Source organism: Bombina bombina, chromosome 4, assembly GCF_027579735.1.
Source record: "Bombina bombina isolate aBomBom1 chromosome 4, aBomBom1.pri, whole genome shotgun sequence".
Lineage (NCBI taxonomy): Eukaryota > Metazoa > Chordata > Amphibia > Anura > Bombinatoridae > Bombina > Bombina bombina.
Window position 1 is genome coordinate 460305712 of NC_069502.1, and position 72089 is coordinate 460377800.

A 72089-nucleotide genomic window follows, 5' to 3' on the forward strand; every position below is an offset into this window, starting at 1 on the left:
AATCTATATACTCTTTAAAAAATGCAAATTGGTAATTGTGTATACAATACAAATAAAACAATAAAACAAAATAAAAGAAGAATGAAATAAAATCCTCTCAAATGAGGGAAGTCCATATATAATTACAAAATCAAGGCAAAAATAAGTCCTTTTCAAAACCAAGTGGAAAAGCCCTGTGGTGGCTGCCTCCTCCTCGCCGACTGGTCCGGGTATAACTATGAGGAATAGAAGAAAATAGAGGGGCGCCTCATGTGTAGGATCAACAGATATAAAAATCAGTAATAACAGTAGTAGAGCCAAATGGGTACTCACACACTTCACAAGCACACCAATGTGCTGGTAGTAGCAGGCTGCAGATTCAAATAGGTGTGGCAGCTCACCTCTCAGGTAGTACTGTGATGCTGGAGATGGAAAAGGAGACACAGAAAAAAAGCACTACATGTGCAGACTGTTAAAAATATAACAAACGATATTTTCAGTGGTACAGATGGTTACTCACATACTCCATGAGCACACTTATGTGCTGGTAGAAACAAGCTGCAAATTTTAGGCAGGTGTAGCAGCTCACCCCAGATCAGATTTCTTAATGCTGTAATCAAATGGCTCCAATAGGTAACACAAAGTCCCAAAAAGGTAGAGAGACTCTTATGTATCAGCAGGGCAGTAGGTAGGTAAAGACATCCACTCAAAGGCGTATTTCCAGTAAAATACAAATATTTATTAAAAACAAAAGTTAAAAAACACAACAGAACAATTGCTGTGTTAGTGGATAAAAAAGGGGTTAACAGTAACCCCAATAATACAACGCGTTTCTCGGTTTTGCACCGTTTCATCAGGCATAAAATTGTTCTTATTCCTACCTCTCCTGCCTCTGCTTTATATAGCCAGCTAACAAACATTATCCTCCTTTCAGAGGGGTGTGTTTAACAATTAATCACTGACACCTGTCTAAGGTGGCTAGTCTCCTAATTACAAAATGTTAAGGAAATCCAATGTACTTATATATGCAAGAAAACTGTCTATTTGTTGTTTATAATATATGTGTATATGTACAAAAGACTAGCTTTCTATCTGATATACGTATGTGTATAAGTGTAAGGGGGATTTTCTTTCTATTCCATCTATTCTATAGATCTCCCAACAATGATAATCTATTCCTATGCTATATATGTTATATGGCTCATCCATCAGTAATATTTCCCTATATTAATTCCCTATATTAATTGGCCAGGGTGCATATGAATTTTAACCTCTGTGGGGGTTTTTTCCCTATATCTAGAAATATTCATAGCCGTAAACTTTTTACAAAATAATCTGTCCTCTTAATAATATGTCCTAACGTTGTACTTTATAGGTATTAATGGGGGTTTCTATACTACGGTAATTTTACCAATGCTGCACTCCACAAGCAGCATATATGAAATTTACAGCGAAACATTAACCCAATATTGACTTGGCTCAACTAAATGGTATGCACTGTATTATAAATAGTGCCCTAGTGTTCCGATTTCTTTAGATAAATTTGTAATTTTTATAATTACATAGTATATTCGATCCCAAAATGTGATAAAAATCACACATAATAAATATCAAAATAAACCACGATTGTGGAGCAAAACACAGTCTAAAATCTAGTATATAAATACGAAAAAATCTAATTTATGTTGATAAATCTTGGAGTAATGCATAAAGTAGCATATGGTGAATATTAATATGGTGTATAATATAACATAATATGTCTCAAAATGTGATGTTGCAACTAAATATGACAGTAATATAAAAGTGATTAGACCATCTAATGTGATAAAAATGTTTCAAGATAATCTATTTATAAATTCAAAGAAAATAATTATTCACTAAAGATTAAAACTGTAACTAAAAAATACTAATTCTCTCTCTCTCTCTCTCTCTCTCTCTCTCTCTCTCTCTCTCTCTCTCGTCCTCGCGCTGCTTTGTTTCACCTCTGCGCGTGCGATCAGCTGTGCGAGTTTGTCTGAACTGCGCATGACGGCTTCAGACAAACTCTTGTCTTTTATAATATAGGATATGTCTCAAAATGTGATGTTGCAACTAAATGTGACAGTAATATAAAGGTGATTAGACCATCTAATGTGATAAAAATGTGTCAAGATAATCTATTTATAAATTCAAAGAAAATACTTATTCACTAAAGATTAAAACTGTAACTAAAAAATACTAATACTAAAGTGATTCCTAACTCTAAGTGTCCTCTATATGTGAAAAAAATTAAAATATATATATAAAAAAATAAATAATAAAAATAAAACTGAGTGTTGTGTAAATATATATTATTAATATATACACCTGCCTAAAATTTGCAGCTTGTTTCTACCAGCACATAAGTGTGCTCATGGAGTATGTGAGTAACCATCTGTACCACTGAAAATATCGTTTGTTATATTTTTAACAGTCTGCACATGTAGTGCTCTTTTTCTGTCTCCTTTTCCATCTGCAGCATCACAGTACTACCTGAGAGGTGAGCTGCCACACCTATCTAAATCCAAAATCTAGCCTGTTAGGGAGGCCTGAGGACAGGTTTGAAAACCAGTATTCTAAACAGATGATACACACTAAAACAGCTTCATGCCTTTAAGACGTTCCATGCTGCCCTAACAGCGCTGGGCTTTAATCCTATTAAGACATGTTATATGGCATCCTGCAGCCTCCTCCTTTTAGGGAATAGAAAATCGGACTGGGGGTGTGCCTAGCATCGTAAGCAGTCCCCCATGAAACGATCCTGGCCCTGAAATCACATGATCCAGCAAGTGTTTACATCGGAAGTAAGGCCGATGTTAAACACTTGCTACCGGTATAAAGCGGTTAAAATGAGATGTGCTCAGTATGCAAATACAGATGTCATCTAGTGCTCAAACGTGTATAACCAGGGCCGCCTCAAGATATTTTTTTTTTAGCAGGGTCCGAGAATGAAACCTACTAGCCTGGCCGCTGAGCTTACTAAGCCTGCCTACCTGTATGCAACCAATGCTTATGCATAATTGTGCAATAAGTGGGAAGATAGGGTTGAGAAACACTTAGGGTTGCCACCTCGGCCATGTTTTCCTGGACACTTATGAGTTACACATGCTTCAGGGTATGCAGGGAGAAACATGAATAGTCTTGTCCTGGGTCACTATTCATGTGTTGTTAAGATGTGCAATGTATGTTGCCCTCTGCACACCCTGCAGCATGTGTAACTCATGAGTGTCCAGGAAAACATGGCCGAGATGGCAACCCTAGATGCACTTGTCCCACTCTGTCACCCCCGACTAGCTCTGTTTCTTTTTGCATGATGAGGTTATGCTGCGGGGAGCATGCGACATCCCCGATAAAGACAGAGGACAGGAGTGGTCTAATTATTGTAAAGTGCTGCCTGGGTCCATTGGACCCACTTGATCACATGGTTGATCCTGTGTTTTGATGGATTCTGCATCTTGTAAGAATTTGCAACCATGCCATCTTTGCATGCGCACAGATTGCGTAATTGCAATCCGACAGAATACCACCCATTAGATTTTGCAACAGTGAAGTGTGCATATGTGTGTCAGCGCTTCTGAATTATTTTTTTCCAACCAGTTATACTATTGCTGTGTTGTTGCGGGAAGGACACACTATGGGCACTAGACTTTTACACTATTTATGCACGTGCCTGACGTAGAAAAGCAATACAGGTTGTTTTAAATTAACTATGAGTTTTGTATTACGTTTATGAATAACAAAAATAGGGACAGTGTTTTAAATGAAATATTTTTATTGATAGATTCTTGCACCATTACAGTGTTTACATTGTTAGATATAACCTAGGTTACAATATTATTTAATTATACCTCAGTAGTAACCTCAAAACGTATTATATATTTACGTAACTATTTTTTTATTAAAAATTAAATTTTATTCCTTAGTTCTGATCAGTTAAGCTTTATATACACATTGAATATATTTATGTAGAAAATAGATTATAAATCACTTATACATGTCTATGCTGTTACAATTTTCTATACAAAGCAAACCATAAAATATATTTCTATAAGTTAATCTTAGCTCCAAATAAACTAAACATCAGATATTACCATAAATTTATGACAATTTATAATTAGCCAGCAACACTTGCTCCAATACCACAATATGGACTACTAACTTGACAATGCTTAGTAACAATATAACCAAATCCTAATAAATCTATGGAATTTCCAGGGAAATATAATTAAGTTATTTTCAACCCAATATAATCGTATATACTTCACTTAAACCCAGAGATTGTTACACAATACTACCAATTCAACATATGCCAATTAATCTAGCATGAAACACTTCTTATTTAGCCACAATAAAACAAATTCTAAAATATATCACAATAACTGCAATTAACTTATGACATAAAAATATATAAATCCTTTCTTAATAATAATATTTAAAACCAGTACACTTACTACTCTAGTCTAATCAATATTAAATATAAGAATAAGGGGGCGGAGCCTGACTGAGCATGGAGTTGGACTTGTAGGTGAGGAGCTCCGTGTAAGCAGCAAAGTTCAGAAGAACATGAGGGGTTAATCACACCTGAATCTCCCCACGGACAGCTCCTAACAAGTGGCCACGGATCCATCTATCCCCTGCTGGGCACAAAACAAGGCTCTAAGTGGCCCCGGCACTAGACACGGCACTATACGCCAGGAGGAGGTACGGGCCAACACCATCTTATTGAAACATGAGGCGGGAGCGGCCTTGATACTATGAGTCGGCAGTGAGGGGAAGTCCACAAGGGATCATCCGGAGCAGGACAACACTCTGTTAGACGGCCGGTGAGCCGCAAGCACATAACCCTGGAGGCAGAGAGGTGGGGCTTTGGGGAATGACACCCGCAATAAACGGTCAGTCTGAAATGGGATAGAACGGACATGATCCGGTTAAGGGGTGGCTAAACAGCGGTCTGAGGGGAGACTGAAGGCTTGGTGATATCCAGGCAGAATATGTGTGGAGGTGGTTTAGGCAATTGTTGTGCTGAGCTTAGCTGTCGGCAACTATGCTTTGCACATTGAATTAAGGTGAGATTGAGGGGCTGTTATCACCTACACCCATATGCACAGGCACATTGCTCCCTGTAAATAGGGGAAAGAAGCTACATTTATAAATAAAAAGAGACAACCTACTCCAATTTTGCCTCTCCCTCAGAATAAAGGAAGCATATGGCCAAGCTTACCCACAGGCTGCCAACACATAACACCCCACTCCCCAGAACAATCTTCAAGGGGAAAGGAATGGATTTTTAAGCAGAGACATAACAGGTGGCCTCTATAAACAGCCAATAAAGGGCCAGGGGTCTGAGTCCCATAACTGTAAAAATGGTGGCGAGGAAACCACCCAAACAGTCGCAGGGAGGGGGGAAGCACCCACTGCTAATATCTTTTTTAAATCCTCTAAGGGAGAAAAACAACAAGACTCCCACCATGCCTTGCAAGATGATGAGGTTGACTCTGACACAAATCCCACTCCAGCACAAGAACAATACACCCCAGTCACGAACACAGATCTTAAGATGCTGGTCTCGAAGCAAGATATCTCCATGAATTTTGATAAACTCTGGGAGAAAATGGACGCAATGCAACAAATGGTAACTAGCAGCTTCACAGACATCAAACAAGACATCCAAGAACTGGGCACCCGTGTATCCTCCTTGGAGGACAATAAAGACCTGCTGAGGGAAGAGGTCAACTCAGTTTCTCAACAGGCTGCCTCTCACCAACTGGAGTTGGAGTCTATACAGGACACATAAGAGGATCTTGAAATCCGGGGGCGCCGGTGCAATATTAGGCTGAAGGGAATTCCTGAAGAGGTCACGGCAACTAATTTGGACAACTTTCAATTACAACTTTTCCAAGCTATCACAGGAGTAGCGGAGGTGAACATGGTCCAGATGGAGAGAGCTCTACGAGCTAAACCCAAAGGTGATGCCCCCTCCAGAGACGTCATTGTTCAGATTCCAGGAAAAATAAGCAATCTTAGCGGCTGCCAGACAAAATCCGACCTTTAAATTCCAGGGGTCAGTGATTCAATTCTATCAGGATCTCTGCTCCTGACAGAGCTGGACAAAGGTCCCCAAGAAGAAGCAGAAGAGCTGAGAGAAATCCCTTATACTGTCAATGGAGTGCGGTTCCTCCTCACTGCTACACTAACCTGGATGGACGCTACCCAGATAAGTATGCATTCACTGTGTTAGGCCACCACATGACACAAAGCTAGACTTAATTCACTAAAATAGGACTCTTTAAGGTCTGAGAAGAGAGCCTAGTAGAGGCAAAGATTTCCATATGATGGACGTGATAGTTGAAGAGTCTAGTTTATTGATGTGAACTCTATGTAAGGACAAAATGAGTTGCCTCACCCAGTAATAGATGGGGTCATACCCCACAAATTCATTATATTACTAGGTTAAGAGTTGAGATATTGAGACTGATCACTACAATCTTTCTCAAAACTTCCATGGGACATTACTAAAATCTCATGAACTGTACTTGAAATGTTAGCATGTAATAATTCATAGCACAGAAGATTTTCTACCTGTTTTGTAATTATTCAGACATTTTCTCTATTTTGCGTGTTGTATTATGCAGGTTAAAAGTATTGCCATTTGCCTTATTTTTTTACTGTTTAATTTGTTTTTTCTCTGTAACGGTTGGTTATATGATGTTTTCAATGTTTTACATGCATGGTTAGCTTTTCAGCGGTGGTCTGTGGTTCTACTTCAAAAGGGTGGGGGGTATGGCCATAGAGGGCGCCCTTAAGATTCACTCACTATGACACAACCTATTAGAATTATCTCACATAATGTGAGAGGGCTCAATACGATTTTAAAAGGACGGCACTGACTCAGTACATTAGGGCACAAGCAGACATTATTATGCTACAGGAGACCCAGTTCACTAAAGAAATATTGCCTAAATATTGAGCTAAAAATTTTAATCTGGCCTACCACTCAACCAGTGTTCCCTCTAAGGCCAGTTTTGTGAGCAGTCCTGCAGTGAAACAGTTAATAAGGAAACCACACCTTGCAGTCTGCATTGAGTAGTGTTTACTAATTGCTCTAATTAACTGTTTCATTGCTGGGCTGCTCACAAAGCTAGCCTTAGAGGGAACACTGCACTCAACCACTGATTAGAAAAAAAGGGGGGTGTCTATCCTTATTAGCCAATCCCTTCAATTTAGCACGGACGAAGTAGTCTCGGACTCACTGGGAAGGTACCTTATAGTAAATGGCCGTATCCAGGACACTCCGGTCACTATCTGCAATGTATATGCCCCTAATGAGAAGCAGGAGAGTTTTTTTCACATCATATTCCAATTGCTGACTCAGTGGTCCCAAACCCGAATCATATTGGCGGGAGACTTTAACATTTCCCTCGCCCCCTATACTACTAAATCAGCCAAAAATCTAACTAGCAAGCAACATAGGCACAATGGTCAAATAAAGACAATTAAAGACTACCTAGCTATGCATAATATACTGGACTCCTGGGAAGCTCTATATGGGGTGACTTCAGATTATACTTACTACTCAAATGCCCATAAAACATATTCCAGACTGGACTATATCTTTGTTAGTCAGATGTTGATCCCAAATATCACGTCGTCTTCGATTCAGCCCTGTGTTTGGTCAAACCATTCCTTGGTTCAGTTGGATTTGATGGGTATTTTTAACATCCATAGACAACGTTCATTGACTTTTGACCCATCCATACTTAAACACCAGCCGACACATCTCAAAATATCACAGGCACTAAAAGAATATTGGCAACTGAATAAAGGAACTACAGGGGCAATTAATGCATGGGCAGCACACAATCCTTTCCTTAGGGGATTACTAATCAAAAAAAAGTCGATAGCCAATAAAAAATGTAGAGCCACGATAGATAAGCTACATATTGAAAAAGCTGAGCTGGAGAGGCAACACCAGCGCTCTCTTTCTAGTAAAATATTCCAGCTTCTCCAAACCAAAAAGAATGCTCTTGCTAAAATCCTAGAGGATTCCTCAATAAGGGCAGTCCATATGCAGAAGGCACATTATTACCTATATTCAAATAAACCAGACAAATACCTTGCACACAAGCTTAGAGAACAAATAAAAAAAAAATTCTATCCCGGTCATTCAGAAATCAGACAGTGTGAGTGCCTCGCACCCACAAGAAATTGCAGACACTTTTGCAGACTACTATGCTTCCCTATATGATGGTCGGAAGGTGCAGTGGTCCCCACACACGAGGGAACGACTTAAGTCTTTCCTACAGAAAGCTACTTTGAATAAATTAGACCCCCAGGAGATTGAGGGACTCAACGTGGAAATTACAGAACAGGAAATAATATTAGCAATAAAAGAGCTGAAGCCAGGTAAAGTGGCGGGACCGGATAGGTATTCGGGGGAGTATTCTAAATTATTCAAGACAGAATTGGTCCCTAATTTACAAGAGTTTTGTAATAATATAATGAAAGGAGGGGATATACCCATAGATTTGTTAAGAGCTAGGATAGTGGTCATCCCTAAAGCTGGTAAGAACTTGGAAAGTTACAGACCAATTTCATTGATCAACCAGGACCTTCAAATTTTAACTAAGATTCTAGCCAATCGTATGAAGATTATTGTCCCGAGGTTGATCATTCCAGACCAGGTAGGTTTTGTAAGAGAGAGGGAGGCCCCGGATAATGTCAGAAGAACTGTAACAGTGGTAGATTACTTGGGGGGTACTAAAACGCCTTCTCTGATCCTTTCTTTGGACGCAGAGAAGGCGTTTGAGAGGATAGATTGGAGATACATGGAATCTGTCATGCTTGAGATGGGGTTTGAGGGGAATATTATATTATGAAGGCAATGAGATGCATTTACTCCACCCCAACACCTGTTGTGAGGGCCGCTGGTTTCCAATCCAGAAGCATTGAAATCCTGAAGGTACGCGTCAGGGCTGCCCCCTGTCCCTGGTGCTGTTCGCGCTTTGCATTGAACTGCTTGCAGCCTGCATCAGGAATTCCCCTGAGATTTCAGGGGTTAAACTGAAAAACATAGAACACAAGCTATCGCTATTCGCGGACGATGTTCTTTTGACGTTGACAAGGCCCATGGAGTCCCTTCCGAATCTTTTTCGGATTTTGGATGACTTCTCCCTGATTTCCGGGTATAAAATCAACATAGACAAATGTGAGGCTCTCCCTCTGGCCTTAGCACAGCACACCAAGAAATAATTCATCCAAATCAATTTTGATCTGACATGGGCTAAAAAAGTCATTACCTACCTGGGAGTTAGAATAGCCGACAATAGGGATCTGAAAAAATGGAGATCGTATCGTTTCTCTTGGTACGGCAGGTTATTGGCTGTTAAAATGAATATCCTCCCCAGGTTGCTATACCTATTCCGAGCACTCCCGATAATAGTCCCCAAATCATAATTGCATAAGATGCAATCAAGTATCAACACTTTCTTGAGGGGGGATAGGCAGGTCCGCATAGCATCATACACTTTAACACTACATAGACAGTTGGGAGGTGTGGGTTACCCGAATCTGACTGACTATTACCAGGCTGCCAGATTATCCCAGGCATCCTTACTAGGTAAGAACAATAGAGACATCCTCTGACTGGTATAGAGGCAGACATGGGAGGATTTAAGAGTCCGGCAGATATTTTATGGGACAGCACACAAACACACTGCAGACAATATTATAGATCCAGAGTGACTGCCGAGACGGCTAAACTAGGGAGGTCCCTAATGGGAACATTGGCATTGATTCATCAGAAATCACGAGCAGTCCCATTAAAGCTTTTATTACACAGAGACATACACCAACAAATTGGGAAGTGGGTTAACAAAGGACTAAATACGGTTGCAGACTTTCTAGAAGGGGGAAAGATACAAACGTACACTCAGTTGCAAGAGAGAATCCATCCAGGGAAGCTACAATGGTTCTTATACCTTCAAATTGCCTCGGCCTTAAATGCATACTGCTCCCCGTGGCCTGCACAAACGTACACCACACTTGAGCGTCTTTGTTCTACACAATTTAGACAAAAGAAGATGATCTCCACTATATACATGGCCCTACAGGAGGCAAAAAGTAGAGACTCCTCCCCACTGGTAGATAACTGGATAGCAGACAAAGGCTTAATTTTACCCAGAGAGGAGTGGTCTCAAATTTTTGAGGATTCAGGGAGAGGGTTGATAAGTGCTCCTCTAAAGGAGAACTGTATAAAAACAGTCTTCAGATGGTACCTTACTCCAGTAAGAGCTTCCAACTTCTCCAGCGGGTGCACGAAGCTCTGCTACAGAGGTTGTGGTCAGGAGGGAGGTTATATTCACATGTGGTGGGACTGCCGAAGGGTTAGGGTTATTTGGGATAAACTATGAGGACTGTTTAGTAAGATTTTATAAGAGCCTATCTCCCTTAATGCGGCCCAAGCTCTCCTCAATCAGAGGATGGACTCATTCAATGGAGCAATTAATATGTTTATCAAAACGTTAAGCACAGCTACTAGAATATGTATTGCTAGATGTTGGAAGGTAGGGGTCCCAGAGTGGCAAGAAGTTTTAAATAAAATTAAACATATATACCGCATGTCAGAGCTTGTAGCCACAATCACAGGAAGCAGAGAGCAGTTTACCAAGGTCTGGTACTTCTGGATTATGCAAAATGGAGAGGGCAACACCAGTGTGATTTGAGGAGTCTCTGGTCTGCTTTCTGGTTATATCCTGTCAATTCAAATGTCTGTCCTAGAGATCAGGAGGGGGTTGTGGTAGGGGCTTTTCCACCCACACCTTGAGGAGGAGTTTATTACCTTTCAGTCGCTTAGGGAGTAGACAACCACACAACCAGACCACAACCAGAAGTTTTAAATAGTTTTTTAAAAAGTTTTATTTGTTAAACATGTTTGGTTCCCTGCTTACTGTGTAAAATTTTCAATATCTAAACACATGGAAAATTTAGGAGGTATGAGATATCTATAGGACAAAGATAGAGACGGGGCTCTTAGGGATAGGTCTCCTGAGGGAGGGTCTCCAAGAAGGGGTTGGAATCTTCTCATCGGGGGTAGGAGGAGAGAAATAGGTTAATAACCACTAATAGAACAGCATTCTGTTTAGCTACTCATACATGGAGTGGGGGGGTTTATCTGATTGGACAGGGGGTCATCTCTGGTCTCCTTCCCTTGGCGGCTTGGGGTATTATCCCTCCCCTCCTTCATTGGTTAGGATGGGACAATTGCTGATCATATGGTGATGTAGAAATATATGTATGTTATGATCTAATGCTTATTCTGCCTCGTGTTTATATACTTATCTTGCTTTGTGTTTTTTTCTTCAGATGATGTGAATCAATAAAGAAATATTTTACCTAAATATAAGAATAAGATACCTTTTAACTGCAGCTATACTATGCTATAAATAATTTATTTGCTAAAATCTATTAAAAATATAAAATAACTATTAATACATTACCACACAACTAATATTTGAGAGTTTCAGCTTTTCCAGATAAATTCTTTTCCCCGTCATATAAGAGAGGATGCACAATTCTGGACGTAAATGTTAGGCCCAATTTTGTCTTACAAAACTCTGTGCATTTCCAAGGCAGCAGTTTAAGTCAGTAAGCCAAGTTAAAGGGCCATAATACCCAAATGTTTAAACACTTGAAAGTGATGCAGCATAGCTGTAAAAAGCTGATTAGAAAATATCACCTGAACATCTCTATGTAAAAAAGAAAGATATTTTACCTCAAAACTTCCTCAGTAGCCACCTCCCACTGTAAAGGATTTCTAAGCAGCATATTAGTATGTCTGTCCCGGGACAACTGAAAGGATGAGCTTCGTGCACTCTCATATTATTTCACCAATCAGGTAAAGGAAGCTTACTATGAAATCTCATGAGAGTTAAGTCAAATCTCATGAGATCACAGTAAGAGTTCATGACCTTAGCACTGCTGATGCTGATTGGCTGCTGTTCATTTCTTCATTTTTTATTTTTTTTTACCTGCAGCTGGGAGCAGCTGAGTATAACTTTTTACACAGAACTTACTCTGGTGAGCTGAGGAAATTGTGAGGTAAAATATCTTCCTTTTTTACATAGAGATGCTCAGGTGATATTTTCCTGTCAGCTTTTTTTTTTTTTTTTTTTTTTTTTTTTTTTTTTTTTTTTTTATAACAAGATTTATTAAAGAAAAAGAAAAAGATACAGAGCATAGGTGTAAGCACACATTGCCACAATCCTTGCAAGTTCAAATACAGAAGCATAATGTCGCTTTACATTGAAAATATAGTTATTCAAGAATAAGAGATATATGCCTCCTTAGGCTGAGGGCCCTTTCCAAGGTCCTTTTTGTATTTGTAGTCAAAGAAAGTGTCGATCACTAGATCTGTAATTTTGTCAGTTCTTCGTATTCAAATAAACAAAGTGTAATGTCCTTCTTTGCAGGATAAAGTGCAATAACCAAATAAATACGAAGGTGAACAGTAAATGAGAATATCTTGATGATGATAACAATAATAAAAAAAAAAAGAAAATAATAACAGTGACATTCGTAATAGTAACCATGCTATCTCTAACAATATTATTAATAACGTTGTACCAATATCAGTGATATTGATATTAATATTGCACCAGGATACCAGCCGTCATATAGAAGTAGTTGCTTTAAAGTCTCAAGATCAAGCATTCCTGTCGAGTCTCAAAAATCCATATAACTACTAAGTAGGAAAATCAAGTGGGCCCTGTGACCTGAGCTACAGTCAGAGTTGGCTACCACCCTTCCCCCCAGTCATGTCTGGATTCTACATCGTTTGGGAGTCAGTCAATCCAGCGTTTAAGTATTCCTCCCATATAAAACCAATAGAGGAGTAGTCATCTAATCGGTTTGTTTGTCCATAGTGGTATCTCTCTAGGTGTAGGTTATGTGTTACTGTATCTTTCCACATTTTGATTGTTGGGAGCTCCTTTTTTTTCCAATTTAGGGGTATTAGCTTTTTAGCTGAGTTTATCATTAATGTTAATAACGCGAGTCTAAGTTTGCACTTGATTTTGGGGAAATGGTTAAAAAGGAAGATCCAAATATTATGAGCCAGGGGGATTTTTAACACTTTTTCAATTTCTTTCCTTATGGATTCCCAATAATCCCTCGCTATTGAGCAGTGCCACCATATATGGAATGGTGTCCCTATGTCTTGGCAGCCTCTCCAACATAGTGCTGGGGTGGTAGGGAAGAGTTGGTGCAAACGCACTGGAGTATAATACCACCTACACATTAATTTCAAGTTCATTTCCAGTGTGGATATAGATGAGGAGGATTTACTCATGTGGGAGAATATAGATAACCATGTTTGTGTAGGTAATGTTTCTCTTGTCTCTTTTTCCCATTTAGCCACATAAGTGGGCATGGAATTAGAGTAAGATGTTACTATTTGTTTATGTGCGAGAGAAAGGATACCCCTGCTAGGGAGCGGTACCGTACATAAGTTTTCAAAAGGGGATAAAGCACGTGTCAGTTGTGTTTTGAAAGGGTGTGTAGATAGAAAATGATGGATCTGGGAATGCGTTAGCCAGTTTTGGAAAATATCTCCACAATCAGAGATAATCTCGGTCTGTGTTTTAACTTTCTCACCTTGAAAAAATTTATATGCTGGTAATGCGTCGCTAATCCCTACAGTATCTTGGCCATAAGTCTTAAGTTGTATTGGACATGCGGGGTTCCCTAACATCGGGGTTAAGGGTGAGTGTATTGTAGAAATATGTTTGTGTTTCTTTATGGTTGTATCCCAAACTTTGTAGGTTTCTCTTGTGATTGTTGGGGTCGTACTTAATATTATTCTATGGTTGGAAGGAAGCCAGCATTGGCCACTTAAGGTGGTAGTGGTAGTTAAATAATGTTCCAGCTGGACCCATTCTTTACTGGCTGCATGTTTGCACCAGTCCACTATTCTAGCTAGGAAAGTCGCAAACCTATAGTGTAATATGTTTGGGGCTCCCAATCCTCCTAACTCTTTGGGGCGGTATATAGTGGCTGTAGCGATGCGTGGTCGTTGATGCGACCATATGAAGGAATTTAACATCTTCTGAAGACGATATATCATACGGTCTGGGAGGGGTATCGGCAGGGTCTGTAGAAGGTACAATATTTTGGGTAAAATTATCATTTTAATTGCATTGAGTCTACCGAGCCAAGACAAAAATTTATCACTCCATGTTCTAAACATGGAGGTAATGTGTATTGTAAGGGCTTCATAATTCAATGTTAACGTTTCCTGCAGGGCTGGGGACAGGTAGACGCCGAGATATTTTATTGCTTTCTCTTGAATTCTAAAGTGGAACTGTTTTTGAATATTTTGTATTGTCGCAGGTTCTAAATGAACACTCAGCAATTCCGATTTTGCGACATTAATTCGCAGGTTAGAATAATGACCGTATGTCCTTAATAGTTGCATGAGAGCAGGGATAGATGAGTTAGGGTTCGTGAGAGTGACGAATACGTCATCCGCATATAATGTTATTTTATATTCGGTGTTTCCTATAGTGTGTCCTGTAATGTCTGCATTGTTTCTCACATAAGAAGCTAGTATCTCCATTGAAAGTACAAAAAGTAGCGGTGAAAGTGGGCAACCCTGCCTGGTTCCGTTTGAAATCTGTAATGTATCAGAGGTAGTGTCGTTCAACTTAATTCTAGCTTGTGGTTTATTATAAAGGGCAAAAATCTTTCCTACCATTTCTTGATCAAATCCAAACCCAAATAGGGTTTGTTTTAGAAAAAGCCAATCCAGCCTATCAAAGGCCTTCTCCGCATCCATAGATATGAACGCGGAGGGGGCCTGTTGTTTGTATGCATATTCCATTAAAGTCAGAATTTTGGAAGTGTTGTCTCTAGTTTCGCGTGTTGGTATGAAACCAGCTTGGTTTATATGGATTATGGAAGGTAGAAGGGTGTTTATTCGGGTCGCAATAATTTTAGCATACAATTTGATGTCTACGTTCAGTAGAGAAATCGGCCTGAAGTTTGCCGGTATGGTCGGGGGTTTACCCGGCTTGGGGAGTATAGAGATTTGGGCTTCCAACATTGAGGGAGGAAAAGGATTGTTCTCAGAGACTTCATTAAAGAGGGAAGTGAGAACTGGGACTAGGATTGGAGAGAAGGTTTTATAATATTTAGAAGAGAAACCATCAGGGCCCGGGCTCTTCCCTTTGGGTAGTGAGGTAATCGCGCTTTTTAACTCTTGTAATGAAATTGGTAGATTTAAATCTTTTAATTGGTCTTGAGTGATTTTAGGGATCTGGCTGTGCGCAATATAGGAAGTAAGGTTTGATAAGTGTTCCTCAGAAGGATATGTGTCAGTTATGTTGTAAAGATTGGCATAATACCCCTGAAAGGTCTGTAGAATGTCTTTAGTGGTAACTACTGTAGTTTTATGTTGGGGGTCCTGGATTTCATAAATAAATGACTTAAATCGTTTTTTTTTTAATGCGCGAGCTAAAAGTTTACCTGTTCTGTTGCTCTCGTAATGGAATAGGCTATTTGTTTTCCTACGGAGTGTTTGATGCTCTATATCTAAAAATGTATCTAGAGCTAATCGCGCCGAGTTATATTCTTGTGTTATTATGGGGTCAGTTGGATTTAATTTGAATGAATGATCAAGTCTTAAAAAGGTCTCAGATAATTCCTTATACAATAAACGAGCTTTTTGCCTTGCCTGTGCTTTCAATTTTATTAATTCTCCACGAACAACACATTTATGTGCCTCCCAAATTTTAAAGTTGTCTGCTATAGAGTTAGTATTGAATTTAAAATATTCCGATATGAGTGTGGTAAGGATATCTACATGTTTCGGGTCGTGTAAAAGGGTTTCATCTAATTTCCACATGTATGGTTCAGATGGTGTCTCAGGCCATGAGAATTGTAATTTAACTGCTGAGTGGTCAGACCATGAGGTAGGGGAAAGCTCACACTTGTGAACATAGGGGAGACCTTTTTGGTTAGTGAATATATAATCTAGCCTACTATGCGTTTTGTTTGGATGGGAAAAAAAAGTGTAGTCTCTTTTGTCGTTATGGATTAGGCGCCAGACATCGTACAGATTAAGTTCTCTTAAATTTTTCCACAAGTATGTGGAAGTCTTTTTGGACACTGTTATGTTGGGGTTAGAGCTGTCTTTTGTAGGTTGTAAAGGGAAGTTGAAATCTCCTGCCAAATATATTGGACCAACTGCTAAATCAAGTATTCTCCTGAACGCACTACGGAAAAAAGGGGTCTGATTGTTATTTGGGGCATATACGTTCACTAAGGTTATAGGACGGCCATATAGTAGCCCTGTAATGCCTAGGAATCTACCTTCTCTATCTCTTTCCGTCTGAGTCAATGAGAAAGGAAGGTCCTTTCTAATTAGTATGCTAACTCCTGCTTTTTTACTAGGACCAGAGCTATGAAAATGTGTAGTATATAATTTCCCATAGAATTTGGGTTCCCTTTTATGTCTAAAATGTGTCTCCTGCAGAAACACAATATCTGCATGTCGTTTTGCAAGATCCAGCATTGCTTTAGAGCGTTTGGCTGGTGAATTTAAGCCCTTGGCATTTTGTGTCACTAGGGTCAAATGATGTGTGTAACTACGTTTGGACTGTGTCATTTTACCTACTTGAGTACCAGTTGGTTGAGGAATGCGGTCTGGTTCCTGGTGCAAGATCCTGAGTTGGTCATGTTGCAAGTTTCATGTCCTGTAAAACTGAATTTTAACATTACAAACAGTGCGAACAAAAACAGATTATAACTAAAAAAATAAGATAGAATAACTATTGTTAAACAAACATAAACATAAACATAAGAGCCTCTCGTCCTAATGTAGGGCATATCGAGAGTAGACTAATGGGGATGTTAGTTACTAGCCCGAAAAATTTTCTTTTAGAAAGTTATCGACTTCGGTAAATAGAATTAATAAAAAAAAAAAAAAAAAAAAAAAATAGCTTACTGGTATCAACCGTACTATAAGGGATTAATATAAAGACGGTAATGAAAGGTGCTAATCAAAAATCGTGAAAATCCCAGGTTGACAGGGTGGCTTACAGTTTGACTGAGGATTCTATGTCAGCGGAATCACCCTTCAAAAAGTAAGGGCTTCAGTGGGCCAAATTTGCTGCTGATGCATAAAATAAATCTTAAACCACATGTATTACAGATATAAATGAGCAAGAGGAAAGAAAAAAAAAAAAAACTGGTATTAAACTTGCATTAAAACTTGTATTAAAGCTTCAAATCTCAAACCTAAATTGGAGTCCTACAACTCAGGTAACACTGGTAGAACTAAGCTGATCAGCAACCTTCAGGCCTGTTGGTGAGACATTAGCTTTCCCTTTTTTGGAGGAAACTGTGTGCCAGGCCGATGTCTGTCTGTTTGGTCTCTTTGTGGGAGGCTGCTTGGTGATGGTTGCCTCTTCTGGTTCTATAGGATCGAGTCCTAGTGTTGAGCAGAAGTCAGGGATGTCCTCTGGAGTTCTGCAGATCAGTCTAGAATTATTTCTTAGGACCCAAATTTGCGCTGGGAAGCCCCATCTGTAGGGGATCTTTTTGTTCCTGAGTGTAGTGGTCAGCGGTGAAAATTCCTTTCGCCTTTGGAGAGTTTCATATGATAGATCCTGGTAAAATTGAAGAACCGTCCCTCTGAATCTGATCGGTTGATTCTTACGAGATTGATTCAGAATCATTTCCTTCTCTAGAAAGTTCTTGAATCTAATGATGATATCCCTAGGTGGGGCATTATCCGGGGGCCTTGGGCGAAGAGCTCTGTGCGCCCTTACCCACTGTATATCTGTTGTATGTGACGTTTCTTTCACATGCTGGAACAGAGCAGGTAGGTAGACTGGGAAATCACGTGGCAGGACATCCTCAGGGACTCCTCTGATTCTCAGGTTCTTCCGCCTACTGCGGTTCTCCAAGTCCTCAAGTTTCTCTTGGAGGCCATTAATGACCTCTTGTTGTGATGTTACTTGCTCTGTCAGAGTAGAAACCTCTTCTTTAAGTTGTTCGTGGTTATTCTCTAGCGATTCTACCTGGAATCCCAGTGCGTGAATGTCTTGTGACATTGCTGCCAGTTCTTCTCTTATACAGGTGCGGACTATGTCTGCAATATCCTGTTTTGAGGGTAGATTACTGAGTAAGGAAGCAGGGAGTTGTGATTCTGGGGTTTGGGGCGTCTTGCTAAGTTGTGTAACTTGATTTGGAGATTGTTCCCCCTGATTGATATCTGTGTGAGAGATCTCCCTTGAGTCAGCATTTTGCAGGAAAGAAGTCATAGGCAGTGTTTTAATGGGTGCTAGTTTAGTTGACTTCTCAGCTCTAATCACACGTCTAGCAGCCATATTGAGCGCCAGCGGATGTCAGCAATTTGGACAGTAGTTAAGGGGATTAACCCTGCTTGTGCTGTATGTTTCTTTTGGTATAAGAAGGGTTAAACAGTTCTTACGTTGCTACCAGCGGCTTGTTTTCCTCCTCCTTTGACATGCAATTGTATAAGTTATGCTGTCTGTCAGTAGATGGCAGCAAAAAAAAAGTCAATGATAAAGCGATATCCCCATATAGTGAACAAGCTAGCTGTTATCCCAGTTTGGCTATTCCGGTGTCAATTCAATGCTAACTGTGTGTTGTGCAGCCATACCAGACCGCTAGACAGATAAATCAGTGTCCCATAGTTAACGGGGAGAATATCGCCCCATAGCGCGACCTCACCCCCTTCTATTGAGGTCTTGTATCCAGCAGCCCGGTATCTGCACAGGATCGGTAGGGCTAATACAGTGCGCAGCTGATGCTATATGGAGCTGGGTTACCTGGTATCCTCCGGTAAACACCGTCACCGTCCTTGCTTAGATAGTGGGAACAGCCCTTTAGCCTTACTTCCGGTGGCAGCAATGGCGTAGTTTTGTGAGTTGCGAAGCGCCAAAGTCTGTAAATGCAGTTCTGCTATCTCTTCTGCATCGCAAATAACTTCTGCCGCATCAGTGAGAATTCAGATATCCATATCTGCCCTTTTTTGTGTGTTTTGATCAGTGATCACCAAATTTTATCGGTTAGTCCGGGCATAGTGCACGGAGCTCCGGATTTACACTGCACTCATGGCAGCTTCCGGCTCCGCCCCCCTTCCTGTCAGCTTTTTACAGTTATACTGCATCAGTTTCAAGTGATTTAGCATATGAGTATTATGTCCCTTTAAGCAGCAAAAAGCCCCTTTTACTTCCTGTGGCAGAGTTTTTATCTCTGTGATAAAACCCACCTCTTTTCTAATCAATGGTGAAATTTGGGTACACCCTTATTTGGAGCTTGTCTCTCATTGGTTATTGGGTAGGGTGACCCTATTGCCGCTTTAAAAAGGGACACATATGAAAAATACATATGTCAGGGTTCTTTTACAAAACGTTTATTTAAACAGCCCTGAAAACAACCCTGACATATGTATTTTTCATATGAGTCCCTTTTTAAAGCGGCAATATTGTCACCCTATTATTGGGAAAAGTTATTCAATTTCCTTAAAGGGAAAGTCTACACCAGATTTTTTATTGTTTAAAAAGATAGATAATCCCTTTATTACTCATTCCCCAGTTTTGCATAACCAACACAGTTATATTAATATATTTTTTACCTTTGTGATTACCTTGTATCTAAGCCTCTGCAGACTGCCCCCTTATCTCAGTGCTTTTGAAAGACATGCAGTTTAGTCAATCAGTGCAGACTCCTAAATAACTCCACGGGAGTGAGCACAATGTTACCTATATGACACACATGAACTAGTACTGTCTAACTGTGAAAAACTTTCAAAATGCTCTGAGCTAAGAGGCGGTTTTCAACAGTTTAGAAATCAGTTTGAGCCTACCTAGGTTTAGCTTTTCAAAAATACCACCAAGGGAACAAAGCAAATGTAATGATAAAAGTCAATTGGAAAGTTGTTTAAAATTTCATGCCCTATCTCAATTATGAAAGTTTAATTTTGATTAGACTGTCCCTTTAAATTGAATTTCTCTGGCTGTAATTCCCATATCAAACACCGGAGGGCAACAGACAATGAAATGTAGCTTTGTTGGCAAAATTTTAACTGCTTAAAGATATCTATATTTTTATAGAAATGTACATTTAATTTCTCTATAATTTCCTATCTTTAATAAACTATTTGTTCAGTATATATGTCCTATATGATATAATTTAGCATGTATCTATTGATACTAAACATGGGTATATTTCTAGTATTATATTAGTAAGTAATTACAGTATACTGTTAATTATGTGATCTTCATAGAATCATAGCACTTAATATCCTGGTATTACTTTGCATTTTCCTAGTCACCTTTTCCAGTTATCATCTTAATATCACATACATACCTTGTGAGTAGCAGTCTGATGTAATTAATCGTAGTACAGCTATATTTACATTTGATTATTATTCCATTTTAATATAAATACAGTTATATATTCACTTCACATCATATTTAGTATATTATATGCATTCAATTATAACTATGTAGTAATTAAATATACAGATATATTTATTTGATTCATATTTCCTTTTCATCGCTTTACGTCTTAATAATGTTTAAAAATATGGACTCAAATCTATGTTAAATACTGGATGGGTTATCCTAGTAATATAATTTCAAAACCTTACTTTCATACCAGATTCTGAAAAACAAAAAAACAGATGTTGTTATTTTGAGAATTTGCAAAACATTTTAAATTCACTAATATAGCTAACCACTCAATTCAGCAGATACTCATCTAATATGTTGCTGTTAGGCATTTCTCTCAGATCCATAAATATACATTTATACAATACTGAGGTACACCATAACTGAAAATTTTACTATATGACTTAAACACAAGTAATTAAGCTTGTAAAGTCTTATGCTTTCAAAATACACAGGTCTTAAAAGTTTTTCTTTGTTATTCAATAGCGACGTAACGTCTGGATATCTCTGTATTTAATTTGCTCAGAGAGGTTCAGTGATTAATCATTTGTTTATCAACATGCCTGTGTTAATTACCACATCCTCGAGATTCTGCTAGCTTATCTGAACTAAAGTGAAGAATTGTGTCTCTCTCACCCCAGGGGCATCCTGAACTAGGTAAGTATCAGGGCAATTATTTGAATTGAGTTATTTAGAAATACATCAAAGCAGCAATCTGTGTATTGAATGTATAGAGGTCTGGGCTGAAAAGTTTGATTTTAGAATTGAATGCAACTTTAGCCAGAGTTTCATATACATATTATTTTATCTTATCATATATAGGTATATATATATATATATATATATATATATATATATATATATATATATATATATATATATATATATATATATATATATAATCTCTAATGTCACTCAGCCATACCCTGACAACATTCAAACTTAAACACCGACAAATGATGTGAAACTATACATATACATCACAGAGCATCCTCAATAAGCAGGAAGAGACAACATATACATAATAAAAGAAAAGGTTCTTCCTAACTTCAGAAAAAAAAGAAAAGGGGAGTGTTGAGGTGTATGCTATCTAGTACTTATGAAAGCTTTTGGTAAGTATATTCTTGTCTGTCTTTTTATTCTCTGTTGCAGTCACATCACAACTGATTTTAAGATAGTACTGATTTTAAGATAGTACACTGATAATGAAGGGAAAGAAATATAGTTTGAAAATAAAAAGGTAGAGAGAGGGTGCAGATGAAGAGAAAGGGGGAGGGAAATAGGGTCAGTTGGTCACCCATGGACATCCTGAAAGAAAATATAATGTGTTTACTCTATTGTAGGTCTCTGCAGACTGGGTCTATTTTGTAATCTTTCTGTGTCTTCCCAAATAATCCAATCTTCCCAAATGTTTGCATATTATGGCCTATTATCAAGGATGTCAGCCATTTGGTAATAAAATGTTATTTTATTTAATACTATTTGGAAGTGGGGGATCGAGGATTTCTAGTGTTTTGCAATAAGGGTCTTTACAGCTGTACAGATTAGCCATGTTAGCTTCAGTGAATATTTTGCTAGACCATCAATTGGAAAATGTAACAGTGCTTGTTCCTTAGTAAGCTCGATTCTGGTATCAAAGACTTTACTCAGTAAGTTGTTTATGGATTCCCACACCCAGCTTATTTTAGGGCAAGTCCACCACATATGTGTATACGTTCCTTCTACAGGGCATCCTCTATAACAATTATGTGACTGTGAAGTCTCAGTATTATTGGTTGCGTGTCTGAATCTGCTTGGGTGTAGGTACCACCTGTATTCCACTTTGATATAATTATCCTTTAGATTAGCACTATAAGAACATGCTAGGCCTCTACTTAGGATTTCTTTGTTGTCTTTTGAAAATAACCCATCTTCTTCTTCCTACTTTTAAATGCATTTTAGTTTGTTGGTAGGGGACTCAGTATTTAACACATAATATAGGCCTAATATTGCTCCTTTTAATCTTCTGGGAGAGATACACAAAGTCTCAAAAAAGTTGTCAGCTGAACATATTTGGGGATTACAAATTTCATGTTTCCATGAGGTGAGTTGGAGGTAATGAAACCATGAGTTTGGAAGTATTGGTGGTAGATCTCTGTATTGTTCGTAGGTTAGAAGTTTGTTTCCCCTTAATGCGTCTGTTATGTGGTAAAGGCCTTTGTTAGCCCATATTTCTGACTGAGATTAAAATGTTGATAAGGGGGGTAGCCCTTGATTTTTTTGTGATTAGGTTAAATTTATTATTTAGTGTGTCCCATAGTATGATAGAGTAAGTTATTGAGACGTATTGTAGCCATGATTGTTTCCTGTCTTTTGTGGGGATCCATAACAGTTGGTAGATAGGGTTTAGATCTATCATTTCGCCCTCTAATTGCACCCAGGCTATCTGATTGTCGGCCTGATTCCATAAGGCTGTTGGGCAATATCTTGCCGCTTGGAAGTATGCTAGAAATAGTTGAGTTTGTATAGTTTGTCAATGTGTTTAGGGATAAATACTCCCAGGTATTTTATTGCTTCTTTTGCCCATTTGAAGTCAAAATTAATCTCCAATAATTTTTTTGTGTGTTGGGGGATGTGAATTTCAAGCGCCTTACATTTGTCATTATTTATTTTTTAGCCTGGCAGTATACCAAACTTTGATAGCAATTCATATAAAGGGGGAAGAGATAACAATGGTTTTGTTATGGTTAGTATGACATTGTCAGCGAACAAAGATAGCTTATGTACCGTACTGCCCACTTGGATACCTGAGATATCCCTATTTTTCCTAATGCTTGTCCCTAGTGGTTCTATGCATAGTGCAAACAAGAGTGGTGAGAGTGGGAAGCCTTGTCTAGTACCGTTATGTATTTTAATTTTTTGTGATTGATACCCTGCTATCTTCAGGAATGCTGTTGGGCGAGTATAAATAGTTTGTATAGCTTTTAAAAAATTACCCTCTATCCCAAAGTGGCTCAGAGTTGAAAGTATGTAATCCCATTGTACCCAGAAAGAGGAACAGAGAAGGCATTTTGTTGCTTGTGACAAAGTCAACCAAATCTATAACTTTTCATACATTGTCAGGGGCTTCTCGATCTTTAATGAATCCTACTTGGTCGCTAGAGATAAATTTTGTCATAAATGGGTTCAGTCTGACTGTTAGTATCTTTGTGAATAGTTTCAGGTCCTGATTAATCATGGAGATTGGCCTATAGTTTTTATAGTGAATTTTATTTTTCCCTGATTTAGGGACAACACAAATTCTGACTTCTAATAGTTTGGGAGGGATTTTTCCACCGTGTAATAACTAATTAAACGATGATGTTAGTCGAGGGATTAATTCTGTAAGAAACTTTTTATAGAAACAGCCTGAAAAGCCATCTGGACCTGGGGCTTTGGAGCTTTTAATATGTTTAATAGCAAGGGGAATTTCTTGAGCAATTATGGGGGAATTAAGAGCCTCTATGTCATCTGAGTTAAGTTTAGGAAGGTCACAATGTTCTAGAAGAGTTAATTTGTGAAGCCCGGTTTTTTTGTCTGATCCGTTTTTAAATGGTATAGGTTTTGAAAGAAATCTGCAAAAATATTTGCAATATTTAGGGAATTATTAGTTACTTTACCTCTTCCTAGGGAGCATACGATCAGGTTTATTGGCATAAGTAAAGTAATGTGCATCCAACACTCGGATGAATGACATAGCTTCTTCTTCTAGTAGTTTGTCAATTTCTTCTTTTTTGAGTTTGTGAGATTAGTGGACCTTGTCTGGATGTGTTTTATATGTAGTTCTTCTAGCTCTTTTTTTTTTTTTTTTTTTGCCTAATTAAGGTAGATCTGGTATAGATGCTAGGGTGCCAGGTTTGATGCCATATTATATGATCAATAACATTTGGCTCAGGCTAGATTGATTTGTTTTATATAGAGGGATGCCCAATTAGCACAAACAAGTCAAATGTGAGTGAGCCAGGATGGTTTTAATAGAGTAAAAGCTTGGTTACTTATTCAGAATCCCCCATTGAACTGCATGGAAATTATGGTACCAGGTTTGGTGGCATATTATCTGATCAATATAATTTAGCTCAGGCTAGATTGTTTTTTTTATATAGAGGGATGCCCAATTAGTATAAAACAAGCCAAATGTGAGTGAGTCAAGATGGTTTTAATAGAGTAAATGCTTGGTTACTTATTCAGAATCTCCCATTGAAATGCATGGGAATTAGGGTACCAGGTTTGGTGCCATATTATTTGATCAATATCATTTGGCTCAGGCTAGATTTAATTTTTTTATATAGAGGGATGCCCAATTAGTATAAAACAAGCCAAATGTGAGTGAGGAAAAATGGTTTTAATAGAATAAAAGCTTGGTTACTTATTCAGAATTTCCCATTGATATGCATGGATGCTAGGGTGCCAGGTTTGATGCCATATTATATGATCAATATCATTTGGCTCAGGCTAGTTTGAATTTTTTTATATAGAGGGATGCCCAATTAGCATAAAACAAGCCAAATGTTAGTGAGCCAAGATGGATTTCATAGAGTAAAAGCTTGGTTACTTATTCAGAATCTCCCATTGAAATGCATGGATGCTAGAGTGCCAGGTTTCATGCCATATTATATGATCAATATCATTTTGCTCAGGCTAGATTTAATTTTTTATATAGAGGGATGCCCAATTAGAATAAAACAATCCAAATGTGAGTGAGCCAAGATGGTTGTAATAGAGTAAAAGCTTGGTTACTTATTCAGAATTTTCCATTGAAATGCATGGATGCTAGGGTGCCAAGTTTGATGCCATATTATATATGATCAATATCATTTGGCTCAGGCTAGATTTACATTTTTTTTTATATAAAGGGATGCCCAATTAGCATAAAACAAACCAAATGTGAGTGTGCCAAGATGGTTTTAATAGAGTAAAAGATTGGTTACTTATTCAGAATTCCCCATTGAAATGCATGGATGCTAGGGTGCCAAGTTTGATGCCATATTATATGATCAATATCATTTGGCTCAACCTAATTTTAACTTTTTTATATAGAGGAATGCCCAATTAGCATAAAACAAGCCAAATGTGAGTGAGCCAAGATGGTTTTAATAGAGTAAATGCTTGGTTACTTATTTAGAATCTCCCATTGCAATGCATGGAAATCAGGGTACCAGGTTTGGTGCCATATTATATAATCAATATCATTTGGCTCAGGCTAGATTGAATTTTTTTTATATAGAGGGATGCCCAATTAGTATAAAAAAAGCCAAATGTGAGTGAGCCAACAGTAAAAGATTAGTACCTTATTCAGAATTTCCCATTGAAATAAATGGAAATGATGGTGCCACGTTTGGTGCAAAATTTCATGATTAATATCATATTAACTTTGGTAATTGTTGTTTAATAAATAATTACTTTCATGAACAATGCTGGTGAATAAGCTAACTTCAATCTTCGAATAAGAAGCTGGCCGAATAAGGAGCTATCTTCAGCATCATCAGAAACATATACATTGCTTACTGCAGGAGAGGATGCTAATGATCCGTGCCACAAACACAGGCTAGTGGCCTGGAAACATGTGAGTAGCAGCTAAACGCAAAGGATGTCTTTACACTCCAGTATTTTTACCCTCAGTGCAATTTGTCAGTGTAATCTTAGTTGCAAAGGCATCATTCTGTGTTTTAACATAAGGTGACGTGGGGTGTTAAAAAATATCGTCAACGATGCATTTTGCTAACACTCGTCACCACATAAGACGTATTTACAAATGAAACCTATTTCGCAATCCTGATTCCTGCGTTCCTTATACAAAATTTGACAAGACTGACTCGTATATAACAGCCAACCTCCCTTTTGCGATAAAAAAAAAAGACAGCCCAGAACTACAGCTCCCGAGATGCTGTGATGCAAATGTCGGCGACAAGGTAAGCTGAGAACTACGCTTCCCAATATCCTTAGTTTTTCCGGTACGTGTCTCCCTTTGCGCATGCGCGTTGCCGGTGTGGCCAACATGGCGACCTTCGTGGACATCCTTAGGAACGAGTTTCCGCAGCTGGATTCCGAGCTCTTGCAATACGTGACGGGTAAAAATCGGACGCAGTTATTGGGCTCCTGGTTGTGTAGATATAAACATCTACAACACTGATTACAAGCAGGGTTTGGAAAGATCCATCCCATGGTTTAACCCCTTAGCTACCAAAAAGCTGTAATGCATTTTGTAACAGCCCTCATACAGCCAATAGGTTAATCAATTGAGGATCGACAAACCTTTTAAGGGTCTCCCCCCCCCCCCACTATATGTTATATGTGTTCGTGGATCGCAAAAGCTAATTTAAATGGATGCAAACTACTACTTTAGCTTCTAGTAGCTTGTATAGAAATTGTGTAATCTTGTGCATGTTACCTTTCTCAATGTGTTTTCCTAACCACGATGCTATGATTTGCTCTGTAAGGCTAAAACTTCAGTTAGACTGAAAATAAAGTATCTGCAATGTCAGCGTTTCTGGTTTTTAAGCAGTACATCGTTTTATAAGTTCGTTTTACAAATGTCCTAAAAATCTGTCCTTGTCAATTAAAGTACCTTCCACAAGTTTCACCAATTGAAATAACCCTGATCTTTCTGGGTGACAAAATGTGATCACTGAGCTACTCCGTGGATCTTCAAATATATTATTTTTATTTTTGAACAAACCTAGCTCTGTCAAGGCATGCATGCATTTTGATTTATTAGTGCCCGGTTCTTAATAATCCTATTAAAAACAAGGGGACTTTAATTCAACAAAATTGACATTTCACTGGTTTCTTCAAAAACTTACCTTTTAATCCTGAATGCTGCTCCAGTGATTCCCCCGGCCGTCTGAAGCCTCTGCAGACGTCAGAAATTACGAATCCGGCTTCCTCCAATCACGGCTTCCCCCCCAGGGGAATCTTGGCCTGATGCAACGCTGTGATTGGAGAAAGCCGGATTCGTCATTTCTGACCCGCCAAGACGGCTTGCGACGGCGGAGGAAGTGCTGGAGCGGCTGCCAGGATTAAAAGGTAAGTTTTTGAAGAAAACATTGAAATGTCAATTTTGATGAATTAAAGTGCCCTTGTTTTTAATAGGTTTATTAAAAACTGGGCACTAATTCTTCAAAATGGACCTTCACTTTAAGAATTCTACAATCTTAAGAAGACTGTTTTGATGAATAGGACATGTTTAATTATTTAGTTGAAGAAAATATTTTTTTAGTTTTACGCCGTCAGTCACTATTTATATTAGAAGAACAAAGTAGTAGTATTTATTGGTGTTATTGCTCTTTTATCTGTTTTAGGTGTCCATATTAGAAACCCAAAAATGTTCTTTTATGATTTAGATAAAATATACAATTTAAAGCAACTTTCCAATTTACTTCAATGATCAGTTTTTTTTTGGTTAGCTTTTGTTGAATGAGCAGCAATGCACTAGTGGGAGCTAGCTACACACATCAGGTAAGCCAATGACAGGAGGCATTTATGTGCTGCCAACAATCAGCAGTTGGTTTCCTGTAGTGCATTGTTGCTCCTGAGCCTACCTAGGTATCATTTTCAACAAAAGATACCAAACGAACAAAGCAAATTAGATAATAGAAGGGAATTTGAAAGTTGTTTAAAATGACATGCTCTATCTGGATTATGAAAGAAAAACTTTGGGTTTCATGTTTTTTTAAGACAGACCACATTTTTTGGGATGTTTATGTGATTCAATTGCCTGTGCTCACAATGGGATTTTCTTGAAATCAGATCTTATTTCAGTTCTTGAGAATAAACAATAAACTGTAGCGTGGTATAACCCTCCAATGAGATACATCTCTCAAATTCTTCTTTAAATGTATAAGAATGAAATACTTTATTACAGAAAATATTAATTAAAGTGATTGTAAAGTGTAATGATTTAAAGCCCAGTATCTAAAAAATAATCTTAAACATGGGCATTTTAATTCATTAAACTTTACAAAGACGCTTCTTTTTTTAAATACTTACCAGTTACCATTTTGTTACGGTAAACATACCGCCGATCCTCCGCCTGCATCTCCTTCTGTATTTAGCATATCAATAATGAATCTGGCTTCCTCCAATTGTTGCTTGCCCCCTTTGGTGTCCAGCTTGTGGGGCATGCAACAATTGGAGGAAGCCAGATTCATTATTGATATGCTAAATACAGAAGGAGATGCGGGCGGAGGATCGGCGGTATGTTTACCGTAACAAAATTGTAAGTATTTTTAAAAAGAAGCGTCATTGTAAAGTTTAATGACTTAAAGTGCCCCTGTTTTTTAAGATTATTTTTAAATACTGGGCTTTAAAGCATTAAACTTTACAATCACTTTAAACCTTTGTTCTAATTAATCTAGGCTAATATGTCAGTGATGTTTCTTTGGTAAATCACTAAATTACTCCTCTTCATTGTCCTTGTCACCCAGCCCACACGATCATTGTCTTTCCTTTCTCCAATGAGTAGATGTCCTAGACAGTGGACGCTCAGATTTTGAATCAGAGGACGACTTGTTTGAAGCTGTGGGGGAGCTGTTGCAGGATGTGTCTGGAGATACAAAGGATGATGAGGACATCAGGGACATCTGCAATAGGATGTACAGCACCATGCGTATGTGAGTACTTGCATGCTGATGGGGACTAAATGCTACTCAAGAGTAACTGTTAGGGCAATAGATGAGATAAGAGGAGCAAACACATAGGGCAGGGTTATGATACTAGTGTGATCAAGAAGGAAAATAGTTCAGTGCAGGTCTTTATCTAAATTATGTCAAGTTATTTTATTTGTATATATTGTGTGAAATTATAGGAGCTGATCTCTAGGCCTTTATTTAGAGGCTGGAGGCATTAAGTAAGTTGCTATTCCATTTGGAAGATGACAATCACTATGATTTAAAAAGTTTAAAGGCCTATACTTTTGCAAGCAGAAGGCAGTATAATGTATAAAGCACAATCCTTAATGATTTCAAAAGCAATAACCTATGTACACTGTTGGATCTGATTACAGGGAGTGCAGAATTATTAGGCAAATGAGTATTTTGACCACATCATCCTCTTTATGCATGTTGTCTTACTCCAAGCTGTATAGGCTCGAAAGCCTACTACCAATTAAGCATATTAGGTGATGTGCATCTCTGTAATGAGAAGGGGTGTGGTCTAATGACATCAACACCCTATATCAGGTGTGCATAATTATTAGGCAACTTCCTTTCCTTTGGCAAAATGGGTCAAAAGAAGGACTTGACAGGCTCAGAAAAGTCAAAAACAGTGAGATATCTTGCAGAGGGATGCAGCACTCTTAAAATTGCAAAGCTTCTGAAGCGTGATCATCGAACAATCAAGACTGGGCCAAGAAATATCTCAAGACTGATTTTTCTAAGGTTTTATGGACTGATGAAATGAGAGTGAGTCTTGATGGGGAAGATGGATGGGCCTGTTGCTGGATTGGTAAAGGGCAGAGAGCTCCAGTCCGACTCAGACGCCAGCAAGGTGGAGGTGGAGTACTGGTTTGGGCTGGTATCATCAAAGAGGAGCTTGTGGGGCCTTTTCGGGTTGAGGATGGAGTCAAGCTCAACTCCCAGTTTCTGGAAGACACCTTCTTCAAGCAGTGGTACAGGAAGAAGTCTGCATCCTTCAAGAAAAACATGATTTTCATGCAGGACAATGCTCCATCACACGCGTCCAAGTACTCCACAGCGTGGCTGGCAAGAAAGGGTATAAAAGAAGAAAATCTAATGACATGGCCTCCTTGTTCACCTGATCTGAACCCCATTGAGAACCTGTGGTCCATCATCAAATGTGAGATTTACAAGGAGGGAAAACAGTACACCTCTCTGAACAGTGTCTGGGAGGCTTTGGTTGCTGCTGCACGCAATGTTGATGGTGAACAGATCAAAACACTGACAGAATCCATGGATGGCAGGCTTTTGAGTGTCCTTGCAAAGAAAGGTGGCTATATTGGTCACTGATTTGTTTTTGTTTTGTTTTTGATTGTCAGAAATGTATATTTGTGAATGTTGAGATGTTATATTGGTTTCACTGGTAAAAATAAATAATTGAAATGGGTATATATTTGTTTTTTGTTAAGTTGCCTAATAATTATGCACAGTAATAGTCACCTGCAGACACAGATATCCCCCTAAAATAGCTATAACTAAAAACAAACTAAAAACTACTTCCAAAACTATTCAGCTTTGATATTAATGAGTTTTTTGGGTTCATTGAGAACATGGTTGTTGTTCAATAATAAAATTAATCCTCAAAAATACAACTTGCCTAATAATTCTGCACTCACTGTATTAATGTAGACAAGTTAGCTGTAATCCATGGATTGACAAATCTCAGAAGCCACTGTCCCTGGAATTTACTCCTCATTTTTATTATTTTTATTATTATTATGATTATACATTAATTATTGTACATGTAAATATATATATACAGAAACACTGTATGTTCTCAATTTTCCAGCATTCTTCTAAATGTGATATAAATGTATCCTAAGCTGTTGGATGATTCTTGTTACTCCAATGGGGATAGAACATGGGTCTGTCTTCAGGACAGTCTTCATATTATCCTATACAGAAAATTGTGCCTGGTTGTTAAAAATTTGTTTCTGGCTCCTTAGTCTAATATACATTTGTCAAACCCTGCAGGAAACCCCTTGAATGGATAAACACTGTTTGACTATGCAGAATTTCTTGGTAGACTTGACACAGGAGGATCAACTACCACGCTGCATAAAAAAAGGCCAATGTATATTACACGTAACTAATCTGAATGCCAGTGAAGGAACATTAGACTGGCTGTGCTTTTATAGAGACTCTACAAGACTACTCATTTATGCTTTTAGAAGCACAATTTAACAGGAATGTGTTGTTGCAGGTTTAGGGGAAGAGTTGTCCTAATGAGCTTCAGTAGGTTTATAATAGACTAGAAATTATAGCCTTGAAATCATTTTTCACAAATCTAATCCCAGTATTCCTCTCTTTGTGAATTGTTCAGGGAGAACAACCATGTCCCGTCACAGGCTCAGGTGCTACTACAGGCTCCGATCCAGCTCTCTCAGCTTTCTGAGAATTATGGTGAGATTGTCTTTAACATTGTTCATTTTTCATGTTCCACCTCTGCGCTGAAGACTGCCATTTCATGCGCAGTTTAAATGTAGCTGCTTGCGTCCATCTTCCATAAATGTAATTTGTTTTTAAATTGTGGGATTTCTGTATCTCTCATTCCAATGTAGCTATTGTTTTGTCTGAATATAACCCCCTCACATGTCCATTTTACACCACTCATACTTGGGAACATCTGTCTCATTAGCCCAGTTTTGTCATCTTCTGTTTGCAGATGTTGATACTAAGGTCGTGAATGTGTTGCTGATGAAGAAGGATCAGTCTTCGGTAAGATTATCTTCTAAGAGATGAGTCAGTCAATGTATTTGAAGTGGGGTAGAGCTTTTTTATTTGTATTTGCCTAACACATGCACCCAGTTTAAGATATGATCTCCCCTTGGGTATGGGTCACTGCCATATCATACTATAGAGAACACAACCACATAAACTGCCTCAACCGTCTGGTGTGTTATGAGCTGAAATTAATTGGATCATATATACTAGCTATCGTTTATGTGTTATGCAACATGGGTGAGAGAAAACCTATCCCTGCTTATAGCTCCCCTGGTAACTTTAGTGTTAACATATTTAAGGACCTCTCAATGCAGTAGAATTGCATAATAAAAATACAATGATTTAACACCTACTCTGAATTTCAAATAAACAGTAGATTTTTTTTTTTTCTGACAAATTTATTTTTTCTCCCATTTTCTGGCCCCTTACTTCATGTGACAGACATCAGCCAATCACAGACTAGTATATGTATATCCCTGTGAGCTTGTGCTCATGCTCAGTAGAATTTTGTTCCCCCGAAAGTGTGCAAATAAAAAGACTGCAAAATGTGATAATGGAAGTAAATTGAAAAGTGTCTTAAAATGGCATGCTATCTCTGTGTCATAAAAGTCTATTTTGACTTATGTCCCTTTAAAATATGTCGTTTAATGTACAAGTCATTGTGCTGTTTTCAAAGATAATTGATAGTAAGAAGTTGGTGAAAGCTGAAGCCAAACTGAAGGCCAAGCAAGAGAAACGGTCTGAGCGGGATTCACAGAAAATAGGTGGAGCACTGTGAGTATTCCCCCCCCACACACACACACACACCTCAGTGTATAGGTAGTGGGCTGCTGTTCTGTTTTTTTCTCTCCTGCGTTTTACACTTTTCCTGTGAGTGTTTACGCTTTATCTTATTTCAGTAACATAGCTGAGTTTAAATGTATGGAAGTGTAGATTTATTCATCAGACAAGTAATGAGTGGCTTGTGTAAAACACCTAAGTCTCAAAACAATACATTAATAATTCTTGCATTCCATAGTTCATAACAATATAACTTTGTACTAAAAAAGAATATATAAAATGTATGTAATTTTTTTTTTTTATTACCACTGCCAGTTTGGCTCTGTCTGTGACAGAACAATTAAGGGATTTGTTTTGTTTCTCATGCTATTTCGTACTTGGCTTATCTGGGGATTACAAAAATAGAAATTTCTGTCTCAGACTATGTTGTGTATGACATTCCCCTAGCTTAACTAAATTCCACATTGGATACAAAGTATTATACGTGAGTCTGTTTCTTATTACAAATAAGAGTCATTTGGATCCTATCGGTAGGTGTCGGGAATGGGCTTTGTGCGTGTGTGGGAGGGATGTTGATATTAACTCTTTGTCTTCAGGGTTCTGGAGGAGGCCTCAGCCAGTCAGGCTTCTAATAAAAAGGAGAATCGTATTGAATCCAGTGGCAAGAACAAATCCTATGACATCCGTATTGAAAACTTTGATGTTTCATTTGGAGAGAGGTGAGTGTATTTCTTCACCTGTCTGTGACCCTCAGTCTCAAATGTACATATTGTTGCCCCCTTCTTTTTTTTTAGAGCTCAATTTTCCCTCTCCCTTCAGGGTATTGCTTACAGGTGCAGAGTTGCACTTGGCTGCTGGCCGTCGGTATGGCTTGGTAGGTCGAAACGGCCTGGGTAAGACCACCTTACTGAAAATGTTGGCAAGTCGTAGTCTTCGTGTTCCCTCTCACATAAGCATTCTGCACGTGGAACAAGAAGTTGCCGGTGATGACACCCCAGCCTTGCAGAGCGTGCTAGAGTGTGACACCCTCCGAGAGAATCTGCTAAAGGAGGAGAAGGAACTAAACGCCAGAATCAGCGCGGGCAGGTGAATCAACATCAGAGTGTTTAAGTTGGCAGGATTGTCTGTAGCACATATAATAGGAAAGAATAAGACTACAAAACGGGATCCAAAAGAACAACTGTGTGTGTATATGTGATATAAGGATACTCTCTAACATGTATAAAACCAGTGTTAACAAGTTGGTTCAGCCACTAACAGCTTTTGGAAACAAATTATTGAATGCAGAAATAGTTTTATATTATATAAATATGTAGCACTGAGCAGTTGTCCACAACTTATTGCTCTCCTCTAGCTTCTTACTTTTTATTATTGTAACCATGGAGCTCTTTTACAGTTCCTTTCACTAGAAACCAATTATATTCGTAGCTAGAGAACAGATTTTGATTCTTTAAATTTATCAATGGAGCAACACTATTCAGATTTTAAGTGTGTGTGTATATATATATATGTGTGTGTGTATATGTATATATATATATATATATATATATATATATATATATATATATATATATATATATATATATATATAAAAATTTATATTATATATTATTGGTGGATTTATTTATTTCAGGATTCGCTCAGGTATAAAATGTGTGGCATCATCACACAAAGTATTTTATACATACGTGGGGAATCAAACATTAGGTTACTAATAAACATAGTGTACCTAGGAGGGGAAAATGTAAATGTCTTTGAACATTTTGATGCATTTTGTTTAGTTTACATTTACCAGCAAGTCTTACAATGCTTTTTGGACTGTTTAGAATAATTTCTTCAAGTGTATTTGTTTTTATTTGATATAACATTAATATCTATAAACACACTTGTTATTTACCCAGGGGTGATGGCTCAGAGAGTGCACGTCTAACTGAGATCTATGGTAAACTGGAAGAGATTGAGGCAGACAAAGCCCCAGCCAGGTGCAGTACAATATCTTCTGTCTCAACATTTCCTGAAGCTTTAAATGTATATGCTGCAGTCCTCAACTCCATTCAACCACTCAGCTCAATTCTCCCACTGTTCTTTCTCTCACTTTCTTTGCTCTTTCTCTCTGCCTATGTTCATCATCTTTTTATTTCCTTCTCTTATGCACATTGTATTGAACTCATTCTTACATTTTATGTCCAAGCACCTGCTTCTCAATAGAGATTAAAAAAAAAAGTAATAAAACACGTAAAAACAAACATAACCAATAAAATACACTGTCACTAAGACCACTACCAAGCAAGAGGGGGGGATTTCTCCAGCTGCAAAATCTGCTCCTCCTATATAATACTGTACCAGGCACTTCCCCCGTAGCTGTTTATTTAGTAAGGTTCCCATATGACGAGGAATCTCTTTATGCCTTATATATTTAAAAAAAACTCACCTGTTGTTTGTCTTGTTTCTTGATCTCTATTCCCTCCTTAACCCTCCCTCTCTTCATGATCCATATCAATATTTCCTTCTAGAGCTTCTGTGATCCTGGCTGGTTTGGGATTCAAGCATACAATGCAGCACCAACTGACCAAGTGAGTATTGCTAAACAAGTAGAATGGTTTGTGTTTGTCATGCTGTGCCTGTTGTGAACTTGACATTTCCCTGTTCATTCTCAGGGAGTTCTCTGGTGGGTGGCGCATGAGGTTAGCTTTGGCTCGGGCCCTCTTCGCCAGGTGAGTGGAAGATCATGTTCAGTAGCAGGATTGTAAAGAGATGTCAAAGACTATAAAGCCATATTCACACTCTTGTTGTCTTTCACAGGCCAGATCTCTTGTTACTGGATGGTAAGTGTGCTTATTTTTTATTCTTTCCCCAGGTCCTTGCATCCTTTTTTATTAAAGGGATATTAAACACCAAAAATGTTATTGTTTTAATAGATAGAAAATCCCTTTATTTACCATTACAGAGTATTACATAACCAACACTGTTATTTTAATATACTTTTTACCTCTGTGATTCCATTGTATCTTCTGCAGACTGCCTCCTTATCTCAGATCTTTTGACAGACTTGCATTTCAGGCATTTAGTGCTGACTCCTAGGTAACTCCACGGGCTTGAGCACAATGTTTTTTTTTATACCAAATACATGAACTAACGCCCTCTATCTGTGAAAAACTGTCCACATAACCTTACATAACCTTACCATACTTACCCCTGTTACTGAGGAAGAAGTTTCGGCACTTATACTGCGCTCTCACCTCGCTACGTGTCCCCTTGACCCTTACCCCTATTCTCACACATTTTATACCTCTCCCTCAGCACCAGTATATTTCTCTCATCTCTGAAACATGCACTGGTCACACCTATCCTCAAAAACCTACCTCCCCATCCAACTACCGCCCTATTTCCCTCCTCCCTCTTGCCTCAAAGCTTCTCGAAAAACTAGTATATGCACGCCTATCCCACTTCCTTACATTAAACTACCTCCTTGACCCACTGCAAACTGGTTTTCGTCCCCATCACTCCAAAGACAGCAATTGTTAAGGTTACCAACGACCTACTTACAGAAACAGGCCACTTCTCTCTGCTTATCCTCCTTGATCTGTCCGCAGCCTTTGACACTGTTGACCACCCTCTTTTGCTCCAAATCCTCCAATCCTTCGGCATCTGTGACACAGCCCTCTTGTGGCTCTCTTCCTACCTGTCATACCGTACCTTTAGTGTAGCCTTCTCTGGGGCCTCCTCTGCCCTGTCACCACTTTTTGTCGGAGTACCGCAAGGCTCTGTCCTCGGTCCCCTTCTCTTCTCAATATACACATCATCACTAGGTTCCCTAATAAAGTCCCACAGTTTCCAATATCATTTGTATGCCGACAACACCCAAATCTACGTCCTTGCTAACCCGTGTCACTAACTGTCTTTCTCTTCCTGGATGTCCTCTCACTACCTCAAGCTAAATCTCTCCGAAACTAAGCTCCTTATTTTCCCCCCTTCTTCCAAAATCTCCATCCCCAATCTCTCTATAACTGTCGACAGTGCCTACCCTGCATGCCCGATTGTCTCGGGGTCACATTTGACTCAGATCTTTCTTTCAGTCCTCACATTCAGTCCTTGGCTTAAGCCTGCCACTTCCACCTTAAAACATCCTTAAAATTAGAAACTTCCTTACACAAGACACAACTAAGATTTTAATCAACTCTCTCATCCTTTCCTGCCTCGATTACTGCAACTCTGTCCTTTCTGGTCTCCCCACCTGCCGCCTAGCTCCTTTACAATCCATAATGAATGCCTCTGCCAGGCTCATCTTCCTTACACGTTGCTCTTCATCTGCTGCACCTCTCTGCCAATCCCTTCACTGGCTTCCTCTTGCCTCTAGGATCAAACACAAAATTTTCACTCTGACATACAAAGCCCTCAACTGCACTGCTCCCCCCTATATCTCAGACCTTGTCTCCAGATACTCTCCCTCCCGTCTCCTTCGCTCTGCTCATGACCTCCTCCTCTCTTGTTATCTCATCACACTCTCTAGTTTACAGGACTTCTCCAGACTGGCTCCCATCTTGTGGAACTCTCTGCCTCGCTCCACAAGACTCTCCCCTAGTTTTGAAAGCTTCAAGCGCTCCCTAAAGACTGTTCAGGGATGCATACAACCTACGCTAACCTTTCTTTATACCAGTTCCTCTCCTTCATTGCTATCCCCTGAACTCCCTTAGCATGTAAGCCTAAGAGTCCAGCTGTTTGTAGATCACCTTCTTAAGAGCTGACTACAACAGTGCAACTATTGGCAGGGCCCTCTTCCCATTTGATCCCTATAATTGTTTTGTTGTACTCCGCCTTTGTTTATAGCGCTGCGGAATCTGTTGGCACTCTACAAATAAACGATGATAATAATAAAAATGCATTCAGATAAGAGGTAGCCTTCAAGGGTTTAGAAATTAGCATGTGAGCCTACCTAGGTTTAGCTTTCAACTAAGAATAGCAAGAGAACAAATCAAATTTGATGATAAAAGTAAATTAGAAAGTTGTTTAAAATTACATGCCCTATCTGAATCATATTTAATTGTGGACTATCCCTTTTAATGCCTGTTACATTATGACCATCGGGTAAATATAACATATGTAGGGGGATATGTTATCATGTATATTTATGGCAGGGATTGATACATTTATAACATTTTTTGGAGACCGACAAATATTGGGGAGTCATCTGTATCAGGCAAGGGTACATATATCTATTTAGTATAACCAGGGTAGCATGTAGCTAAGGCACTCTAGATTCCATTAAAATTAATATACAGTATATCTGACTCTGAAGTGGTCAGGTGTGTTCAGTTTATTTATTAGATATCATCTAATTAGTCATTTGTATTTTTTTACATTTTGTATTTTATGTTTTGATACAGCTGCATAAATACTGTTTTTTAAAACAGGTTATAAAAAAAGAAATCAATCTAAATGATTGTTAAATGAAGACTACACTATTTTACTAATACAAATTACAGCTGATTCTTCTGAATCAATAAAAATCAATGGTGCTTCTGGCTCTTTATCTGGATATATCTGTGTATACACATCCTTATTCAACTCAAATGCATATCTGGCTGCTAAATTTCAAATAATGTAATTGAACCCTGTATTAACGTAACGGATGATTTTAAAGGCAAATTCATGTATGTTAATAAAATACTTGTATAATAACCCATTACATTTTATAAGGTGTAAAATCTCAGCAACAGAGCTCTGCATTGCAAATGACATACATGCAAAAAATTAGAAAAACGTAAGATTATCTTCTTAGTCAAAATCTACAGTGTTGTGCAACTCCTGAACAGTCCAGGGATACACCTTAAAAAATCATGTTGATTTTGCTTACCTGGTTTCCTTTATATAAATGCTCTGCTCCAAGAAATTACTGTGTAGCATGTGACTTAACTCATGAAGCTAAAACTGTTGCATACTTCAATTCAAAATGTAGTTCTCCATAATTTGATTTAAAAGGAACACGTGCATCAAAATAAACTTTTATGATTTAGATAGTACATGCAGTTTTAAGACACTTTCAAATTTACTTCCATTATCACATTTTGCACAGTATTTTTATATGCTCACTTTCTTGAGACCAAGATCTTACTAAGCATGTTCACAAGCTCCCAGGGTATACGTATACTAGTCTCTAATTGGTTGATGTCTATCACATGATACAGGGGCTGGAAAATGGGAGAAAAAATAAATTTGTCAGAAAAAAGTCTACTGCTTATTTGAAATTCAGAGTAGGTGTTAAATCATTGTCTTTTTATTATCCACTTGTTAATTATGCTACATTGAGTGGTCCTTTAAAGGGACACTCGGGTAAAATAACATTTTAATGATTCAGATGCAGCATGTCATTTTAAACAAATTTCCAATTTACTTCCATTAAAAAAAAAAATGTGCACATTCTTTTATATTTACACTTTTTGACTCACCAGCTCCTACTAAGCATGTGCAAGAATTCAGACTATACGTATATGCATTTGTGATTGGCTGATTGCTATCACATGGTACAGGGGGAGCGAAAATATACATTAGTAGATTTTTTTTCTAACAAATTTCAAACTTCTTATTTGAAATTCAGAGTAAATGCTATTGTCTTGTCGTTGTGCATTTGTTGATTATGCAAATCTACTGTGTTTAGTGGTCCTTTAATGAAAATGAAACCAATTTGCAGTATACAGTTCTTATTTATTTTGAAAAAGCTGTGCTTGTTTCATGCTCCATAAAGAAGCTGGAAGTAACATTCTGTAACTTAAAGGGACAGTCAAGTCCAAAAAAAAACCTTTCATTATTTAAATAGGGAATGTAATTTTAAACAACTTTTCCAATTTACTTTATCACCAATTTTGCTTTGTTCTCTTGTTATTCTTAGTTGAAAGTTAAACCTATGAGGTTCATATGTTAATTTCTTAGACCTTGAAGACTGCCTCTAATCTGAATGCATTTTGACCACTAGAGGGCATTAGTTCATGTGTTTCATATACATAGCATTGAGCTCATGCACGTGAAGTTACCCTGGGGTGAGCACAGATTGGCTAAAATGCAAGTCTGTCAAAAGAACTGAAATAAGGGGGCAGTTTGCAGAGGCTTAGATGCAATATAATCACAGAGGTAAAAAGTGTATTTCTATAACAGTGTTAATTACTCAAAACTGGGGAATGGGTAATAAAGAATTATTTTTCTTTTTAAATAACAAACATTCTTGTGTTGACTGTCGCTTTAAATATAGTGCATAATGCTGCAAATTACCTGACCTACCTACCTACATACATACTACTAAGTGATTGCTAAGAGCTGTGCACAAACTCATTTACAGGTAGCCCCAATCAAGGGAGATAAGATACTACTCACTAGGGTGCAGGTTTTGATGATGTAAGGGGAATTGAACTACTCATCGTGCTATTGTATTTCCTCCTGTACTTGTATCTCTCTTAACCCCTTAACGACCAAGGACGTGCAGGGTACATCCTCAAAAATCCGTTAACGACCAAGGACGTACCCTGCACGTCCTCGGTCTGGAAAGCAGCAGGAAGCGATCCTGATCACTTCCAGCTGCTTTCCGGTTATTGCAGGGTGCCTCGATATCGAAGCATCCTGCAATAAAAAATTTTTAGCCCACTCTGTGGCCCTCTCTGCACCGGAGATCGGTGGCTCTTTTCGTTGGTGGGTGGGAGCCGGCATGGGAGGCGGGTGGCGGCCATCGATGGCCCTGCTGATCTGGAGGGGGGCGGGCACCGACACGTGCACGGGGGGCGGGCGCGTGCACGGGGAGGAAGCGGGTGGGAATTGCTACACTACAGAAAAAAAAGTGTACAAAAATGTAAAAATGGGGACAAAAATTAATAAAAAAAACCTCAGATGGTGGGGATTGGTCTGTGCGGGGGGGGGGGGGGAGAAGCTACACTACAGAAAAAACAGCAAAAAAATAAAAAAAAACTTTTTTTTTTGCAAACTGGGTACTGGCAGACAGCTGCCAGTACCCAAGATGGCCCCCAATAAGGCAGAGGGGGAGGGTTAGAGAGCTGTTTTGGGGGGGGGGGGGATCAGGGAGGTTGGGGGCTAAGGGGGGGATCCTACACAGTAGAATATGTAAATGTGTTTTTTTTGTTTTTGTTTTTTTTTTAAAAACCTTTTATTACTGGCAGACTTTCTGCCAGTACTTAAGATGGCGGAGACAATTGTGGGTTGGGGGAGGGAACCGTGCAAGCTCCCTACAAACTACCTAATTAACCCCTTCACTGCTAGCCATAATACACGTGTGATGTGTATTTAGCGGCCTTCTAATTACCAAAAAGCAACGCCAAAGTCATATATGTCTGCTATTTCTGAACAAAGGGGATCCCAGAGAAGCATTTAAAACTATTTGTGCCATAATTGCACAAGCTGTTTGTAAATAATTTCAGTGAGAAACCTAAAATTATGAAAAATGTAGCGTTTTTTTTTTTTAATTTGATTTCATTTGGCGGTGAAATTGTGGCATGAAATATACCAAAATGGGCCTAGATCAATACTTGGGGTTGTCTACTACACTAAATCTAAAATTAACCCTAGAAGCTCCCTAATTAACCCCTTCACTGCTAGACATAATACACGTGTGATGTGCAGCGGCATTTAGCGGCCTTCTAACTACCAAAAAGCAAAGCCAAAGCCATATATGTCTGCTATTTCTGAACAAAGGGGATCCCAGAGAAGCATTTACAACCATGTGTGCCATAATTGCATAAGTTGTTTGTAAATAATTTCAGTGAGAAACCTAAAGTTTGTGAAAAAGTGAACAATTTTTTTTATTTGATCGCATTTGGCGGTGAAATGGTGGCATGAAATATAGCGAAATGGGCCTAGATCAATACTTTGGGATGTCTTCTAAAAAAATATATACATGTCAAGGGATATTCAGGGATTCCTGACAGATATCAGTGTTCCAATGTAACTAGCGCTAATTTTGAAAAAAAAGTGGTTTGGAAATAGCAAAGTGCTACTTGTATTTATGGCCCTATAACTTGCACAAAAAGCAAAGAACATTTTGGGTATTTAGAAACTATTTAGCATGTTTTTTTTTTTTTTGGTGGTTGTAGATGTGTAACAGATTTTGGGGGTCAAAGTTAGAAAAAGTGTGTTGTTTTTTTTCCTTTTCCATTTTTTCCTCATATTTTATAAAAAAAAATTATAGTAAATTATAAGATATGATTAAAATAATGGTATCTTTTGAAAGTCCATTTAGTGTCAAGAAAAACGGTATATAATATGTGTGGGTACAGTAAATGAGTAAGAGGAAAATTACAGCTAAACACAAACACAGCAGAAATGTAAAAATAGCCTTGGTCCCAAACGGACAGAAAATTGAAAAGTGCTGTGGTCATTAAGGGGTTAAAGGACCAGTAAATATAGCAGAGTTGCATAAACAATCAGTTCATGATTAAAAGACAATGCAATAGCACAAAGTCTGAACTTCGAATAAGTTGAAGATTTATTTTTTTTTTCTGACAAATTTAGTTATGTCTATTTCCACTACTCCTGTATCATGTGACAGCCATCAACCAATCAGAAATGCATATACATTTTACTCATGCTCAGTAGGAGCTGGTTACTCAGGAAGTGTAAATCTAAAAATAATGTGCTGTTTTTGTTAATGTAAGTAAATTGGAAAGTTGTTTAAAATTGTGTGCTCTGAATTAGGAAAGTTTTTAAAGTGATGGTAAATGCAAGCTTTTATCAAACACTAGGATTTAGCCTCACTAAAACTAAACAGTTTCAGTCATCATTTACTGAAAAAATGGTGTTAAACTTACCCTATATTTACCGCAAGTATATCGCTAACTCGGCGCATCCAGTCACCCATGGCACAGCGCTCTTCTTCAATGAGGTGACGTTTCCACCTTTAAAAACCAATAGCCGTGTGTGTCATCTGACATCCTAGCACGGCTATTAGTTTAGGGGTGGAAACGTCACCTCATTGGAGAAGAGTGTTGTGCTGTGGGCGGCCGGAGGTGCTGAGTTAGCAATATACTGGCGGACATATAGGGTGAGTTTAACATCGTTATTTTAGTAAATGATGACTGAAACTGTTTATTTTAAGTGATGGTAAATCCTAGCGGTTGTTATAGGAGAAATACAATAACATGGTGTTTTTGTAGCCATGATATTGTAGTTTAATGTCCCTTTAGTCAAATTTGATTTGGTACAGAAATAAAGAAATTCACATCTTTATTATTAGACAACCGCACCAGTTTTCATTCATGTGAAAATCTGGCCTGTTTGCAGCCTTATGTGGACACCCCTGACATAAATTGTTTGCATGTTTTTGTTATGTTCTGTTATAAAGTATAAATATGGAATTTACAATGTCTGTCATCTCACAGAACCTACAAACATGTTGGATGTCAGAGCCATTCTGTGGTTAGAGAATTACCTGCAGGTTGGTCTCCTATATCTACTCTCCATCACCTCCTCTGTCATTTCCCTTCACCGTCTGCACACTCCTTAGTTGCTACTACCCTCTTCTTAGTCTTTTCTCTCTTTTCCTCCTCTAGTTCTGCCTGCTATGTATTCCTGTGTCATGTCTGCCTCCCACAGTCTTCTGTCACTATTATGACATATTTGTAAACTCTCTTCTGTTGACGTTTCTCAGTGTTGCATGTGCCTCCTATCTTGTTGCTTCTGCCTACCCCACAGTGTTCTTTTGTTGTGTATATTTTTTTTCTCTCCCCAAACACACACTCTTGGGTTACTTCTGCCACCCACAAACTGTGATTCCTCTCCTTCAGCCCACCACTCTGTGCATGCAGTCTCTCTGCATTCCCCCCATTGATCTGTTTGCCCCCAGTACATTTCTGTGTTCTGAGGTACCCCTACCATTATACACATGCACACTTGCTGCCTCACTCCCACAATCTACACTCTATCCCTGTACCTTCTGCCTCATACATGGACACCTACAGCACAGGCACAGAAACTCTCCACTGTTCCTTCTGCACTGTTGTTTTGTGCCTTATCCACACATCTGTGATGCTTTTACCTCCCCCACATAGTTGGTCATTTCAGCTCTCCTCTTTTTTTTTTTTTTTATGTGCTCTATATCGGGGTTCTTCAAACCATGGGTTGGGACCTATTAATGGGTCGTAACACCATGTTTGCTACATGTGTGTGTGTTGTGTTGTAGAAGAGTGTGTGTGTTATAGGAGAGTGTTTTTGTGTGTGTGGTGTGTTTGTGTGTTATGAGAGTGTGCATATTGTAGGAGTGTGTGGGGTGGTGTTTTTTGTGTGTTATGAGAGTGTGTGTGTGTTATTACCTATACAACACTTTCAAGTTTGACTACAATCGGGTATAAAGTATGCACACATTAGTCACTTCAAAAAAGATTGCAGCTCTCTTGTATATTACATCAGAAATGTTCAAACCAAGCATAAAAATAGGGTCGCAAAAGTATGTGGTATCATGCTTGGTTTTGGGGGGGGGGGGGGGTTGTTTGAAGAACCCTGCTCTAATATACAATGTATTGTTTGTGTGTTTGGCCTTCTGTTGCTTTCTTAATTGCATCTTTACTTAATTTCACCAGTTTTGTTTTTTTTCTCTCTATAATGATTTGACACCACTCTCCCTGAAATAGACTTGGCCGTCCACCATCCTCGTGGTATCCCACGACAGGAACTTTCTAAATGCAGTGGCCACCGATATAGTACACCTGCACAGCCAACGACTAGAAGGCTATCGAGGTAACTTTGAGAGCTTTATTAAAACCAAGGAAGAACGTCTCAAGAATCAGCAACGAGAGTATGAGGCACAGAGTCAATATCGTGAACACATACAGGTAATCTAAAAAGCACACACAGACATTATTTACAGTCAATTTATTTTGTTTCAGAAATCAAATGGGGGCACTTCTTGAATGTTTGGAGATTATTTTGTTATTGTGAGTGCTAGCAGAGAATGTATGTAGGTCTGTGGTTATAGACCTAATTTAGAAGGAAGAACCATGGACCACAAAGATTATAGGTAGAGTAATTTGGGAATAGAGTGTTAATTACATCTGTTTTATACAGGTTTTCATTGATCGGTTCAGATATAATGCAAATCGTGCATCTCAAGTGCAAAGTAAACTCAAACTGCTGGAAAAATTGTAAGTAGCTCTAAGATCTAAAATTTGCCTTTTGATGTCTGTCTTTTAAAAACTTTTAATCATGTTTCCTCTTCCAGACCAGAATTGAAGGCAGTAGACAAAGAAGCAGAAGTAATATTAAGGTAATAATTTGTGTGTGAACACAACTTTCTTCCTCTTTCTATTTAGTGTTATTGTAATTATTTTTTTCTGCTATTTCCTGGTCCCCCACATTTTTTATATTTTATTTAAAAAAAAAAAGTTTCATCTAAATTCCCCTGTTAGTTTTGCTTTACCACATCCCTAATGTTTTTCTCTGGCTACCTCAGGTTCCCTGATGGGTTTGAGAAGTTTTCTCCTCCAATACTACAGCTGGATGAGATTGATTTTTGGTATTCTCTAAATCATCCGATTTTTAAGAATCTCTCTGTATCTGCAGACCTGGATTCAAGAATATGTGTGGTAAGTGTGACTCCTGTAAGAGCTGGTTTAAAGGGTCCGTCTACACCTTAGTCATCTTAAAGTCTTACCTTAGATTAAGCTGCAAATAGCCTCCTGCACCTTTTCTATATCATGCAGCAGTAACAGTAAAAAAGTTATTTTAAAATGAATATTTTTTTCTGACCACTTTGAAATGGCTGCCAAGCTCCGCCCACTGACTTACTTTTTTTTTTACCGTTCCTGCTGCATGATATAGAAAGGGACGGGTGCAGGAGGCTATTTGTAGCTTAAAGTGATGGTAAACTCTCCCCTTTTTAAAATCAGATCTGGAATGTAAGCGCTATTTTAGATGGAGTTTAATTCATTAGCTGTAATGAAGATGCAGTATAACATGCTTTTCTCTTGTAAGGTGTATCCAGTCCACGGATCATCCATTACTTGTGGGATATTCTCATTCCCAACAGGAAGTTGCAAGAGGACACCCACAGCAGAGCTGTAATATAGCTCCTCCCCTAACTGTCATACCCAGTCATTTTCTTGCAACTCTCAACAAGCTAGGATGTTGTAGGAGAGAGTGGTTAAATATAGTTAGTTTATTTCCTTCAATCAAAAGTTTGTTATTTTTAAATAGTACCGGAGTTGTGCTATTTTATCTCAGGCAGTAAATAGAAGAAGAATCTGCCTGAGGTTTCTATGATCTTAGCAGGTTGTTTCTAAGATCCATTGCTATTCTCACATATGTCTGAGGGGATTACACAGATGAGGTAACTTCAGCGAGAGAATGGCGTGCAGTTTATTCTGCTATCAGGTATGTGCAGTTATAATTTTTTCTAGAGATGGAAAACACTAGAAAATGCTGCTGATACCGGATTAATGTAAGTTAAGCCTGAATACAGTGATTTAATAACGACTGGTATCATGCTTACTCCCAGGGGTAATACCCTTATGATATTGCAATATAAACTTTTGCTGGCATGTTTAATCGTTTTTATATATGCATTGGTGATAAAACTTTATTGGGGCCTAGTTTTTTCCACATGGCTGTCTTAAATTTTGACTAGAAACAGTTTTACTGAGGCTTTCCACTGTTATAGTATAAAAGTTACAGTTGGTGCAGTTAAAATTACAAACTGTGACTTCCAGCTTCCCTCAAGATTCCCCTGTATGCTATAGGACATCTCTAAAGGGCTCAAAGGCTTTCCAAAGTCGTTTATTGGGGAAGGTAGGGCCACAGCTTGCTGTGGCAGTTGGTTGTGACTGTTAAAAAACAAAAACAAAAAAAAACCCGTCTATTTTTTTTTTATCCGTTTTTTGAACTAAGGGGTTAATCATCCATTTGCAAGTGGATGCAATGCTCTGCTAGCCTATTACATACACTGTAAACATTTCGTTTGATTTACTGCATTTTTTCACTGTTTTTCAAATTCTGACAAAATTTGTTTCTCTTAAAGGCACAGTACCGTTTTTTTATATTTGCTTGTTAACTTGATTTAAAGTGTTTTCCAAGCTTGCTAGTCTCATTGCTAGTCTGTATAAAAATGTCTGACATAGAAGAAACTCCTTGTTCATTATGTTTAAAAGCCATGGTGGAACCCCCTCTTAGAATGTGTACCAAATGTACTGATTTAATTTTATGCAATAAAGATCATATTCTGTTTTTAAAAAAATTATCACCAGAGGAATCTGACGAGGGGAAAGTTATGCCGACTAACTCTCCCCACGTGTCAGACCCTTTGACTCCCGCCCAAGGGACTCACGCTCAAATGGCGCCAAGTACATCTAGGGCGCCCATAGCGTTTACTTTACAAGACATGTCGGCAGTCATGGATAATACACTGTCAGCGGTATTAGCCAGACTACCTGAACTTAGAGGTTAGCGAGATAGCTCTGGGGTGAGACAAAATGCAGAGCATACTGACGCTTTAAGAACCATGTCTGATACTGCCTCACAATATGCAGAAGCTGAGGAAGGAGAGCTTCAGTCAGTGGGTGATGTTAATGACTCAGGAAAGATACCTGATTCTAATATTTCTACATTTAAATTTAAGCTTGAACACCTCCGCCTGTTGCTTAGGGATGTTTTAGCTGCTCTGAATGACTGTGATACCATTGCAGTGCCAGAGAAATTTTGTAGACTGGATAAATGCTTTGCAGTGCCGGTGTGTACTGATGTTTTTCCAATACCTAAAAGGTTTACAGAAAATATTAATAAGGAATGGGATAGACCAGGTGTGCCGTTCTCTTCCCCTCCTATTTTTAGAAAAATGTTTTTCAATAGACGCCACCACACGGGACTTATGGCAGACAGTCCCTAAGGTGGAGGGAGCAGTTTCTACTCTAGCAAAGCGTACTACTATCCCTGTCGAGGACAGTTGTGCTTTTTTAGAGCCAATGGATAAAAAATTAGAAGGTTACCTTAAGAAAATATTTATTCAACAAGGTTTTATCCTACAGCCCATTGCATGCATTGCCCCTGTCACTGCTGCTGCGGCGTACTGGTTTGAGTCTCTGGAAGAGGCTTTACAGGTAGAGACTCCATTGGATGACATACTTGGCAAACTTAGAGCACTTAAGCTAGCCAATTATTTTATTTCTGATGCCATTGTTCATTTGAATAAACTAACGGCTAAGAATTCTGGTTTTGCTATACAGGCGCGCAGAGCGCTATGGCTTAAATCATGGTCAGCTGATGTGACTTAACATTCCCTTCAAGGGGCAGACCCTATTCGGGCCTGGTTTGAAGGAGATTATTGCTGATATCACGGGAGGAAAAGGTTGTGCCCTTCCTCAGGACAGGTCCAAATCTAGGGCCAAACAGTCTTATTTTCGTGCCTTTCGAAACTTCAAGGCAGGTGCAGCATCAACTTCTAATAATAAACAAGAGGGAACTTTTGCTCAACCCAAGACGGTCTGTAGACCAAACCAGACCTGGAAAAAAGATAAGCAGGTCAAAAAGCCTGCTGCTGCCTCTAAGACAGCATGAAGGAACAACCCCCTTCCGGTAACGGATCTAGTAGGGGGCAGACTTTCACTCTTCGCCCAGGCGTGGGCAAGAGATGTTCAGGATCCCTGGGCATTGGAAATTATATCCCAGGGATATCTTCTGGACTTCAAAGCTTCTCCCCCAAAAGGGAGATTTCACCTTTCACAATTATCTGCAAACCAGATAAAGAGTGAGGCATTCTTACACTGTGTACGAGACCTCCTAGTTATGGGAGTGATCCATCCAGTTCCAAAGGAGGAACAGGAACAGGGTTTTTACTCAAATCTGTTTGTGGTTCCCAAAAAAGAGGGAACCTTCAGACCGATTTTGGATCTAAAGATCTTAAACAAATTCCTCAAAGTTCCGTCGTTCAAGATGGAAACTATTCGTACCATCCTACCACTGATCCAGGAGGGTCAATATATGACTACAGTGGATCTAAAGGATGCTTATCTTCACATTCCGATACACAAAGATTATCATCGGTTTCTCAGGTTTGCCTTTCAAGACAGGCATTACCAGTTGTAGCTCTTCCCTTTGGATTAGCTACAGCCCCAAGAATCTTTACAAAGGTTCTAGGGTCACTTTTGGCGGTCCTAAGGCCGCAGGGCATAGCAGTAGTCCCTTATTTAGACGACATCCTTATACAGGCGTCAAACTTCCAAATTGCCAAGTCTCATACGGACGTAGTACTGGCATTTCTGAGGTCGCATGGGTGGAAAGTGAACGAGGAAAAGTGTTCTCTATCCCCACTCACAAGAGTTTCCTTTCTAGGGACTCTGATAGATACTGTAGAAATGAAAATTTACCTTGACGGAGTCCAGGTTATCAAAGCTTCTAAATTCCTGTCGGGTTCTTCATTCCATTCCGCGCCCTTTGGTGGCTCAGTGTATGGAAGTAATCGGCTTAATGGTAGCGGCAATGGACATAGTGCAGTTTGCACGCTTACATCTCAGACCGCTGCAACTATGCAGGCTCAGTCAGTGGAGCGGGGATTACACAGATTTGGCCCCTCAACTGAATCTGGACCAAGAGACCAGGGATCCTCTTCCCTGGTGGCTATCTCGGGTCCATCTGTCCAAAGGTATGACCTTCGCAGGCCAAATTGGACTATTGTAACAACAAATGCCAGCCTTCTAGGTTGGGGTGCAGTCTGGAACTCCCTGAAGGCTCAGGGATTGTGGACTCAGGAGGAGTCTCTCCTTCCAATAAATATTCTGGAACCAAGAGCGATATTCAAGGCTCTTCAGGTTTGGCCTCAGTTAGCAACTCTGAGGTACATCAGATTTCAGTCGGTCAACATCACGACTGTAGCTTACATCAACCATCGAGGGGGAACAAGAAGTTCCCTAGAGATGTTAGAAGTTTCAAAAATAATTCACTGGGCAGAGATTCACTCTTGCCACCTATCAGCTATCCATATCCCAGGTGTAGAGCACTGTGAGGCGGATTTTCTAAGTTGTCAGACTTTTCATCCGGGAGAGTGGGAACTCCATCCGGAGGTATTTGCACAACTGATTCTCCGTTGGGGCAAACCAGAACTGGATCTCATGGCGTCTCGCCAGAACGCCAAGCTTCCGTGTTACGGATCCAGGTCCAGGGATCCCAAGGCGACACTGATAGATACTCTAGCAGTGCCCTGGTCTTTCAACCTGGCTTATGTGTTTCCACCGTTTCCTCTGCTCCCTCGACTGATTGCCAAGATCAAGCAGGAGAGAGCATCAGTGATTCTGATAGCACCTGCGTGGCCACGCAGGACCTGGTATGCAGATCTAGTGGACATGTTATCCTTTCCTCCATGGTCTCTGCCTCTGAGACAGGACCTTCTACTTCAGGGTCCTTTCAACCATCCAAATCTAATTTCTCTGAGGCTGACTGCCTGGAGATTGAATGCTTGATTTTATCAAAGTGTGGCTTCTCCGAGTCAGTTATTGATACCTTAATACAGGCACGAAAGCCTGTCGCCAGGAAAATTTACCATAAGGTATGGCGTAGATATCTTTATTGGTGTGAATCCAAGGGTTACTCATGGAGTAAGGTCAGGATTCCTAGGATTTTATCTTTTCTCCAAGAAGGTTTGGAAAAAGGATTGTCAGCTAGTTTCTTAAAGGGACAGATTTTTGCTCTGTCTATTCTTTTGCACTAGCGTCTGGCAGATGTTCCAGACGTTCAGGCATTTTGTCAGGCTTTAGTTTGAATCAAGCCTGTGTTTAAACCTGTTGCTCCACCATGGAGCTTAAACTTGGTTCTTAAGGTTCTTCAAGGAGTTCCGTTTGAACCTCTACATTCCATAGATATCAAACTTTTATCTTGGAAAGTTTTTTTTTTTTTTTTTTTTTGGTAGCCATTTCCTCGGCTCGTAGAGTCTCTGAGCTATCTGCCTTACAATGTGATTCTCCTTATCTGATTTTTCAAACGGATAAGGTAGTCCTGCGTACCAAACCTGGGTTCTTACCTAAGGTGGTATCTAACAAGAATATCAATCAAGAGATTGTGGTTCCATCCTTGTGTTACACAATTTGGACGTGGTCTGTGCTTTAAAGTTTTACTTACAAGCTACTAAAGATTTTCGTCAAACATCTGCTTTGTTTGTTGTCTACTCTGGACAGTGGAGAGGTCAAAAGGCTTTGGCAACCTCTTTTTCTTTTTGGCTAAGAAGCTTAATCCGCTTAGCCTATGAGACTACTGGACAGCAGCCTCCTGAAAGGATTACAGCTCATTCCACTAGAGCTGTGGCTTCCACTTGGGCCTTTAAAAATGAGGCTTCTGTTGAACAGATTTGCAAGGCGGCGACTTGGTCTTCGCTTCATACTTTTTAAAAATTTTACAAATTTGATACTTTTGCTTCTTCGGAGGCTATATTTGGGAGAAAGGTTTTACAGGCAGTGGTTCCTGCCTTGTCCCTCCCTTCATCCGTGTACTTTAGCTTTGGTATTGGTATCCCACAAGTAATGGATGATCCGTGGACTGGATACACCTTACAAGAGAAAACACAATTTATGCTTACCTGATAAATTTATTTCTCTTGTGGTGTATCCAGTCCACGGCCCGCCCTGTCATTTTAAGGCAGGTAATTTTTAAATTTAAACTACAGTAACCACTACACCCTATGGTTCCTCCTTTCTCGGCTTGTTTTCGGTCGAATGACTGGCTATGACAGTTAGGGGAGGAGCTATATTACAGCTCTGCTGTGGGTGTCCTCTTGCAACTTCCTGTTGGGAATGAGAATATCCCACAAGTAATGGATGATCCGTGGACTGGATACACCACAAGAGAAATAAATTTATCAGGTAAGCATAAATTGTGTTTTTAATATACATATGAAATTCAAATACTGCATGCTCCTCCGCCCACTTCAAAAGTAACATTTTCTGTGAGCTAACAGATTGAATTGTTGTCAAATCAGCGCTCTCCCCATATGGCACTTTTGTTGTAGCTAGAGCATTGATTGGAGAGTAATTCAATCATTTAGCTGACAGTAAAATTGACTTTTGAAGTGGGTGGTGTAACGTGGGGTATTTGAATTTCATATCTATATTAATAACTAAGTTATAGCGCATCTTCATTGCACATGATGAATAAAACTATCTAAAATAGCGCTTACATTCCAGATCTGATTTTAAAAAGGGGAGAGTTTACCATCACTTTAACCTAAGGTAAGACTTTAATTTTGACTTAAAGGGACAGTGTACACCTTAGTGCCCTTAAAGGGACACTGAACCCAAATTTTTTCCTTCGTGATTCAGATAGAGCATGCAATTTTAAGCAACTTTCTAATTTATTCCTATTATCAATTTTTATTCGTTCTCTTGCTATCTTTATTTGAAAAAGAAGGCATCTAAGCTTTTTTATTAGTTCAAAACTCTGGACAGCACTTTTTTTTTAATTGGTGGATGAATTTATCCACCAATCAGCAAGAACAACCCAGGTTGTTCACCAAAAATGGGCCGGCATCTAAACTTACATTCTTGCATTTCAAATAAAGATACCAAGAGAATGAAGAACATTTGATAATAGGAGTAAATTAGAAAGTTGCTTAAAAAGTCATGCTCTATCTGAATCACAAAAGAATAAGATTGGGTTCAGTGTCCCTTTAAACTTGTATGATTCATATAGAAAATGCAGTTTTTTTTTAAAAAACTTTCCAATTTGCTTCCATTATCATAATGTGCACAATATCACACCAGCCCCTACTGAGCATGTGTAAGATTATGCAGTATTTATGTATATATACATTTTGTGATTGGCTGATAACTTTCGCATGATACAGAGGGAGTGAAGTCTAACTTTGAAATTTGTCAGAAAAAAAAAATCTAATGATCTTTTTAACAATTGGAATAATATTTGTCTTTTTTGATACACAGGTTGGTGAGAACGGAGCTGGAAAATCCACAATGTTAAAACTGCTGATGGGTGAAATATCACCTGTGGAGGGAGTTAGAAACGCGCATAGGTGAGGGAAGCTTCATGCCTGAAAACCTCATCTTTTTTTTTAAATGTTTTATTATATAATTTTAATTATATTGACTGGAAAACAATCAATCTCTTGTGTTGTAACTTTTCTGTATTAAGCTCTTTATGTCTCAACATCTCACTCACCTCAACACTTCTTCTTTGGCCTTCTCTCTAGGAACCTTAAGATTGGCTATTTCAGTCAGCATCATGTGGACCAGCTGGATCTGAACATTAGTGCTGTGGAACTTCTTGCAAAACGTTTTCCAGGTACCAATTACACTTACCCACCCCTATTGTCAAGTTTCTACAATTGTAAAAGTATAAAGTTATTTCTCAAGATTTTTTTTTTTTGTCTCTCCTCGACAATAATCAGTTTATCAATCCATTTGCTGATACTCCGTTTCATCATCATCATCCCTCTTACTCTTCACAGGTAAAACAGAAGAGGAGTATCGTCATCAGTTGGGTAGTTATGGGATTTCAGGAGAACTGGCTGTTCGAACAGTGGCTAGTTTATCTGGAGGCCAAAAAAGTCGTGTGGCTTTTGCTCAGATGACCATGCCCTGGTGAGATACTTTGCTTAATTGCTGGTTTATAAGTACATGCATACAATTTTGATGAATGAAACAGGTCTTTAGTATTTATTCAAGTATTTGTGTTTTGACATCGCAACTAACAAGCTTCTAGCATTGGTTGTGAAATCTTGTGAAAGCACCAGTTTATTGATGGGTATGCTCCTTGGTTTAAGGTGACTGAATTGAGATACTTTTTATGATCTTGTTTATATCAAAAAGCAGAAATTCATAGCTTCTGCCCTGAAATAAAGCTGATGTAGTTATGATCCCTTTGATCTATTCTTTTGAATAAGGTAATGGAGTAGTATGCTTCAGTGATAGCCAACTTTATTCAATAACTTATGTGTGAGATATGAACTCCTTGTTTTTGTCCCTGTTTCAGTCCCAACTTTTACATTCTGGATGAACCGACAAATCACTTGGACATGGAAACCATTGAAGCTTTGGGGCGAGCATTGAACAAATTCAAGGTAATCTGTTAATCTCTTGCAACTATTGGTTGACACCTTCAGTTTTAATTGACCTGAGCTGTAACTCATTGGGTGTTTGGCTGTGTTCCTGACTCTGTTTTGTTTCCTATAGGGAGGGGTAATTCTGGTATCCCACGACGAACGTTTTATTCGATTAGTGTGTAAGGAGTTGTGGGTGTGTGAAAATGGAACTGTCACACGTATTGATGGTGGGTTTGATGAATACCGAGACATCCTGCAGGAGCAGTTCCGTAGGGAAGGATTCTTATAGTGTGTTCACTGTGGGCCTGGAGTTGCCCCTACTCGCCTCTCTAGCTCTGTATGTTCCCTCTACATACTGACTGTCAGGTCTGGGGTAGTGAGACGCCTGCACCTGGAACAAAGTTAGAAACTGAAGAACTGAAATGCACTCTATCTGAGCAGAATATTGAGGAAGATGTAAAGGGACAGTTATTCAAATGATCGAGGGATGCTTATATGTGAACAGACTCTGTGAGGCTCAGCACTTGCTTAGGACTGCCATGAAAAGCAATCATGATACTCTCTGCTTAGGAAATATGCACATGGTTTTTGCTTACTAAATTGTGTACAGAGAGCTGAGGTCAAATAAACCAATGCTCTGTACTTATTTTCAAACCCCATGACACTTTAATTGTGCACAGCAAATTGGAACAAATCTTTAAGAGACAAAACAAAGCACAATGCAATCTGCTTCTGTCCCAGAGACGTTAAAATCTGGTGGATTGGAGAGTTACTTATTTTTTATCTCTAACTCATTTTTAATACCTGACCTTCAAAACAAAAGAGCTTTGTGTTCCAAATGAGTTTATCTAATTATTTATGAAAAGGTATGCAATATTACATTATGATGTATTGTTGTGAAATTGGGATCTACCTTCTTGAGGGAGTAGTGCAGTTTTATATAGGAGTATGGGCCTTGCATTATTTAATTGATGAGCTCAAGATGAGGTTCACGTTCTTTGTTATAGGTCAGTAAATTATTCAGATTAGTTGTTAATCTGCATTATACACCAAATTAATCTGGAACTCTTAAAAACCTGTGGAGCAGAATTCCATATTTGTTGGCTGTCCTCACTCAGTGCTTTACATTGTTGCTCCCTATTTAAGTTATTGTCGGAAGATGTGAAACTAACAAGATGTAAATAAAGATCGGAATCCTTCTTCTGTGTATTCCTTTTATCAACCTACAATTTTGAGAACTATTCACTACTTTCTTTTTCGTTTTCTTGCTTTATGTACCCTGTTGCTATATAATCAGAAATTACAAACCGTGTGTGTGTGAACCGTTACATAATACACATACAATTAACATAAATGGTGAGGACAAGTAAGAAATTGTGTTTAACTAAATTTAAAAAATGAATATACTAGCAACTTATTCACTAAGATTTTTTTTCCCTCTAACTGGTAAACTATAGTGATATTTTCCACCATTGTTGTTATATATATATATATCTATAAGACCATGACTTGACAAATAGTAGGCAACTTGCCCCTACTTATTATTTTATTCATAGCAACCCTGTGATGCGTGTTGGTTGACAATTGGGTGCTGATGGTCTATACATACTGCACACAAGGGAAAACAGGTCCTCTACGCAGCCTCACATTTAAAGTAACAAGTACTTACTGAGTTTAGACAATACCTCCAAGCTGAGCCTGCTGCTTCTGTGAGCATGGGTCGTTCCTTTTATATAAAGTAGCTAAAATGCCTGAGATACTACACTAATACCACCAGTAATATAACAATTAATACATTATCCAGTACTGTGGACTGTTTGGGTTAACCTAGAATCAATGATTAATATAAATGGTATGTGTGCGTGAGTCCCTTTTTGAAATGAATCCATGGTACCAAATAAGTTGAAAAGCCATCTTCACACTAAACATTTATTTTTTTCCTTTTTGACATATCTTATAAAACTATATATTGTAGTAGATTTTACTACAATTAATGTATTGTCAGCTGAAAATCTCTATAAATTTATAGTTAAATACATGAGAGTCCAGCATTAAACACCAAATAAATCATCACTGGAATGTTGTATTCAAAGCAAAGATTAGCCTGAGAATAATTTGTACATGTATTTTTAAAAATTATATTGTTTAAATATTGAAAAAATAAGGGTAGCATTCTAATGTCCTTTAAACAGTGGGTGCCACCATTTTGTAACTTAGGTTATTATTATTATAAGGTATTTGTAGAGCGCCAACAGATTCTGCAGCGCTGAAAGGTTACCCTTTCTGCTGAGGCCAATCAGGAATGGTTACAAATGGCTTACTAGTCTGTGCAGCCAATGACTGTGAGGAATATAGCTGTGTGCACTTCCATGTTTAGCATAAATTGGGAAGCCCACAGAATTTAGTATTAAATTACAGGAAAGGAGAACAAAATAAGCAATGGAAAGTATATTGCAAAGTTGTTTTACTACATGTAATTAAAGGGATAGTCTACACCTTTAGTCATCTTAAAGGGACATTATACACTCATTTTTTCTTTGCATAAATGTTTTGTAGATTATCTATTTATATAGCCCACAAAGTCTTTTTGTTTTTTTTTAAATATATAGTTTTGCTTATTTTTAAATAACATTGCTCTGATTTTCAGACTCCTAACCAAGCCATCAGCTACCTTCTCCAGCTTGCACCTGTTTGTGTAAAGGGTCTTTTCATATGCAAAAGAGGGGGGAGGGTCTTATTTCCCACTTGCAGTGGGCTTTCCAGCTACATTTTCAACAGAGCTAAACTGAGAGCTTCTAAGTAAGTTTTTAAACAGTTTTATACTGGATTTTTATATCAGTATCTGTGCATCTTATTCTTTATAGTAGTGTCTATTACATGCAGTTATATGAAAATTAGTGTATACTGTCCCTCTAAAGTCTTACCTTAGATTAAGCTGGAAATAGCATCCTGCACCCTTTCTATATCATGCAGCAGGAACAGTAAAGAGTTATTTTAAAATGAATATTGTTTCTGACCATTTTGAAATGGCTGCCAAGCTCAGCCCACTGATGACATCACAATCTGGGCTGCATCTAGGCACTCTGCTGAATAGCATTGACAGTCTGTTGAATTTAACTAGTGAGCCTTTTGTGATTGGATGCCATATGCAGCCCAGATCATGTCATCAGTGGGCTTAGCTTGGCAGCCATTTCAACTGGCCAGAAACACTATTCATTTTAAAATCACTTTTTTCTCTTGTAACGTGTATCCAGTCCACGGGTTCATCCATTACTTGTGGGATATTCTCCTTCCCAACAGGAAGTTGCAAGAGGACACCCACAGCAGAGCTGTCTATATAGCTCCTCCCCTAACTGCCACCCCCATTCATTCTCTTGCAACTCTCGACAAGATAGGAAGTATAAGAGATATGTGGTGACTTAGTGTAGTTTTTACCTTCAATCAAGAGTTTATTTTTAAACGGTACCGGTGTAGTACTGTTTTACTCCCAGGCAGAAATTAGAAGAAGAATCTGCCTGGAGGTTGATGATCTTAGCGGTTTGTAACTAAGGTCCATTGCTGTTCTCACGCATAACTGAAGAGTATGGAAAAGACTTCAGTTGGGGGAACGGTTTGCAGATTACCTGCTTTGAGGTATGTTCAGTATATTTATTTCTAGAGAGATGATAAGATCTAGAAAATGCTGACAGAGCCTTGTATAATTGAGGTAAGCCTGATGCAGTGATTTAATGACTGTGATCATGCTTACAAGAAAAGGGTAATATTCATGTTAATACTCATATTTCTTAGTGTCAAAACGTTTACATGTTATATAGAAAGAACATTTTTTCTCTGAGGGTGATAAATCGTTTTTTGGGGCCTAGTTTCCACATGGCTAGTCAGATACTCCTAGGAGTATTTTCTTAAGGCCCTCTGACATCAAGTGCATGGTGGCTATTTTCGCGCTCTAGATGCGCAGTTCTTATTCAGACTGAGACATCCAGCTTCCCCAAAGGAGTCCTCTGGCATCTGAGGACCACTATAGAGGGCTTATTTCTTCCCTAAATCATATTTGAGGGCAGGTAGGAGCCACAGCAGAGCTGTGGCAAGGTGTTTAACTGTTTATTAACGTTTTTCAAATCCGGTTTGGGGCCTAAAGGGTTAATCATCCATTTGCAAGTGGGTGCAATGCTGCTTTAGTCCCTTATACACACTGTAAAAATTTCGAAGAGTTTACTACTTTTTAACACTGTTTTGCAGTTTATGTGATAGTTTTTTTCCCTTAAAGGCACAGTACCGTTTTTGTTTAATTGCTGTTTCTTATTAAAGTGTTTTCCAAGCTTGCTGGTCTCATTACTAGTCTGTTAAACATGTCTGACATAGAGGAAACTCCTTGTTCAATATGTTTAGAAGCCATTGTGGAACCCCCTCTTAGAATGTGTACCAAATGTACTGAAATTTCTATAAATTATAAAGACCATATTATGGCATTTAAAGATTTATCACCAGAGGTTTCTCAGACTGACAAAAGGGAGGTTATGCCATCTAACTCTCCCCACGTGTCAGAACCTATAACTCCCGCTCAAGTGACGCCAAGTACATCTAGCGCGTACAATGTGTTTACCTTACAAGACATGGAGGCAGTTATGACTAATACCCTCACAGAGGTATTGTCCAAACTGCCAGGGTTACAAGGAAAGCGAGACAGCTCTGGGGCTAGAACAAATACAGAGCTTTCTGACGCTTTAGTAGCTATGTCTGATATACCCTCACAATGCTACGAAGCCGCGGCAAGGGAGTTGCTTTTTGAGGGTGAGATTTCAGATTCAGGGAAGACGTTACTTCAGTCCGATTCTGAAATGACAGCCTTTAAATTTAAGCTTGAACACCTCCGCTTATTGCTCAGGGAGGTTTTAGCGACTCTGGATGACTGTAACCCCATTGTAGTTCCAGAGAAATTGTGTAAAATGGACAAATACTTTGCAGTGCCTGTTTACACTGATGTCTTTCCAGTCCCTAAGAGGTTCTCGGAAATTATTACTAAGGAATGGGATAGACCAGGTGTTCCGTTCTCTCCCCCTCCTGCTTTTAAAAAGATGTTTCCCATAGATGTCGCTATACGGGACTCGTGGCAGACAGTCCCTAAGGTGGAGGGTGCTGTTTCTACCCTAGCTAAGCGTACAACTATCCCCGTTGAGGACAGTTGTGCTTTCTTAGATCCTATGGATAAAAAATTGGAGGGTCTCCTTAAGAAAAATTTTATCCATCAAGGTTTTATTCTCCAGCCTCTTGCATGCATTGCCCCAGTTACTGCTGCAGCAGCTTTTTGGTTCGAGTCTCTTGAGGAGGCTCTACAGGGGGAGACCCCGTTAGATGATATTTTAGACAGGATTAAAGCTCTCAAGTTAGCTAATTCCTTTATTTCTGACGCCGTTTTTCATCTAACCAAACTAACGGCTAAGAATTCAGGTTTTGCCATTCTGGAGCGCAGGGCGCTATGGCTTAAGTCCTGGTCAGCAGACGTTACTTCAAAGTCTAAGCTTCTTAACATCCCCTTCAAATGACAGACCCTATTCGGGCCGGGCCTGAAGGAGATCATTTCTGATATTACTGGAGGAAAAGGTCACGGCCTTCCTCAGGATAGGTCCAATAAATTAAGGACCAAACAGAATAATTTTCATTCATTTCGAAACTTCAAGAGTGTGCGCAGGTTCAGCTTCCTCTAATGCAAAACAAGAGGGAAATTTCGCCCAGTCCAAACCAGTCTGGAGACCGAACCAGGCTTGGAACAAGGGGAAGCAGGCCAAAAAACCTGCTGCCGCCTCTAAGACAGCGTGAAGGAGTAGCCCCTGATCCGGGACCGGATCTAGTAGGGGGCAGACTTTCTCTCTTCGCCCAGGCTTGGGCAAGAGACGTCCAGGATCCCTGGGCACTAGAGATTGTTTCCCAGGGATATCTTCTGGACTTCAAAGCTTCATCTCCAAAGGGGAGATTTCATCTCTCACAATTATCTGTAAACCCGATAAAGAGAGAGGCATTCTTACGTTGTGTTCAAGACCTACTGGTTATGGGAGTGATCCACCCAGTTCCAAGGGAGGAACAGGGGCAGGGCTTCTATTCAAATCTGTTTATAGTTTCCAAAAAAGAGGGTAGTTTCAGACCAATCTTGGATCTCAAGATCCTAACCAAATTTCTCAGGGTCCCATCCTTCAAGATGGAGACTATCCGAACCATCCTCCCTATGATCCAGGAGGGTCAATATATGACTACCGTGGACTTAAAGGATGCTTATCTCCACATTCCGATTCACAGAGATCATCATCAGTTCCTCAGGTTCGCCTTGTTAGACAGGCATTACCAGTTTCTTGCTCTTCCCTTCGGGTTAGCCACGGCACCAAGAATCTTTACGAAGGTTCTAGGGTCCCTACTGGTGGTTCTAAGGCCACAGGGCATATTGGTGGCTCCTTACCTAGACGACATTCTGATACAGGCGTCAACTTTTCAAATCGCCAAGTCCCATACTGACATTGTTCTGGCCTTTCTGAGGTCTCACGGGTGGAAGGTGAACGAAGAAAAGAGTTCTCTCTCCCCTCTCACAAGAGTTTCCTTGCTAGGAACACTAATAGATTCAGTAAAAATGAAAATTTTTCTGACAGAGGTCAGGTTATCAAAGCTTCTAACTTCCTGCCGTGCTCTTCATTCCACTTCTCGGCCGTCAGTTGCTCAGTGTATGGAAGTAATCGGCCTAATGGTAGCGGCAATGGACATAGTTCCGTTTGCCCGCCTACATTTCAGACCACTGCAACTTTGCATGCTCAATCAGTGGAATGGGGACTACACAGATTTGTCTCCTCTGCTAAATCTGGATCAAGAGACCAGGGATTCTCTTATCTGGTGGTTATCTCGGGTCCATCTGTCCAGGGGAATGAGTTTCCGCAGGCCAGAGTGGACTATAGTGACAACAGATGCCAGCCTTCTGGGCTGGGGCGCAGTCTGGAACTCCCTGAAGGCTCAGGGTTTGTGGACTCAGGAGGAAGCCCTCCTTCCGATAAACATTCTGGAACTGAGAGCGATATTCAATTCTCTTCAGGCTTGGCCTCAACTAGATGCGGTCAGGTTCATCAGATTTCAGTCGGACAATATCACGACTGTAGCCTATATTAACCATCAGGGGTTGAACAAGAAGCCCCCTGGCAATGTTGGAGGTTTCAAAGATAATTCTATGGGCAGAGGTTCACTCTTGCCATCTCTCAGCTATCCATATCCCAGGAGTATTTGCCCAGCTGATTCAACTATGGGGCAAACCAGAACTGGATCTGATGGCGTCTCGTCAGAACGCCAAGCTTCCTTGTTACGGGTCCAGGTCAAGGGATCCCCAGGCAGCGCTGATAGATGCTCTAGCAGTGCCCTGGTCCTTCAGCCTGGCTTATGTGTTCCCACCATTTCCTCTCCTCCCTCGTCTGATTGCCAAGATCAAGCAGGAGAGAGCTTCGGTGATTTTGATAGCACCTGCGTGGCCACGCAGGACTTGGTATGCAGATCTGGTGGACATGTCATCCTTTCCACCATGGACTCTGCCGCTGAGGCAGGACCTTCTACTCCAAGGTCCATTCAAACATCCAAATCTAATTTCTCTGCGGCTGACTGCTTGGAGATTGAACGCTTGATTTTATCAAAACGTGGTTTCTCCGAGTCGGTTATTGATACCTTAATTCAGGCTCGAAAGCCTGTCACCAGGAAAATCTATCATAAGATATGGTGTAAATATCTTCATTGGTGTGAATCCAAGGGTTACTCATGGAGGAAAGTCAGGATTCCTAGGATATTATCCTTTCTCCAAGAAGGATTGGAGAAGGGATTGTCGGCTAGTTCCTTAAAGGGACAGATTTCTGCTCTGTCTATTCTTCTGCACAAGCGTCTGGCAGATGTTCCAGACGTTCAGGCGTTTTTTCAGGCTTTAGTTAGAATCAAGCCTGTGTTTAAACCTGTTGCTCCGCCATGGAGTTTAAATTTAGTTCTTAAAGTTCTTCAAGGGGTTCCGTTTGAACCTCTGCATTCCATAGATATCAAGCTTTTATCTTGGAAAGTTCTGTTTTTGGTAGCTATCTCTTCGGCTCGAAGAGTTTCAGAGTTATCTGCCTTACAGTGTGATTCCCTTTATCTGACCTTCCATACAGATAAGGTAGTTTTGCGTACCAAACCTGGGTTTCTTCCTAAGGTGGTATCTAATAAGAATATCAATCAGGAGATTGTTGTTCCGTCACTGTGTCCTAATCCTTCTTCAAAGAAGGAACGTCTATTACACAATCTTGACGTGGTTCGTGCTTTAAAGTTTTATTTACAATCTTCTAAGGATTTTCGTCAAACATCTGCATTGCTTGTCGTCTACTCTGGACAGAGGAGAGGCCAAAAGGCTTCGGCATCTTCTCTTTCTTTTTGGCTGAGAAGCATAATCCGTTTAGCTGATGAGACTGCTGGCCAGCAGCCTCCTGAAAGAATTACAGCTCATTCCACTAGAGCGGTAGCTTCCACATGGGCTTTTAAAAATGAGGCCTCTGTTGAACAGATTTGTAAGGCGGCGACTTGGTCTTCGCTTCATACTTTTTCTAAATTCTACAAATTTGATACTTTTGCTTCCTCTGACGCTATTTTTGGGAGAAAGGTCCTGCAGGCAGTGGTGCCTTCCGTTTAAGTTCCTGCCTTGTCTCTCCCTTCATCCGTGTCCTAAAGCTTTGGTATTGGTATCCCACAAGTAATGGATGAACCCGTGGACTGGATACACCTTACAAGAGAAAACAAAATTTATGCTTACCTGATAAATTTCTTTCTCTTGTGGTGTATCCAGTCCACGGCCCGCCCTGTCACTTTAAGGCAGGTGTTTTTTATTTTTTAAACTACAGTCACCACTGCACCCTATAGTTTCTCCTTTTTTCTTGCTTGTCTTCGGTCGAATGACTGGGGGTGGCAGTTAGGGGAGGAGCTATATAGACAGCTCTGCTGTGGGTGTCCTCTTGCAACTTCCTGTTGGGAAGGAGCATATCCCACAAGTAATTGATGAACCCGTGGACTGGATACACCACAAGAGAAAGAAATTTATCAGGTAAGCATACATTTTGTTTTTTTACTGTTCCTGCTGCATGATATCGAAAGGGTGCAGGAGGCTATTTGCAGCTTAATCTAAGGTAAGATTTCAAAATGACTAAGGTGTAGACTTATTTTAAACAATTTATTTTAATATTTTGAGGTGCTTAATGTCCCTTTAAGAACTCAGGTGTGCTGTGGCAGAAATGTATTTTGCCAAGTGTGCCACAATCTGAAAACCACTTGCCTACATATTATTTTATTATTTTGCCTTCATCTCATATTAAGTTTGAGTTTGTCTTTCAACAGCGGGATTGCATTACCTTGCGTTGTATGTTGTGGAGTAAGAATATCTAACAAGAATGCCTGTTTCTCCAACATAGGTGTGTCCGGTCCACGGCGTCATCCTTACTTGTGGGATATTCTCTTCCCCAACAGGAAATGGCAAAGAGCCCAGCAAAGCTGGTCACATGATCCCTCCTAGGCTCCGCCTACCCCAGTCATTCTCTTTGCCGTTGTACAGGCAACATCTCCACGGAGATGGCTTAGAGTTTTTTAGGTTTTGCAAGCCGTGGTGCCTTCCATTTAGGTGACCTGATTTGCTCCCTCCCTTCATCCGTGTCCTAAAGCTTTGGTATTGGTTCCCACAAGTAAGGATGACGCCGTGGACCGGACACACCTATGTTGGAGAAAACAGAATTTATGTTTACCTGATAAATTACTTTCTCCAACGGTGTGTCCGGTCCACGGCCCGCCCTGGTTTTTTAATCAGGTCTGATAATTTATTTTCTTTAACTACAGTCACCACGGTATCATATGGTTTCTCCTATGCAAATATTCCTCCTTAACGTCGGTCGAATGACTGGGGTAGGCGGAGCCTAGGAGGGATCATGTGACCAGCTTTGCTGGGCTCTTTGCCATTTCCTGTTGGGGAAGAGAATATCCCACAAGTAAGGATGACGCCGTGGACCGGACACACCGTTGGAGAAAGTAATTTATCAGGTAAACATAAATTCTGTTTTATCATTTAACTATGCAGCCTAGATCATCAATACCTCTTTGTAAATTAACCATTTCCTATTTGATGCATTTTTGTAACTTGCAAACTATTAAAGAGCTCTGGTTTGAGAGGAATGCCTTTGGGGTCAGCTTTTGTTGAAGAAGATGGTCCTCTGTATGTTGAGATTGAAAGTTAGTGATGGAAGGCATTCATCTAAAAAAAAACTTTTTGTAGCAGATGCCTTTAAACTGGTGGGCCAATACCTTAAAGGGACAGTCTACACCACAATTTTTATTGTTTTAAAAGATAGATAATCCCTTTATTACCCATTCCCCAGTTTTGCATAACCAAAACAGTTATACTAATACACTTTTAACCTCTGTGATTATCTTGTATCTAAGCCTCTGCAAACTGCCCCTTTTTTCAGTTCTTTTGACAGACTTGCAGTCTAGCCAATCAGTGCCTGCTCCCAGAAAACTTCACGTGCACGAGCACAGTGTTATCTATATGAAATATGTGAACTAACACCCTCTAGTGGTGAAAAACTGTTAAAATGCAATATGAAAAGAGGTGGGCTTCAAGGTCTAAGAAATTAGCATATGAACCTCCTAGGTTAAGCTTTCAACTAAGAATACCAAGAGAACAAAGAAAAATTGGTGATAAAAGTAAATTGGAAAATTGTTTAAAATTACATGCTCTATCTGAATCATGAAAGTTTATTTTGGTCTAGACTGTCCCTTTAAAGCACGTCACCTGCTTTCACTTGTTTTGTCCAAATATGCTCTGGAACTGCTAGGTGGGGGGTGGCAAGTTTGAAAGTTCGGGGGGGAAGCATGTTTTCCATTAAAGGGGCATAAAACCCATGTTATTTTCTTTCATTATTCCGATAGAAGTAAATTGAAAAGTTGGTTAAAATAATTTGTTCTATTATTAAATTTGCTTCATTCTCTTAATATCCTTTGTTGAAGAAGAAAGCGGTTTATCACTGGGAGACAGCTGAAAACAAGTGAGCCAATGAAAAGAGGCTCATATGTGCAGCCACCAATAAGCAGCTAGCTACCAGTAGTGCATTGCTGTTCCTAAGCCTACCTAGGTATGCTTTTCAGTGAAAGATACCAAGAGATCAAAGCAAATTAGATAGTATAAGTAACCTGAAACATTTTTTTACAATTATATTCTCTCTGAATAATGATAGTTTCATTTGGATTTTCTGTCCCTTCAGCCCCTGTGAAGTCTGCACTACAATTTCTCTCCAAGCAGAAGAATCTTTTATGATCAGGTCTTTAGCAAGTACAGTTTAGGGTGACTGATTACATGTATTGCTCAGTAGTTGATAATAGACGTATTTTTTACATTCATCCCCCCAAAAATACACATTTTTTCATATACTTTGCATTTGTCCAAAAACTAAATGAGTAGCCCTTTAATGGAAAAATGTAATTGGGTAGTTCATGAGGTGAAAACAGTTACTCTACATTTAAACTTTTGAAGCCTTTTCTGCCTTTAAACTATTTAGGCAGCAAAGGCTTCAAATGTAATGAGTGTTTATCAGTAGATTGATTCCTGGTCAGACAAAACGTACTTGGCCAGTCCTGATCCTATAGCTGTTTCTCTGTTGCTGCTCTCCTGCACTGAATACATTCCCCATAGAAAATAGTGGAGAAATGTTTTTTCATTATCAAATGAATTCTGAACGTCCCCTTTAACGAATGTAGGACTAAATTAAAGAAACTTTCTTTTCTTTTCATGATGAATGATTCTTCTGAAAGCATTTTTTTTCTATGCTCATGTCTAGTTAATAAGCATAAAATATAATGGCTGATTTCCCAGGGGCCACTAGGTGGCACCACTGTATTGTGATTTAACAGAAAAGACTGAAAAAAACATCAATAAGAGCAACCTCTGATTATAGTTTGCCAACCAGTTTGAAATTTGAAATGATAGGGTGTTTACATTATAAAGGAGGCAGAGATACATTTAAGGGATGTTAAAGGGACATTCCAGCCAAAATTGAAATCCACATGGATGCATTTCAATTTTGAATAGAAGCATTTTTGTAATATACAGGGAGTGCAGAATTATTAGGCAAATGAGTATTTTGACCACATCATCCTCTTTATGCATGTTGTCTTACTCCAAGATGTATAGGCTCGAAAGCCTACTACCAATTAAGCATATTAGGTGATGTGCATCTCTGTAATGAGAAGGGGTGTGGTCTAATGACATCAACACCCTATATCAGGTGTGCATAATTATTAGGCAACTTCCTTTCCTTTGGCAAAATGGGTCAAAAGAAGGACTTGACAGGCTCAGAAAAGTCAAAAATAGTGAGATATCTTGCAGAGGGATGCAGCACTCTTAAAATTGCAAAGCTTCTGAAGCGTGATCATCGAACAATCAAGCGTTTCATTCAAAATAGTCAACAGGGTCGCAAGAAGCGTGTGGAAAAACCAAGGCGCAAAATAACTGCCCATGAACTGAGAAAAGTCAAGCGTGCAGCTGCCAAGATGCCACTTGCCACCAGTTTGGCCATATTTCAGAGCTGCAACATCACTGGAGTGCCCAAAAGCACAAGGTGTGCAATACTCAGAGACATGGCCAAGGTAAGAAAGGCTGAAAGACGACCACCACTGAACAAGACACACAAGCTGAAACGTCAAGACTGGGCCAAGAAATATCTCAAGACTGATTTTTCTAAGGTTTTATGGACTGATGAAATGAGAGTGAGTCTTGAGGGGCCAGATGGATGGGCCCGTGGCTGGATTGGTAAAGGGCAGAGAGCTCCAGTCCGACTCAGACGCCAGCAAGGTGGAGGTGGAGTACTGGTTTGGGCTGGTATCATCAAAGATGAGCTTGTGGGGCCTTTTCGGGTTGAGGATGGAGTCAAGCTCAACTCCCAGTCCTACTGCCAGTTTCTGGAAGACACCTTCTTCAAGCAGTGGTACAGGAAGAAGTCTGCATCCTTCAAGAAAAACATGATTTTCATGCAGGACAATGCTCCATCACACGCGTCCAAGTACTCCACAGCGTGGCTGGCAAGAAAGGGTATAAAAGAAGAAAATCTAATGACATGGCCTCCTTGTTCACCTGATCTGAACCCCATTGAGAACCTGTGGTCCATCATCAAATGTGAGATTTACAAGGAGGGAAAACAGTACACCTCTCTGAACAGTGTCTGGGAGGCTGTGGTTGCTGCTGCACGCAATGTTGATGGTGAACAGATCAAAACACTGACAGAATCCATGGATGGCAGGCTTTTGAGTGTCCTTGCAAAGAAAGGTGGCTATATTGGTCACTGATTTGTTTTTGTTTTGTTTTTGAATGTCAGAAATGTATATTTGTGAATGTTGAGATGTTATATTGGTTTCACTGGTAAAAATAAATAATTGAAATGGGTATATATTTGTTTTTTGTTAAGTTGCCTAATAGTTATGCACAGTAATAGTCACCTGCACACACAGATATCCCCCTAAAATAGCTAAAACTAAAAACAAACTAAAAACTACTTCCAAAAATATTCAGCTTTGATATTAATGAGTTTTTTGGGTTCATTGAGAACATGGTTGTTGTTCAATAATAAAATTAATCCTCAAAAATACAACTTGCCTAATAATTCTGCACTCCCTGTACATGTATTAGTAAAACTGATTCTAATAACAGCTATAGCTGTTTCAAAAGTATATGTAAGTATGCACTGTGCACCAGCATTTTAAACACAGCACTTGCTCAGAGAACCAAAGGTGGTTGTACCATCTGGTAATTACTCAATCTGTTAATTGCTCTGAGCGGCTACAGTATTTAAAATGTTGGTGCACTGAGAATATCTAGCTATGCTTCACGTGCAAAAAAAAATGTAAACACTAAAATAGTGATAACTTTTACTCGAGGCATTTTTGTCGGTACTGTACATGTATATTGTAAATCTGTTTCTATTCAAATATGTAATTCACCTATGTGCATTTAAGTTTTGACCGCAATGTCCCTTCAAGCTGTAGTTAGAAGGGCCTTAGAGTGCACATCACTCCAGTAAACTTGTAAATAAATGCACAAAACACAAAAAATGCACAATGTTGCAGTTTAAATAAACATATTTGCAGCATCTTTCTGAAGATGGCTTGGTATGCTCAAGGAAGGAGAGAATTTCACTGTGTAATTGACATGTTGTACCCTCTTTTTTTTATAGCCCGTATTCCCCTTCAGACTCTGCTACCATCAATCACACTCATCTGTAGCCTTGTATTCCCTTAATGTGCATTATCAATTTTAAATGGAATACCCATGACAAATGAAAGCATTGTCTGCAATAGCAGTAAGTACAATATGTGGTTTAGAATGACTCACAGATAGAAAGCTTTCAGCATCTTTGAACTATAAATATGTAAGAATATTAAAGTGTTGTGTAAATATCTATTTATGTTAAGTTACAGAGTGGGGCGGACTAAGTAGATGAACAGCAATGTACAGTCTTATCTTCCTGTTCTACTGAACATATGTGAATCACCATGCACACACGTACTTACTGCAGTCATAAAGAGAAGAGGATGATTAGTTACCAAGGGTCTGGGAAACTCTCAACAGGTTCAACTATCTGCGGTTTCATGCTGCTACACTTTGTATTTAATATTAATTAATAAAGGACATAAAAGTGAAAAAAGAAAATTATTTGATGATCTATTGAACTATTTCTATTGTAGCAAACGCATTAAATACATAGTTAAAGTCAGCTGCTTAGAGCAGCAATGCATTACTGGGACTTATACCTATAAACAGTAACATCTGATGAGCCACTGTTAATGGACCTATGTATGTAGCTCCAACTGTTGCTTTGCAGCTCCTGAGCATACCTATATATTATTTCAAACAAATGACATCAAGAGAACAACGTAAATTTGATTACAGAAGTATAATGAAGAGTCTCTTAAAACCATGAACATTTTTTTTTTTTACTTTCACATTCCTTTAATTGACCTGCAGCAGCAGACACCTTGAAGCTTGATGGATCAAGGTATGTATACAGGGCTGGACTGGCCTAGCAGGATACTGAGAGATTTCCTAGTGGGCCACAAAAGCTAGGGCAGGTCGGACAAAATTCAAGGAGGCAGTGTCGTCAGTGCTTGCAGTCACAACATGCAACCACTAGTGTGTACACAAGGGAGTCATGTTGTGCATGGTGGGTATGCCAGTGTCTTGCAGCGATATGCACAAAACATATGTGTGAGCCCTGCCCACAGCCCCTCCCAGGCTGGGTGTCTGAACACACCGATCCCTCCTGCTCAGAGCAGGAATCTCTTACAGGGGAGAGGATTGGACTGCCTGTGGCCCTACTGCTCCCATTCCACTGAGCAACTTGCAACATGGTCATTCTTGTTTCATTTAAAGGGACATGAAGCCCAACATTTCTCTTTCATGATTCATTCAGATAGAACATGCAATTTAAATCAACTTTCTCATTTACTTCTATTATTCATTTTTTGTTGTGTTCTCTTGGTATCTTTTTTTTAAAAAAAGCAGTGATGTAAGCTCAGGAACGTGCATGTGTCTGGAGCACTATATAGCAGCAGTTTTGCAATAATGTTAACGATTTGCAAGAGCATTAGGTAGCAGAACTATTTCCTGCCCTGCAGTGCTTCATATACTTAGGTATCTCTTCAACAAAGAATATAATGGGAATTAAGCAGATTTGATAATAGAAATAAATTGTATGCTCAGTCACAAAAGAAAATGTCTGGGTTTCATATCATTGTAACTGCTATAGAACATACCTTGTATTTGTCTTAATTGTGATACTTAATGCTACTTAGAATCATTTACAAACACAGTACTAACTGCTGTTAATGTAGTAAGGCATTTACATTTATCATTATCACCTCTCCCTAACATTTGTTTTAGATAATAAGGGAGACTAAGGAATACATTATTTTTATGTAGGAATTCAACAAATTGTACAGTAGTTACTGGGGGAAAAAACTTTATTTTACAACTTTATACAAATTGTTACAACAAACTTCATACAAATCATCTCCATTCACACAGTCTAGCTTAAAGGGATAGGAAAGTCAAAATTAAACTTGCATGATTCAGATAGACTATGTCATTTTCAGACTCATTTAAAGTCACTTCTATTTTCAAATGCGCTTTGTTCTTTTGATGTCCCATGTTCAAAAAGAATATGCACATATTTTACAGCTAGCTGCTAATTGGTGCCGGCACACATTTGTCTCTTGTTTAGCCAATCAGTGCAGACTCCTAAATAACTTCACGGGAGTGAGACAGTGGCGTATTTAGGTTTTGTGCTGCCCTAGGCACTCAAAATTCTGCTGCCCCCCCCCCCCAAAGATTTTAGGCCTTTTTTTTCTCCCTTAACATTTTTTGGGGTCAGTGTGTACAATGTTTTTTGTTTTTTATTTCATAACAATTCAAAAGAAAATGAGATAGCAAAACACCTGCATACGAGTGGGTTGAATTGCATGCATCTCATACCATTTTCTCCCTGAGAGAAGGGAGAGAAAAGAAGGAGAGGGGAGAAAAGTGAGGGAAAGGAAATAATGGAGGGAGAGAGAGAGAAAGAGACAGAGAATAGAAAAGTGGGAGGGGGAGGTAAAGAAAGGAGTGAAAGAAGGGAGGGATTTGAGAGAAAGAAGAGAGGGAGGTAAAGAAAGAAGGGAGTGAGTTGAGGGAGGAAGAGAGTTGAGTGAGAAAGGGAGGGAGAAAGAGAAAGAAGAATACACTTTGAAACAATCGCTGCCCTTCACATGCAACAACATACAGTAATTACCATCATTCAAGTAATTAAACTTTTTAAGTGTCCGTTTACTATTTACTCCGTGAGTTCATGAATGCAGAGAAAGCTATTAGTAGCTAACATACATTAGCGCTGAGAGTTTATAATTAGACATCACAAGCTGATCTAAACAGTGCACAGCTGCATCCAGTCTGTTAGTTACTAAGACCTGCAATAAGCACTGCGCTCGCAGACCCACCACAGCTGACAAGGGAAGGTAGCATGTCGGCACAAGGTCTTCTCCTCCAGCCTCACCTTGTAAGCATATCCCCGGACAAGTTTCTCACCAAGAACGCTTCCAATGCAAAAATGCCGGCGGCCATAAATGAAGCAGCGACCTTAATCATTGCATGTGCCTTGTCTTCTAATTAAAAGCCTGCACTTTATCGCTCACTGTACTGTGTGCTGGCTTTTAGAGAGAGGATAGGGCAGATGTGCTGCCCCTCCCAAATATGCCTCCCTAGGCACCGGCCTTGTTGGCCTAGGCCATAATATGCCCCTGTCAGTGAGCACAATGTTATCTGTATGACACATATGAACTAGTACTACCTAACAGTGGCCGCGTTCGGGCAGCGCTCAGGAGCTAGTGGGAGTGCTTCACTCCCAGCGATGACGTGGCGCTAGGTGACGTCACAAGCAAGGGAGCTTAGAAAAAACATTCGCATGCGCAAAGAGATCTGCTGCACAATAATGGACTGTGCATGCGAACGTTTTCACTAAGCTCCCTTGTAGCTGTTACACAACACCGGTGTTATGCCGATAATGATTTCCCCAGTCTCTTCTCAAACATCGGAACTCTGACCGACCTCCATTCAGCTACCCTCAGCTCAGCCCCTGTAGCTTATCCTGCACTGAATAGAGGTTGGTCAGAGTTGCGATGTTTGCCAAGAGACTGGGGAAATCATTATCGGCATAACACCGGTGTTGTGTAAAATCTGGGGGTCTATGAAAATCAGCAATTCCCAGAACCCCGCCCACACATCTAAAGATAACACTATGCCTAACAGCTCATCTGTCCCAACGTAGCTGGGTGGGAATTTGGAGGAGTGGGGAGGTATCCTGGGTGTAGTTTAGTAGAAGTGGGAGGTAGCCTGGACGGACGTTAGGCTAGTGTGTTAAGAAACCATTCTCGGCATAACACCGGATAAGTCTGACAGCAGCATTTAGTACAAGGCAAAGTGGGGATAGGTTAAGTAGCCTATCTCCCCTTTGCCCTGTACTAAATGCTGCTGTCAGACTTATCCGCCTCACCTGTCCCTCCTCTGCAGCTTATAAAAACATGGGAGCCTCCACAGCAACACGTGTGTGGAGGCTGCCATGTTGCAAGCATCTGAGCTTGTTCTGAAAAGTCCCAGCTTTTCCAGCACGCTGGAAGCGCTGGGACTTACGTCATCAGAGCGCTCAAAAAACGCCAGGCATCTCACTTGCAAGTGTGAGAAAAACGCTCCAAGCGAGTCCCAGTTCGCTTGGAGCGCTGCCCGAACGCGCCCAGTGAAAAAACTTTCAAAATGCTCTGAGCTAAGAGGCAGTTTTCAACGGTTTAGAAATCAGTTTGAGACTAGCT

At 39.3% G+C, this 72089-nt stretch overlaps 2 protein-coding genes across 2 annotated transcripts in view; one reads left to right on the forward strand and one right to left on the reverse strand.

Moving 5' to 3' along the window:
• The first annotated feature begins 26455 nt into the window (after positions 1-26455).
• ABCF3 (ATP binding cassette subfamily F member 3) lies at positions 26456-54883 on the forward strand. Its single transcript, XM_053710333.1, has 21 exons — positions 26456-26560; positions 28954-29101; positions 31488-31567; positions 31830-31882; positions 32565-32662; positions 33265-33387; positions 33488-33754; positions 34570-34650; positions 35182-35241; positions 35326-35382; positions 35471-35493; positions 43042-43097; positions 44290-44490; positions 44723-44799; positions 44877-44921; positions 45108-45240; positions 52567-52655; positions 52833-52924; positions 53091-53223; positions 53615-53702; positions 53815-54883. The coding sequence occupies exons 1-21, from the start codon at positions 26464-26466 to the stop codon at positions 53971-53973; spliced, it is 2160 nt and encodes a 719-aa protein (XP_053566308.1). The 5' UTR covers positions 26456-26463; the 3' UTR covers positions 53974-54883.
• A 14812-nt stretch (positions 54884-69695) lies between these two features.
• LOC128656429 (uncharacterized) overlaps positions 69696-72089 on the reverse strand; it is a 13943-nt gene continuing 11549 nt past the window's right edge. Inside the window, exon 2 of the mRNA XM_053710334.1 lies at positions 69696-72089. This exon is cut by the window's right edge and continues 1943 nt beyond it. The gene's annotated coding sequence lies outside the window, so the exon portion shown is untranslated.

Excerpts from the sequence above, each read along its gene's own strand:
- ABCF3 (XM_053710333.1), top strand. The coding sequence starts at position 26,464 with ATGCGCGTTGCCGGTGTGGCCAACATGGCGACCTTCGTGGACATCCTT. Across the intron at positions 44,491-44,722 it reads AATATCGTGAACACATACAG|GTTTTCATTGATCGGTTCAG; the intron begins GTAATCTAAAAA and ends TGTTTTATACAG. Across the intron at positions 53,703-53,814 it reads GAGCATTGAACAAATTCAAG|GGAGGGGTAATTCTGGTATC; the intron begins GTAATCTGTTAA and ends TGTTTCCTATAG.